The sequence below is a fragment of the Aedes aegypti genome, chromosome 3 (genome assembly GCF_002204515.2).
Source record: "Aedes aegypti strain LVP_AGWG chromosome 3, AaegL5.0 Primary Assembly, whole genome shotgun sequence".
Classification (NCBI taxonomy): domain Eukaryota; kingdom Metazoa; phylum Arthropoda; class Insecta; order Diptera; family Culicidae; genus Aedes; species Aedes aegypti.
This window is the reverse complement of record NC_035109.1, coordinates 24,186,520-24,258,608: the sequence shown is the minus strand read 5'-3', so window position 1 is coordinate 24,258,608 and position 72,089 is coordinate 24,186,520. Positions and strand designations below refer to the sequence as shown.

General features: G+C 39.0%; 1 protein-coding gene across 3 annotated transcripts; it reads right to left on the bottom strand.

Annotated features, from left to right (window-relative positions):
• Nucleotides 1-24,617: 24,617 nt before the first annotated feature.
• Nucleotides 24,618-71,544, bottom strand: LOC23687500. 3 transcript variants are annotated; one of them, XM_021851137.1, is made up of 7 exons: nt 71,204-71,544; nt 70,279-70,343; nt 69,510-69,863; nt 53,526-54,629; nt 36,956-38,344; nt 36,543-36,710; nt 24,618-25,857 (listed from the first exon to the last, which is right to left on the bottom strand). In XM_021851137.1, the coding sequence occupies exons 1-7, from the start codon at nt 71,277-71,279 to the stop codon at nt 24,772-24,774; spliced, it is 4,242 nt and encodes a 1,413-aa protein (XP_021706829.1). In that variant the 5' UTR covers nt 71,280-71,544; the 3' UTR covers nt 24,618-24,771. The 3 variants fall into 3 exon arrangements, with proteins under 3 accessions (XP_021706829.1, XP_021706831.1, XP_021706830.1); XM_021851139.1 differs by lacking the exon at nt 36,543-36,710 and having other exon boundaries at nt 71,204-71,543; XM_021851138.1 differs by lacking the exon at nt 71,204-71,544 and having other exon boundaries at nt 70,279-70,778.
• Between the last annotated feature and the right edge of the window lie 545 nt (nt 71,545-72,089).

Below are 72,089 nucleotides of genomic sequence, written 5' to 3'. Positions count from 1 at the left end.
TTGGAAGTCTGGCCATCATTTGGATCCATAATGATGATGTGATAACGTCCAAATAATATTCTTGAAATTGAAAAAAATGGGTTCCGATTTTGGCACGATTTCGATTTTGTTGCCAAAAACGGAATCCCACTGTACTTGGAGGAATTCGAAGTAATATCTGAATCTTTGTTCAAATTCCTGAATTAATTTCTGATGAAATTCATGGAGAACATCTTGAAAAAAAAAACACATAACAGTTATACCAGTACTAATACTTATCTTAATGTCATAAGGGATTCCCAAAAAAGTCTTCGATCTTTAATAAATGTGTAGTCTGATTCTACCAAATTTTGATCTCCTGTCTTCTATTAGTTCCTATTAGTTTCGTTCTGCTGCCTTAATTCCTGTTTGGTCTATTTTCAGTCTCCATTTGGTTCCTGTTAGTTCTGTTTTTTTTTTCTAGGCAACAGGTCTCTAAGTTCCTATTTTTAAGGCACTTAATCGTTACTAGATCCCTGGGTAGAGTTTAAGCCGGTTCAATACTATGTTCGGTTTTATAGACTAAGAAACGTTCTACTAACAATCTCGAGAATTCATAATCAATATTTTTTTTTTCTCCAGGGACATTTTGTGATATTCCATCACCGGTTGATCAAACCAAAAGTCAGGAAAAATAACTTTTATTTCAGTAAGTTATCATAATCTTGCACAGGAAAATATATATAAACCAAGGAAAAGCATCATTCTTGACTTGTTTGACGTGTTGGTATCATCTTCTTAATTCGCGTATGATCCTTGTAAAAAAAATCTTTTGTGCAAATCTCTTGGAAACAACACATGAAGAAATCATCAACATCCTCGTAAGTCTCACTCACATTCCACATTATATGGTAAAATCGTTGGTACACCGATTAAGTATGGTTGATTACAGTATAAAACCTATGACATATTACACAACTCACAACTCTTCTTCTGGTTTTGCAGATTTTTTGCTCTACGATCCACTCCCGATTCGTTCTCATTTCATGTGTTATAATAATTTGTTTTAGCATTTTCCGTGTGTTCATCTTTGTTCACACGGTTTATTACTTTTTTTTGTCGATTGTTTTAAGCTTTTTTGCTGAATGTTTATGAAGTGTTTCTCTTTCTGCTAGTAAACGCCCTCGCGCGTTTGAGGAAGCCAACGTAAATAATTGGGATAAAACGGAAAACAATGGTACACGGTTAATGCAAACGACGAAAATGTCTCACGCTCTAGCGCTTCATTTGTAGGGTTTTAGTTTAGTCTTACGGGTTAAATCTAAACAGGTGCCAGCGGAAAATAATTGCGTTTTACGGGTATACATCGAATGAACGTAATATATAAAAAATAACAGAAAATATGCATATTATTTGAACTCTTAAATAAGTAAAATCATTCGTTTTATGCTTTGGTTTTGTGCTTGCACTGAAATACAATCTCGATCATGGTATTTTTAAATATATATGTATTTAATTTGCTTGACGGCTCCGTCCTCAGCCTGTCCTTTTGTAAATTAAAGGAACAATATTTCTAGCTATATGTGTACGCAACAAGCTTATCTATAGGCGGAGATTCACAACGATCCTTAATATGTTATACGTAAATGTGTGAATAATATGTATAGCTCAACATTTGTAAAGTTCACGAAACAAAAAAAAAATAAAGGAGGAAATTAACTATTCAAACAAAAAAAAACACAGGTTTCAGTTTTTAGTCTCGAAAAAGGCACATTGTTTCCAGTTCGGGGGGTACTCTGCAAATGGCACATTAGTTTGCTTTGAACGTCTCATTGCGGCCTCTTGTTAGTTGCCGCTGGAAAAAAAAACTACCGTTCCTTACAATATCAAAACTGGTTTCTAGATAATCGTGCAACTTGTGTATACTTTTAATTCCTTTGCTACAGTTTGAGCTATTATATTGATTTCTCTTGTGAGTATATTCTGATTGAACATTGGAGTTTTTTGAATGTGGAAGACATCAGTTTTACGATAAAAGCCTCGCATTTACGTTTGTTGTAGAGTTTTCTTTGTTTCAAAAATTATTCTTCTTATAAGTTGTATGCACGGACGACAATTTAAGAGTGTAAATTGAATTAAAGACGCGTTTTCCGACTGAGCTGTATTATATATTAGGAAGCAACTCCAAATATTCGAGTGGACTTCACTTATCCAAGCTATTATCATAGCTGCCTACCCATTTCTACCTTTTTTACCGCTGATGCATCAGCCCATCACGATCCATTTTGCTTTGTCGTAATATAGCCAACTAGTTCACCCAACGTGATTAGCCACGCTCCAACGAAATTTTAAAGCAAAAAGCTATGTATAATCTTCCAAAGATTGATAATGTATATGTTCAACTGCATAATGACAACACGGACAAAGAAATTTATCTGTTATAAATAGTGAAAGCGCTGCATGAATAATAAGCTAAGAAGCAGATTCCGTCCCAGCGGAGAAGTAATTTCAGAAGTAGACTCTGCCCTGGGAGGGAGAAACCGATACAAATTTTATAATATAATATATATATATATATACAGCCATTCCATGAAAACCCGATCTAGTGGGTCTCTGCTATTTTGTTCCTTATCCGAAATAAGGATACACGTATTTTTGGATTTTTTGATTAGGGTGACCATTTCCGAAATAGGGTGACCAGAAAAATCGCGATTTTGCAAAATTTTTATTTTTATAAAAATTATAACTTTTGAACCGTTCGACCGATTTTCAATATTTTTGGAAGGAATGAAAGCTAAAGAGGAAAAATATGAAATTTCACAAAAAATGTGTGTTCCGGTGCGACTTCCCAATGCTACACATCACACCTGACAGCGCAAATACCCCTTGCGCTCAAACGTCACCACCGGACGGTTATTTTTTGTTTATTCTCTCTCTCTACAAATCACAACCTAACAACAAGTGAAGAAAAAAAGTTATTAATAAAAGTTTGATTTTTTCGGAATAAACACGCGGTTTTTTCCTCTTCTCCGGGTTCCGTCGGGAGTTATCGTCTATCCGTACAGTTTTTGGTCCTTCTTCGTCGGATTACGTCGCGAACCGGTATGGAAAAGTTGATCGGTCGAAGAAACGCACAGCTAGTGCAAGTGAAATGGCAGTTTGCTGCAGCCGAAAAACTCCACGAGCGAAACGCTTCGCAGGGGGAAGTTTTGGATCGGCTCGAGCAGCTTAGAGAGCTCGCCAGGAAGTTCCGTGACACGCAAAGCGAGATTGAGGAAAATCAACCCGACCCGGAGGCAATCGCCTCAGTGCATGACTTCCGGGAGGAATTCAATTCGCACTTCTATCGTGCAAAGGATTTACTCGAGCAGTACATTTCCAATGACGGCGACGATGGAGATGGCAGCAGCGGCTCTGTCAGAGGTTCCACCGGGAGCTACAGATCGGTGGCCGGTTCCAGCCGTGATCTTCGGGATGCCGTGCAGATGCCACTGGAGACCCAACGAGCGATGTTGCTGAATCAGTCGTCGGGCGGAAGAAACGTAAACAATGTTGATCCTGCAGGAGGAGAACAGGTGTCGAACCATGCACCTTTTGCGAATGTGCGTCTGCCTGCAATCAACGTGCCAACATTCGATGGCGATCGAAAGCATTGGAGATCCTTCAAGGATATTTTCATCCAAACGATCCACGCAAGAGGCGATTTGCGGGATTCGTTAAAAATGCAATACCTGATTTCGTATCTGAGCGGCGATGCGAAGCGTCTGGTGAATTCATTCCCAATATCGGATGCCAACTACAAGGAGGCGTGGGCAGCCTTAACAAACTTCTATGATAAGAAGAAATACACGGTCTTCGCTCTCGTTCGGGAATTTGTCGAGCAACCGGCGATTGCTAATGCTACTGCGGACAATCTGCGCAAGTTGGTCACTACCTCGGACGAAGTAGTTCGCCAACTGAACGCACTGGGAGAGGAGTATAATACGCGAGATCCGTGGTTGATCCACCTGTTACTGGAGAAGCTTGATAAGGACACACGGTCCTTGTGGGCACAAAAGATCATCGATGTCGAGAATCCTTCCTTCGAGGAGTTTTTAAAGTTTCTGGATAATCGCACCGACGCTCTTGAAACCTGCACGGCGTCTGGAAATCCGTGCGTCTGAGGTGTCGACAGATGGGCAGCGCAAGGATACTGGGAAGAAGATGCATGCTGAGAAGAAGATGCAATCGTTGCACACGGCTGCGGTGATACAAAAGTGCGCGAAATGCTCTAGTGAGCATCCGATTCATTTGTGTGAAGACTTTAAGAAGATGGACTTACAGTGCAAACGCGAACTTGTACAAAAGGCGAAATTGTGCTACAACTGTCTGCGGTCGTCGCATTCAGTGAAAAACTGTGCTTCGAAGTCGGTGTGTCGCACTGTGGGTTGCAAACAGCGCCATCATACGCTGTTGTGCGCAAAGGCGGAAAATTCGAGTGACCAGCGAGACGAACAAGGAGAGCCGAAAGAGCAAGTGCAACCTTTGCAAGGTTCTGGAGAAGTAGTCAACTCTCTGGTAGTTCAAGTTCCAAACCCACTGAAGGAAACGTTCGTACTACCGACTGCGCTCATCAACGTGAAAGCGGTGAACGGAGGATTCCTGAAGTTTCGTGCATTGATTGATTCCGGCTCCGGTGCTTCACTGATCACCGAAGCCTGTGTGAACAAACTCGGTATTCCACGTACAAGCGGCAAGGTAGCGGTTTTCCGGACTGGCGCAGCAGTCTGCCGTGACAACTCGAGGACTCGTGAAGCTTGTGATTGCAAATCGGTGCAGCGATAACGTGATTCTGCGGACCAACGCGTTCGTTATGGGCAAGCTTACTTCAACACTTCCTGCGCAGTGCATTGTGCCCAATTCCAAGCTGCTTGAGAAGTAGATTCAAGAGTCGTTAGCGGATCCGGCATACAACCAGCCAGGTCCAATCGACATAATTTTGGGTTCGGATGTCTTTCTTGCCATACTGCAACCAGGGCAAGTCAAGGACGAATTCGGTATCCCAATCGCCCAGAACACGATCTTCGGCTGGATCGTATCTGGCAATCAATCGATCTACACAGCAGGGGTTCCCAACAATTTCTCCATCATCAACCTACACGCAGAGGTGGATGTCAATCGTACATTGCGCCAATTCTGGGAACAAGAGGAAGTGCCGAAATCTCAGCAGCTTACACCAGCGGACCAGGCTGCGGTTGAGTGTTTTCGGTCCACGACCACACGTGACGATTCGGGACGCTTCATGTTCGATTGCCTTTCGACGATTCGAAGTCAGCGCTAGGCGAATCAATCGCACCAACTATCAAACGGTTGAGGTCCATGGAGAAACGCTTCGAACGTGATTCAAGCTTTCGTCGACAATACTCGGACTTCATCGCAGAATACCTGACACTGGGTCACATGGAGGAGGTACCTGCGGATGAGATAAGCGTGGAAGTTGACAAATGCTTCTACCTAGCCCACCATGCAGTGATTAAAGCAGACAGTTCAACAACTAAACTGAGGGTAGTTTTTGATGCCTCGAGTGCATCGGGATCAGGTGTCTCTCTCAACGACCGGCTCTTATCCGGACCAAACGTGAATCAAGATTTATTCGATGTTCATTTGCGTTTCCGGTCGAACGAGGTTGTATTCGCTGCAGATGCAGAAAAGATGTTCCGCCAAGTGTTGGTTCATCCACTAGACCGAGACTACCAACGAATTGTATGGCGTAACGACCCCAGCGAACCCATCAAGCATTTTCGTCTCTGTACCGTCACATACAGTACGAAGCCAGCGCCGTTTCTGGCAATTGAAGCCATGCGCGAGGCAGCCAGAAGCTATGAAACAGTGTATCCAGTAGCTGCCGCGAGGATAGTGCTCGACATGTACGTCGATGACTTCATGTCTGGCGCGAAGAACATCGATGAGGCAAAGAAGTTGAAAGACCAGGTGTGCGAGATCCTAAAGTCCGCGGGATTCAACTTACGCAAGTGGACGACTAATCGACCATAGCTGCTGGGTGACAGTGAGTACTCGGAGCAAATACCAATGGAGATGAAGCTAGAGGAGCAGCCGGATGCTGTCAAGGCTTTTGGCATACATTGACTACCCAAGGACGACGTTTTTTCCTTCAAGGTCAGCCTATCGGCGGACAGTGTTAACACTAAACGACAACTGCTCTCGGATTCATCACGGCTCTTCGATCCGTACGGGTGGCTGTCTCCGGTTATCGTGAAGATAAAAATTCTCTTTCAACAACTGTGAAATTTGCTGGGATAATCCGTTGCCTGCAACAGTGGAGGTACCATGGAAGGACATCAAGGAAAGTCTCCGATTTTTGGAACAGATTCGTATACCACGCTACATCGTAAACTTCAACGGGAAGGTGCAGTTGCACGGATTTTCAGACGCATCCGAAATGGCCTACGGTGCGGTGGTATACAGTCGAGCAATGGACGACGCGGGAAACATTTTCGTAAATCTCGTTGCTGCTAAGACTAGAGTCGCTCCAATCAAGCAGGTTTCGCTTCCACGCTTGGAGCTGAATGCTGCAGTTCTACTGGCAGAACTCATGCAACGAGTTACTCAAGCACTCTCTCACATCACTGTGGAACACTGGGCATGGACGGACAACACTATCGTACTGCAGTGGCTGTCTTCGCATCCGCGCAAGTGGAAGACGTACGTAGCTAACCGTACTTCTGCCATTCTTGATTTTCTACCTCGTGACCGCTGGGACCACGTGAGCAGCCAAGACAACCCGGCTGATTGTGCGTCTCGAGGTCTTTCGCCAGGTGAGTTTGTATCGTTCGATCTCTGGTTCAACGGACCGGAGTGGCTTCATTTGGATGAAGAATTTTGGAAGACTGAGCCCCAAGAGTCAATCGTCGATGAAGATCGTCTCGAAGCACGCAAACTAAAGGCTTTACACACCAGTCCGGTTAACATCAGAAGCAGTTACGTCGTCGAGATGGAATTGCTTAATCGACGTTCAAGTTACGGTTTGGTAGTGCGCGCACTAGCGCACGTGAATCGTTTTCTACAAGCTGTAAGAAGCTATCGCCTGGAAGCAACGCTAACGCCAAGTGAAATTGACTCAGCGAAAATGCAGTTGGCAAGAGCTGCACAATTCGACGTGTACAAGCAAGAGATCGAGATACTCGCCAAGGGAAAGGAGTTGCCGACCAAGAATAAATTGTCATCACTACACCCCTTCTTGGACGACAACGGGACAATGCGCGTGGGTGGTCGTCTACAGAGCTCACCCTACTCGTTCAACGTGAAGCATCCCATAATACTTCCACGTGACCATCGGTTGTCGGAACTACTTCTACGAGAACTTCACCTTCAGAACCTACATGCAGGTCCAACGCTATTGACAGCAACAGTGAACCAGCAATATTGGATTGTTGGACTGCAGACCGCAGTTCGACGAATAGTTCGTGGATGCGTTCGACGCGTGAGGCTGAAGGGGCAAACCGCCAATCAGCTCATGGGCAACCTACCAGTACCTCGTGTTATGGCAACGCGCGCATTCACTCACGTCGGCGTGGATTACGCTGGCCCATTCAAGATACACGCAATGTGCGTCAGGGGAATCAAGGCTACCAAGGGATATTTGGCCGTGTTTGTGTGCATGGCCACCAAGGCGGTGCATTTAGAGGCCGCCAGTGACCTCTCAAGTAACGTGTTCATCGCCGCACTCAAGCGATTCATCGGAAGGCGCGGCTACCCCAACGAAATCTGGTCCGACAACGGTACCAATTTTGTTGGTACGGATCGTTGGCTTCAAGAGATCCAGCAATCACTGAAGAACAACGGCAAGGCGGTCGACCACTTTCTCAACAATCAAGGCATCAAGTGGGTTTTTAACCCTCCATCGGCGCCGCACCGTGGCGGGATTTGGGAAGCGGCCGTAAAGAGCGCCAAGAAGCACATCGTCGCTGTTCTTGGCTCCGAACCGCTTACATTTGAGGAATTTTCGACGATTTTGTCCCAAGTGGAGGCCTGCCTGAACTCCAGGCCCCTCTGCGCGCTCTCTAGCAATCCGGACAGTTACGAGGCCTTAACGCCGGGACATTTTCTGGTGGGACATCCACTGAACCTTATCCCGGAACCAGGTGTTCGGCATATCCCATCCAACCGGCTAGATAGATGGCAAACGCTGCAAAAGTACAACGAAGAGATATGGAAGCGATGGCGTGAAGAGTATGTGGCTACACTACAGCCGCGTACGAAGTGGCGAACTACGGAAGATAATGTGAAGGTGAACCAACTAGTGTTGGTGAAAAACGAGAACGTTCCGCCGGCTCAATGGGAGTTGGCACGCATCGTCAAGCTACATCCGGATGCTTCGGGTATTGTCAGGACTGTGACCTTGCGACGGGGTCAGACGGAATATCAGCGTCCTGTGCAGAAGGTCTGCGTTTTGGTATCGGATTGAGGCACGTGGCCTCAAGGTGGGGAGGATGTTCCGGTGCGACTTCCCAATGCTACACATCACACACGACAGCGCAAATACCTTGCGCAAACGTCACCACCGGACGGTTATTTTTTGTTTATTCTCTCTCCCTACAAATCACAACCTAACAACAAGAGAAGAAAAAAAGTTATTAATAAAAGTTTGATTTTTTCGGAGTAAACACGCGGTTTTTTCCTCTTCTCCGGGTTCCGTCGGGATTTATCGTCTATCCGTACAATGTGTTTTTCACATGAAAAAACTCAATAGTTTACGTTTTTTCGTGTTTTGAAGGCCTCGGGACCAAAGGGGCTATCGCTGTTCTCATTTTTTCTTGAAAGTTCAGAAAATTTTACGTAAACTGTCAAATTTTCAGCGATGTATGTTTTTTAGTTTTTGAGATATATTTTTTTGAAAATAAAAAGTCAGTCATTTTTTATCGGCACACACTGTAGGTCTCAGCGCATTAGATTTGTAATGTTTAAAAAAAAATTATAACTTTTGAACAGCTTAACCGATTTCCAATCTTTTTATATGGAATGAAAGCTTAAAATTTCAACTATTCAGACAAAATTGAAAAATCTGATAAAAATATGTTTAAACGTGAAAAAATACATAAATTTCTATTTTTTTTAGAAATTTTCATATATATTAATGTGAATTTTTTTTTTTTTTCAAAGTTATCTATTTTTTTTAAAAAGTTGAGACCTTAAGCTTTCATTCCATAAAAAAGAGATTGGAAATCGGTTGAGCTGTTCAAAAGTTATGATTTTTTTTAAACATTACAAATTCAATGGGCTGAGATCTACAGTGTGTGCCGATGAAAAATGACTGATTTTTTTATTTTCAAAAAAATATATCTCAAAAACTAAAAAACATACATCGCTGAAAATTTGACAGTTGACGTAAAATTTTCTGAACTTTTAAGAAAAAATGAGAGCAGCAATAGCCCTTTTGGTCCCGAGGCCTTCAAAACACGAAAAAACGGAAACTATTGAGTTTTTTCATGTAAAAAACACAATTTTTGTGAAATTTTATATTTTTCCCGAAAAGTCAAAATCTTTAGCCTTCATTTCGTCCAAAAAGATTGAAAATCGGTCAAACGGTTCAAAAGTTATAATTTTCTTAAAAATAAAAATTTTGCAAAATCGCGATTTTTCTGGTCACCCTATTTCGGAAATGGTCACCCTAATCAAAAAATCCAAAAATATAACATATAATAGGAATCAAAGCCGTGAAAGAGGCATTCGTGCCTTTTAAAAGGAAGACTGTGAGAATTTGACTTACCATCAATACCAGGTGAACAAAGTACATGATCACCGATAGACAGCGTGATTCCAATCGTGATCTTGAAAATTCGAGGTTTGGCTTCAGTGCATCTTCATCTGAAAAGAAGATGAATCCAGATGCAAAAAATAGGGCTTTTCAAGGGCTCCTTAGCCGTTCGGGGTTTTGAGCGTAAAATGCTGCGAAAAATACGCGGCAGTAAACAAGAAAATGGCCTCATCTGGCGGCGCCGCACGAATGATGAATTGTACCAATTATATCAGAAGCGGATATTATCAAGCTCATAAAACACGGCAGGCTGCGTTGGGCTGATCACGTGGTACGAATACCAGAAGAACGATAATCAAAAATAATATTTAACAAAGAACTCGTACGAGGCCGTGGACCTCACCGTAGGCCGCGCACACGAAGGCTTTTTGCAGTTGAAGAGGACCTAAGGGCTTTTAACGTTCAGGGCGACAGGAAGAGATTGGATCAGGACCGAGTCCAGTCAGTGGAGAAAAAATATCCGTTCGGCGTAGATTCAACGTAGCGCATTATAGCCCACCAAGTATCAAGTAAGTATTCCAGTTAGTATGATTCCCGCCAGGGGCTACGAAAAGATGATAGACTTTCGTGCCTGGTGTTCAATATTACGTTAGAAAGTGATCTTCAGAGAGTTGGGTTCAACATGCTAGGAACAACTTTGCACAGATCCAGTCAATTTGTTTGCTTCGCGCATGATATGGACGTCGTCGGTCGAACATGTGAAACGATGGCTGCCCTGTACACTTACCAGAAATGTGAGGCGTGAGGTCGGTAGTGAATGCGTTGAAGACAAAGTACGTGCTGGTAGATGGAGCCTACTGGTGGATTAATTCGTCCTGCTTCGATCCTTGATGGTGGCTGATAAAAAAAGTTAGTCGTGAAATACGAAGGAGCATCATTGCGGGTTGAAATTGTTGGCTCAGAGTTATCTGCATAGATGTTGACTAAATGAATGAAATGAATCGTTCCTGAATACTCGATTAAGTACCTATACAAATATCATCAAATATAATGAGCACAGCCATGTAAAATGACGACAGAATAATTCAGAGGAGGCTATGAAAGCTAGAAATGCATTTTTGAGAAATAAATTTAACCGTTCTTATATTGAAATCACAGTGCATGGCGTATTCCCGGTTGGAAAATTCTACAACAAACGTACACTTTGGTAGATTACATTATGGGTAGTCAACAATTTTGATCAATTAGTCTAAATTCGATAAGATTAGCGCAGTTCCTGCTGCGTTGGTTTTTCAGTGCTATAATTTTCGATAAATTTCTGCTTTTCAGTGTGCAACCTAATCACCCAACATTCGTGTGTCGACGAGGATTCTAGGAAATTGATCTACAGTATAATTATTATATATCGCTGCCATTTGCCAAAAATATGCGTCCATCCTATGCAAGAAAGGTAAAAGGGGTTTTTAAGGCAAACATTCTTCTTCGTAGATAAATAGAACTTATCTGTAGGTATAGTTTTGGATTTAGATAAACGCCCGGATTATCCTACAACAAACGAGCGTTTTTTTTTTTCTTTTGCTCTAGTTAAGCCTACAATAAATAGTATGTATTACAGTATAATGTACTCATAATAAATAATGCTTAAGGTTTTAAATAAACAGAAAGCCGGTTAACAAAAAAGAAACGGAAAATAGCACTGGAGTTCTTAAACGCTAGTAAATAGAGTTGCAGCAAAAGGGCAAATAAATATGCAATTCAAAAAACGTTGTAACGAAAAACGACATCCAAAAACCGCACGATCTCAGAGTGTCTCTTTCTATCTCGTTGGACTGATGCAAATGTTAAAGTTTTGACTCCCCTATGCTTAATCGACGTCAATTTATGGTAAATATTATCTCCCCAAAGTTTGAAAGGATTTGGAAGAAATTTGATTGTATCCAGCTTTTTACGCTAGCATGCTATAAATTTCGAATCACCCCTTTCTGACATCTCTTGTCTACACTATAATTTTTTATAGTTGGATCAAAGTAAGCTTTGCAGAGAAATAAAAAACAGGTTTGTTGACATTAGGATGTAAAATTTTTCAGAGTTTAGAAAACGAAAATTGAACTTATTTCCTATTTTATTCTAATTATTATTTATTATTTCAGGTAGATTACATGCGAATGCGAACCTATGTGGTAGTATACTGGCGTTTATAAGAAATAATTAAGAAGCAAATGCGTGATTCAAGACTTACAATCGTGATGCAGAACCGATTGACAAACCGACAGAGTTGAATTTCCGCTGAAGCCTGATTTGCTGCTAAACAGGTATCGCTAAAGAAATTTCTCGACGATTCCTTGCAGAAATTTTCTACAGCGACTCCCATTTGAACTGACAGTTCTTTTCAACTGCGCACTGCGATCAGAAAAAAAGCGCGTTCTTGATCGATTCCTTGCAGAAATGCATCATGCATCAAGATAGGCCGAGAAATTACTTGTCAGCAGCGAATCGGGCTTGAATGAAAAAATGTATAATCTGATGTGGAGTGCTGTTTCCACTAAATGTGAAGTTGCCCGATACGCACTATAATTCTTGAAAAACTATGCTGTAATTTTATTTTTCCATTTAGATTTGACTGGAGAAAAAATAAGATCCATGTGCAAATTTCTTGTTCTCCATCGAAACGTACATATTTCTCAAATACCCCATATGAGCAAAAATAATCAAAAACTTGTGTACCCAAAATGGCATAGTGAAAAGCACGTTACACATATCCTAATTAACAACGAGTGATGACTCTCTATAATTCACGAAGAATTTGAGGTAGGCGAAACTTAAACACCCAAACCGTAGTTTAACAAATTTATTTTCGTGTTTTTTAAGTTCTGCCAGCTTTCTTTTTCAAAAGAAAATAATTTGATTGCGATGAGGATTTCATTAGTCATTTCGGCTATATATTTCTCAATCTGTTAAGGTTTTACTCCGTAATCTGACCGTGGTAGCAATAAAATCTGAGGTCGTTGGTAGATATATTATGCCATTACCTCAGCCATATTTACTCTTTCTTTGAACATCGGGAAATCTTCTATGAAGCCTAAAATTGTACAAATAAAGTTACTAATCAATATACGATACATTTGAAGAATTTGAATTCAAAGAAATAACACTAGGAAAACAAATTACGTGAAAATTTCTGACATTTGAATCAACAATCTCAAATTATGGCCTACCTTGACCAAACCATAAAATACGTACGCTAGAAACTTCAAGATTGAATAACCCCTCGTAGTTTTATAGCTAGCGTAAAAAGCTGGATACACATCGTTTGAAGTTTATACGGAGATTACTATGAGAAAGGGCAACCTTTTGTGTTCAATTTTATAACTCTTCGATTCCACATATAGGATAAGTCCATAAATTCTTCTCAAGTGAAATTTGCTCAGCTACACATATGAATCCCAAAACCCATAAAATAACTTTAAAAAAAATGGTTTCTAAGGCCACTATTTTCCTCTTTCTTTTTGCATTACTTTCTCTAAAATGACTCCAGAGAATCCTTCTGAAACTCTTATGCAGCCCACAGACGCTCAGACGATATGACCAGCATTGACTCCGCCCCAAGTTAGTCAAACCGATTTAGGTTGATGCAACCATTTGACCGACTGGCAAAGTTCGTTGCAGCATCACTATACTTCTTCGCATGTTTCGAATGATCTTGGCAAGTGTAGCAGATATGCGATTGTTGTTTTTCCAAATTCTGTGGCTGTGGGAGGAATATTTCTGCGATTTTTGAGCAATAATTGTAGTAAAGGAGGGCGGAACATTCAAAATTTAAGTATCGGAAGAAGTTGATGATAAAATTATGAGGGGTCTTTGTCGGGGATTCTTCTGAACAGTCATAGATATGGAAATAACTATGGAAATTTCTCCAAACATTCTATCCAGAATCTTTAAGTGGTTTCCTCTAGTTATTCTACTTTGACGGTTTTCCAGGAATCCGTGGGTTATAATAGGGATTTCATCTGAAATTCTGGCTGGAATTCTACCAGGAATTTTATCACTAATTTCTATAAAAAAAAATATCTACAGATTCAGCCAGAAATTCGATGAAAATCCTTCAGGAATTCATCCTGGCATACTTCCAAAGATTCCTTCAAAGGTTTTCCACAAATTATTCATCGATCTCTCCGAAACAATCTTCGAGTTATTTCTTTGGTAATTCTTCAGGCCTTGCTCCAAGGCTGCCTCCAAAAATTCCTTTAGAGATTGCTATAATAATTTCTAAAAAAAATCCTTCGGAAGATAGTTACAGGGATTCCATCACGCATTACCCAGGAATCACATCACTATTTGAAAAACTTGTCCAAGGATTCATCAAGATATTCATCACCTGGACTCACTAAGGGATTTCTTCAGTGATTCTTCCAATGGTTGCTTCAAAAATGCCACCAAAAAATCCTCCAAATATTTATTTGAGAATTCCTCCAGCGAATTTTTTTTTTTTTCAGATTCCTTCAGGATTCTTTTCCTGCGATTTCACCAGGAATTCCTCTATAAATTCTTAATGAGATTGCTAAAAGAATCCCTCCCAATAAATCACTACAGAGATTCCGTCAAAATTTCTACCAAGAATTTCTCCTATCAAAAATCTTTCAGTGATTCGACCAGTATTTACCCTAGGAATTCATCCACGGTTTCCTCCAGGAAATCCTTCAGCGATTATTCCAAGCATTCTTCCAGGAATTGCTTCAGGTATTCCTACATGATGTTCTCTAGAAATACCTTTAAAGATCCTATAGAATTACATGCAGAGATTTACTCCAGGAATTCTTACAGTGATTCTACCCAGAATCTCTCCAAGGATTCATCAAGGAATTCGTCTAGGGATTCCACCAGAAAGACTTCGGGGATTTCACAAGAAATACTGCAAAAGAATTCACCAAAACTTCCTTCACGGGATTCTATCAGGAATTTCTTTAGAGATTCCGCTTGTAATTTGTTGAATGGTTCGCTTTGGCGATTCTTCCAGGGAGTCTTCGATAAATTCTCATAATAAATTTCTCCAGGGACCCTACGATTCGTCCTACCCAGGTAACCATAAGCCGTATATCGGGCCCTTTCAGCCATATACGGCTAATATAGTGCTATTTAACGGCTCATTGGCATTATATCAGTGATTCCTTCAAGGATTATTCAAGAATTTGCTCCATGGATTTTTTCCCAAAATTTTCCAAAAAATACTCCCATTCAGAGAAATGCTTTGTTCAATCCTCTGAGTAAATATCAGTGAAAAATCTTATGGAATTTTGTAGAAGCTTTCTGAAGGAATATCTAGAGAATAGAAAGGAAGGATTTCTATTTCTTCGCGGAATTCCTGGTAGATTCTTTGGCGGAAATACTGGTGGTTTTTCAGAAAAAATATCTTGAGGAGTTTTTGATTTTTTTTTTGGTTTATTCCCTGGAGGAATTTCTGATATAATATAAATAAGCTATAAGAAGAGAAATCCTAGTAAAACGTTTGAAGTTCTACCAGAAAGAACTTCTGTCGAAAATTTTTCTGGTGGAAATTCTAGGAATCCTTTAAGGAATTGCAAGACTAATTACTTGAGGAATTCCAGTAGGATTCCCTTGAAAAATTCCTGGAGGAATCTCTTGGAGAGTTCCCTAGAGAAGAACTTCTGATGGAATCCAAAAACTTCTGATGGAATCCACCTAGAGAAGAACTTCTGATGGAATCTGATGGAACCCCTAATGAAGAACTTCTGATGTAATCCCTGGAGGAATTCCTGATGGAAACTCTTGATATAATTCCTGTAATAGTTCCAGGTAGAATCTCAGGAGGAACTTCTTATGGGATTCCTGGAGGAACTCCTGATACCATCTCTAGAAGAAATCCTTTTAAAATCCCTAGCAGAACTCCTGCTGTAATCCCTAGAAGAACTTCCGATGTAATCCCTGGATGAACTTCCAATGGAATCTCTGGAGGATCTCTTGTCGGGATCCTTATGGGAACTCCTAATGAAATCCCTAGATTCCTGGAAGGTACTTCCGTGGAGGAACTCCAAATGGAAGAACTCCTGATGGAATCCTTGAAGGAATTCCTAATTGAACCCCTATAGGAACTCCTGATGAAATCCCTGGAGAAACTTTTGATAAAAACTCTGAAGGAATTCCAGGTGAAATATCTAAAAGAGATGCTAATGAAATCTCTAGAGGAACTCGTGATGGAATCCCTATAGGAAATCCTGTTGAAATTTCTGGAGGGATTCCCGATAAGATTCCTGAAGGAATCTCAGGAGGAACTTCTCATGAAATCCCTAGAAGAAATCCTGAAGCATATCCTTGAAGATCTCCTGATATAATCTCTGGAGGAATTCCAGGTGGAATCTCTGAATGAACTCCGGATGTTCTGATGGAATCCCTGAAGGGATTCCTGATAAGATTCCTAATGGAACTCCTGATAGAATCCTTAGAGGAACTCCTCATGATATGCCTATAAGAAATCCTAATGGAATTCCTTGAGGAACTCCTGATGAAATCTTGAGAAACTTCTGATATAATCTCTGGAGGAATCCCAGATGGATTCTCTGAATGAACTCTTGATGGAATCGTTGAGAAACTTCTGATGGAATTGCTAGAAGAACTCTTGATGAAATTCCTAAAGAAAATCTAGGTGAAATCCCTGAAGGAACTTCTGATGAAATCCCTAGAGGAATTCCAGGTGTAATCCGTGATAAACTTCCGATGTAATCCCTAGAGGAACATCCGTTTTAAATGGAGCAGATTATAATGGAGTTTGTGGTGGAATCTCTGAAGGAATTCCTGGTGATATCCTTACAATAACTTCTGATGAAAACTTTGTAAGTTCTCCTCATGGAACCCCCGATAAAATACCGTGAGGAATTCCAGGAGAACTTTCGAAAGGAATTCTTGTAGAAATTCCTAGTTAAGTCACTGGACAAAATCTTGATTACATTTCTAAAGAACACCCGGTGAAAGAATTACCAATCAAATTCATGTAGAAATTTCTGCAGCATTACCTGGAGGAATTCCTGATGGACTTCCTGGTAGGGTAAACAGGTATAATACGCCCCCCCCCCCCCCTAAGGAAAAACTGCTCTATCGCAGTAGCAAATGCATTACTTCTATAGTTTTTTGGTGTCAAAGTGGTTTATTTAGTTGGTCATGCTCTGCATGCAACTTCCAGGTAGCTTCTAAAAAGAGTACAAGACGGTTTCTGTAAACGGTCCAAATCTTGACGTTTCAAAACAAACCGGTCAATATGCCCCTCCCGTAGAAAAAGTTCCGCAGCGTTGTAGAAATGTTTACAAGGAGAATTCCACCACTTGCTAAGCTTGAAAGGGTCCATTAGCAGTCGTCTTCCGGTGAAAGTTTTTGTAATAAGTACAATAGTAAAAGATGGGCTTCATTTACAACGAGGCTTGCCTATCGGACCCAAAATTTTACGCTAAAAAGCTGATTTTCGATATTTTTTGTTTTTCCATTGGTTTTTTATACTTCCCAATTTTTTCACGGATATATGAGATATGTAATCATATTTACGTGTTAAAGAAGCCTCAATCCCTTGAAAATGAAATGGGGCGTATTGCCCGGTTGGGGCGCATTATACCAATTTACCCTATAATCCCTAGAGAAATTCATTGTTGAACTTTTGATGGAATCACAGGTAGAACTGCTGGTGGATTTGCTGAAGAAATAGAATAAAGATTGTTGGAAAACTCTAGTGAAATAGGGGGAGATCCCCCAGTGCCGGACAAAGTCGAAACATTGAGAAATCATGGTCCAATCTAGATGATATATTAGTAGAAAAGAAAGCTATTATGTAGACTAATGTTTGCTTAGAATAACACATCCTTGAAATATGCATGCCTTTTTAAAAAAGTAGAAAAGTTTGAAAATATTTAAAAAATTGACGTATCTTCTTAGTTTTGAGCCTATCCCCCTATTCTTGTTTACGTTCGAATGCTCTTTCGATCGAAAACCGTTTTGCATTCTCGTTTACGCCAGCAAAATCAAGTGGGCCGTGGATTCGAACGAATAGGATACGAAAACACCAAAAATTCTTCTAGTGATTTTTTCAGAGATCTCTTTTGGAATATTTTCAGGAGCTCCTCCAGCAATTCATCTAGAGATTTCCCACAAACTCTTCTGAGAATTCGTTCAGAAATTCCTCCAGATGTTTATTATGGAATAATTAAATGAATATATTCAGAATTTCTTCCAGAGAATCCAACGCTAGTACCTCCAGTAATGTCCACATAAATTACTTTGAAAATTTTCCCAGATACTATTCCTGGATATCCTTCAGAGATTTTTCCAGTAAACCTTTCACTGATTTCTTCAGTAGATCTTCAAAAGATTTCTACAGTTCTTACCTACAAGAAAATAGTCAAAGGATTATTCTAGAGTTTTTGCAGAAATTCGAAAATGTATAATCGTACATAAAAAACACCAATCGGTGAAATGTTTTACCGAAATATTCCACTACGCTACAACACAAAATTTAGAACATTACAACAACACATTTCAGAGTGCAATCGGAAAGGCATGTATTAACATGACAGAACACTACAAAAGCTATTTAAATGTGTAAGAACGACGTGTAATAATAGACAAGCGGTATGGTCTAACCAGGTGCATCACGCTTGGGTTCAGATTGGGTACCACTTCTAGTACTGCATTTGGTCCCTTGGTACTGCAAAAAGTACCCAAGTTTGACAGATCGTAGTACACTGTTGTACTTTTAAACTAGATGTTTATTGTTCGAATGGTAAGTATAGAATGAAGGAGTAGCAAAGTTGTTCGCCTTTTATATTGTCAGGTTACTAGTGGTTGCTAAGGTATGTTCGAGCGGTTACCCAAACAACACTGGCTTGGTAGTCGACTACTACGATTCTCCGACTTGGTCGTCGACTACTATGTTAGTCTCCAACATTCCTCCCTTCTTATTTCCAAAATACCAGGAAAGGCTCTAGTCTGGATGGCATCTGAATTACACGTTTGGGGCGGCTTGTGGAGGGTTCCTCATCAAATTGAACTTCTGGCTGGAACCGCTGCGTTGATTCCAGAGGGTTAACATCAGGAGCTTCAATCTCGGGTTGAACTTCATTTTCCTCATCATCATCCTTTGGAATTTCTGGATTGTGTTCAGAATCTGGAGAAGCGTATATATCCACCATATTTTGTTGAGCGTTTTCGGTATTCTCTTGTAATCCAAATTCATCCACAAATATGCTTAATGGAGATGGTACTGTTGAATTCCTAGGTACTGTTTGTTCATCAAAACGGTGCTTGATTTGATTGGCATGTGAACGAATCAATTTCCGTCTGCCATGCCAGTCGTCCAGTAGAACATTGTAATTCACCTGTCCAATAGCTTCTATGATGATTCCGGAAGCCCATTTCCATTTTGAATTGGTTTGGTAGACCTTTGCATAAACGGTATCACCTGCCTTTAGTTTCCGAGGTACTACGCCATGCTTCCGATTGAATTGGACATTTTGTTCGTGATGGATGATTGGTGTCACTGGTTGTCGTGGTTGAAGTAAGCTTAATACTGTTCGCATGTTTCTTCCAATCATTATCTGGGATGGTGTTTTACCATTTAGGACACGACTTGGGGTTGTTCTGTAGGCTTGAAGAAAGATTTGCAATGATACAGAGATATTCTCCCCCTTGTTGATTTTGAGCAACGCTGACTTCAAAGTTTCTACAAAACGTTCAGCCTGGCCATTAGACTGCGGATGGTACGGAGATATTCGCAAATGTTGAACTCCATTCTTCTTGCAGAATGTTGCGAACTGCGCCGATGAAAATTGTGTACCGTTGTCCGAAACGATGGTAGTTGGAATTCCAAAACGAGCGAATGATTCATCCAGGAAATTGATTACTGCTGCAGTAGTTGGCGATCGTACAATGTTGATTTCCTGCCATTTGGAAAAAGCGTCGACTACTACCAAAAAGTGCAATCCGTTAACTGGACCAGCAAAATCTATATGAATGCGTTCCCAGGGAGACTGTGCGAGCGGCCGCGATTGCAGAGGAACCTTCGGAAGTGTCTTCGAATGCATGGCACAGCTGTCGCATCGCTTGACGTAATCAGAAATGCTTTCATCGATTTTTGGCCAGTAGACGTGACTTCGTGCAAGAGCTTTAATTCTTTCCATTCCTGGATGTCCTTTGTGGAGCTGTTTTAGTAGCTGTTTGCGTAGTGTGTCAGGAATCACCAACCGGCTTGAGAGCATTACACATCCCTACACCAATTCTAGCGCGTCTTGATGAGTGTAAAATGCTCGAACATCGGGGTCTGTGATGTCTTTGGTGCTGGCTGGCCATCCATTCTCGATATAGCTGACTACTTGCTGGAGTACAGGACACTTGACTGTTGAGTCGCGAACTATGTCAAACGTAACAGGAAGGAACCCGACTGCTACTTACTGCTAGAGGTACTTCGATGTCGTCTTCCAGCTGGATTGAAGCAATGACGAAATCTTCCTCTGGTCTTGAATGCTTACTGATTAGACGAGAAAGAACATCGGCATTTCCGAACTGGGTGGTGGATACATATTTGATCTCGAAGTCATAACAAAGAAGCGTCAGTGCCTAACGTTGTAAGCGATTGGCGGTGTGGATTGGTATTCCCTTTTTTGATCCAAAAATTCGTAATAGTGGCTGATGATCCGTCTGAAGAGTGAATTTACGTCCAAGTAGCATTCGGTGGAACTTCGTGACTGCATACACCAAAGCTAGGCCTTCCTTTTCTACCTGTCCGTAACGTTTTTCAGCATCAGTAAGAGAACGGGATGCATGGGCAACTACTGAAATTTATGCATTATGCAAGCTCCAATTCCTGATTGAGATGCATCTGCTGCAACGATTATTTCCAATGTTGGGTCGTAATGGGTGAGTAGAAGGTCTGACTGGAGTACTTCTTTGAATTTCTCGAAAGATTTCTGGCATTCGTTGCTCCAGACAAACGGAGCATCTTTCTTGAGAAGTGCATCAAGTGGTTTCCGTAGTTGGTGCATTTCCGATACAAACTTGCCATAAAAAAATACTGCACCGAGGAATGATCGAAGACTGGTGATGTCACTTGGAGGGGGCATCTTGACAATAGCTTCTATTTTCGCAGGATCCGGACGTAAACCAGATTCGTCAACAATATGTGCAAGATACTTGATTTGATGTTGAAGGAGATTGCACTTTTCTTCACGAAGAATGAAACCATATTCTTGCAGCCGTTGAAAGAGTGCAGTGAGAATTTCATGATGCTCCTTTTCGGTCTTGCTGAATACCATCAAGTCATCCAGGAACGATTCTACACCCTTGAGATCTGCTATCATAATGTTCATAAGCTGTTGAAATGCTCCAGGAGCGGACTTCACTCCAGGTGCTAGCCGGTTGAATCGAAAAAGTCCTCGGTGGGGGTTGATTGTCAGTAAATTTTTAAAGTTGTCGTCTACTTTAACTTGCAGGTAAGCGTCGCTTAAATCGATTATGCTGAAATATTTGCAGCCATTCAGCTTGCTGAAAATGTCGTCTGGAACTGGCAATGGGTAGTTGTTTGATTCCAAGGCGGCGTTCAGTCCGGTCGAATAATCGGCACAGATCCGTATCTTTCCTCTTGGTTTCTTAACCACAACGATTGGTGCAGCCCACTGTGAAAAATCAACCGGAGTGATAATATCCAGTTTTTGTAGACGGTCCAGTTCAGCATCGACTTTTTCCACTGACGTGAATGGAACGGGACGTTTCGGTTTGTAGACTGGCATAGCTTCGGGCTTCAGGAACAGACGTACCTTGGTTTTTGTGCAGTGTCCAAGACCTTGCCGGAAAACTTTGGGAAATCTTGCCTTGTAATGCTGTATTGCGTTCGACCTATCAGCGTGAACTTGATTGCAAATCGTTGACAATGGCATGTTCCAAAGTCCGAACAAGTCGATCCATTCCAGACCAAAAAGGTTGAGGTCGTTGTTGGCCACGTAAAGCTTTCCAATTTTGGTGACACCTCCAAAAGTGACTGAGCTTTGAAGTTCACCAAGAAGCTGGAGAGGCTTGCCAGACGCTGTTGTTGCTGCCCTTGTGGTAGGTAGTAGTTTGGGTAATCCGAGTTTTCTCCAGAGTTTCCGAGAGATAATCGTGATGTCCGAAGCCGTGTCGAATTGCAGCGTTACTTCAGAGCCATCGATCGTCACAGTCAGGAACTTCCGTCTGGACTCGCTACTAACCTGGTTGATTGCGAAAACACTGTTGACCTTGGAATTTTTCTTCTTTTTTTAAATGGATGTCTTCGCCGAATAGCAGCCACAGTAGCCCTCTTTGTGCCCGGTTTGCTTGCAGTCCTTACAAACGTGTTTGGTAAACGAGCAATCACGAACGAAGTGCATACCGCCACACTGCCAACATGGTGTCTTCGGATTGGTTGATTTGCCGCTTGGTTTGTTTTTCGGTGCAGACGAATCCGGCTGACGCTTCTTCTGTTTGATTGCGCAGACGGAGCTCACCGATGTTTGCTTCTGTTCCACCATCGCGATATCAAGTTTGAGGTTTTGAAGACGCTGACATTCTGCAATAAGCGATTCGAGCTTGCATTCGTCGTCTGCATTCGTTTCGAGCTTAGAGAGTAGCCGTGTTCGAATATCCGTGTCTTTCGAGGAACGAAGTCCGCAAATGAAGATCAAACTCATGAACTGGTCTGCGGTTAACTTATTCAGTTCGAAATCTTCACAGAACTTGTTGACTGTCCCCGCGTAAGTGACAAAATCGTCCGCATCGTTTTTCGTCAGCTGGAAGCACTGGTACCTTTTGCTGAAGAGCGAAATCCGGATGCTGAATAATTCCTTGAGTCGATTCACGGTTTCTTTGAATGTGAACTCTCGGGGATATTTCGGAAGGACGAAATTGACCTTGCGATCGCAAACGTTGACGCTGAGGCTTCTTAGGAGCAAACGTATTTTCGCAGCATCGTCCAATTTCGCACCGTCCTTCAGGAAGAGATCCTCGTATTTGCGGTAATACCGGTCGAAAACCTGGCCATTGTCCGAACTCGCTGATCTGCCCATAACTGCATATTGTCACATTCGACATTTTTGTCAATTTTGAGTTAATACCGTGAAGAGTTATCAAATCATGAATACTTTTGATCAACTTACTGAAATCTGTGAGATTGTTCTAGAAAACTCGAGAAAAATACCAAGTTGTTTTGTCACATTGATAACTGTAACCGCATAACAGTCACATTGAGTTTATACATGAGCCTCGTGAAGTAGTAGCAAAGAAATTTCTATCAGAATTATTTTCTGACTATTCATCCAGTATGCGATATGAGCTGTACCAAATTTCAGCCTCAAATAAGCACTTTTGAGTTCTTGGTAATTTTTAGAAATTTTTGTTTCCTCCCATACTGCCATAAAGTGCACACTTGGTACTCCAGTTACTCAATGCCTACTTTTGTCGAATGTTACAAATATGCAGTTATGGGCAGTGATGTTCGATGCCAAAGATTCAATAATGAATTCCGGGTTGCTTGAAGATCGGCCGGATGCGGAGCCCTCTTGAATACCGAAGCGCTCCAGCAAGACCATCAATCGCGCATTTTGCTCTGCCATCTGCTGGTTCTGCCGAACAATCTGCTGCATCAGAGTTTCGCTGTCGCCGCCAGGTGGCATCATTCTTCCTCTTGAGCTTGAGTTCTTGATAACCTCGTCGCCAAATGTTGTACTTTTTAAACTAGATGTTTATTGTTCGAATGGTAAGTACAGAATGAAGGAGTAGCAAAATTGTTCGCCTTTTATATTGTCAGGTTACTAGTGGTTGCTAAGATATGTTCGAGTGGTTACCCAAACAACACTGGTAGTCAACTACTACGATTCTCCGACTCCGACTCCGACTACTATGTTAGTCTCTAACATACACCTTTAACGGCATTCTTGATTTTGCTCTATTACCTTATGTGGCATAAAATTTTGGGCAACTGCAAGGGACATGGAGTTCTTTATTTCGTCTTTGGTCTAACACTTGAATTTATTCAAGTTTCAGTATTCTAAAATTTATGTTGTAGTGCACAGTGATACTTTTTGATGGAACATTTCATAGCGACAGACAGACAACTCTGGGTTTTTACATATATGATTATCCATTTTCATTTAAAAATTTGAATCAATATACATTTGACTTCTGTATAGGCCACTTTATATTTAGCCCATGACGTAGTATGTTGTAGTGCTCTATTTTGTATTTTTGTCTTTCGAAATTACAGTTTGTAATGTTCTAACATATTAATAATCTTTTGTAGTGCAATTCGCATCTAGTGCCTATTCGGTGAAAAAGTATTACTGACAGACAGACAATTCTGGGATTTTATTATTAAAAATGTATCTTGAGATGAATTTTTTGAACTTTTCAACAGAATACAGTACTAACCCGATTTTGTTAGCCCCCGATTTTGTCTGCCCCCGATTTTGTCTACCCCCGATTTTGTCAGCTTTTTGACCCGATTTTGTCAGCCTATTTTAAATTTGTCAAAAAAAGTGTTATCGGCATGTTTTACCACGTTTACATTAAAATTGATGATGATGTTAGATGTCATGCACGCATGGGCGTAGCCAGAGGGGGCAATGGCAATGCCTTTTATTAAGTGTTAAAAATCGATATTACCAATATAAGGGAGGGGGAGCCCCTGATCAAAAAACTGACTACTCCCATGTCCATCGCCATCTTAAAAGTCCATGTAACCATGTAAAACGTCAAAATTTGAAAAATAGGAACAAAATACAATGACCCGATTTTGTCAGGTTCCCTATTTTGTCATCGAGGGGCTGACAAAGTCGGGTCCTTACTGTATTATGTTGAAAAGTTAGAGGACTCAACACAAAAGGTTTCGCTTTTCCATAGTAATCTCCATATAAACTTCAAATGGCATGTGCACAGCCAATTTTTTTTTTCTAAATCATTCCAAACTTTGGGAGGACGATGTTTACCATAATTGACGTCGATTAAAAATTAGAGCAGCCAGAACTTCTAACCATGCATCAGTCTCTGCCTGCATCTCTTCCCTATATTAACATAATGTTCTCCTCGACATTCAGCAGCTTGTCGCCAATCTCGTTGGACGAATCGTTCGCCATCAGATTGTTTTGCCACTTGAGCTGTTCCTCGTCGAAGGACAGCTCGGCGTCCAATTTCTCCTGGATCTGATCGAACGACGTCTTGAACCGCTCGTCGATCAAGTTGTACGGCTGGATCGAGCTATTGTCATCGAACTCGTAGTTCTCGATCGAGATGTTGTCGAACAGATTGTCCAGCATGATCTGACTGTCGATCGTGGTTGGGGCACCGCTGCTGGTACTTGTCCCTGGGGGCGGGGGTGGCATTGACTGACTACTACTGGTACTACTACTGCCCTCACCCACACCGAGTGATCTCTTACGCAGGTACTTCAGTGCCCCGTTGCCACTGACGGTAGCCGCGGCAATATACCGCAACTCCGACCCCACACTAGCGCCCTCTACGAGTTTGATTTTCTTATTCTCCTCCCCTAAACTACGACCACCCCCATGACCTGCCTGGTTTACCTGCTGTTCCTCGGACCTTCTCTTGAGGGTGCTTTCATCCTCACCGTTAAGCCGTTGCTCATCCTGACGAGCAATCTGCTCGACACCGTGGTACCCATTCTGCTCCTCGCCACCTACCGTAGTCTGACTCTGCTGAGTGCCTTGGTAGGCAGTCAGCATCTCCTCTGGGTGCGCCACCTCATGAACCACGTGACTTACCGAACCATTTGACTGTTGCTGATGCTCCAATACGCCAACACTGTTCTCCATCAACCGCTGCTGTTGCTTCTGCTGCTGCAGCTGTAGCGCTTGCTGTTGTTTCAACAGCTGCTTGGCCTGCTGTTTGGCGCACTTGTTCCTGATTTTGCGCTCGTTTTTAACGAACAGCTCTTGTAGAATCTTCTCATCTTTGACCACTAGGGTGCTGATGAACTTGTTCATTTCCTCCTTCGGAGGTGCCCGCTCCGGGTGGACCGTATTCAGATGTTTCCGGACCGAAGTTTTCGCCTTCAGCGGTGACCGGTCGCAGTAGGGACACATGTAGTACGTACTGTCGTGGATCTCCATGTGGCGCTTCAGCTGATAGTTCTGCGATAAAATGAAAATATGAAGATGAGGTCAAATATTTGAACAATAAACGTTAATTTTAATACAAATTTTAGTGTAGGGCCCGTCGGCCTGACAAACAAATAATATTAAGTATAGAAGTTTCTCGATTTTTTTACAACCCCATTTTGTATTACTTAATTTTATCACGAGCGATTTCAGCACGATTCTAACGGCGTAAATATATCAGAGGTTTATCGCAAAAATTGTACATCGTCAATAACTTCAGCTGCCGAAGTGGCGCAAGCATCATTGCAATTCGCTATTAGAAAGAATACAGGTCTTAACGGAACACAACATCAATCCAATTCAACGGACCACCGTGGTAGCCATTAAAACCAACAGTAGTGAATGCCCCAAAATCGATATTGAAATATTAATACTTAGCTTTGAATGGTAGCAGTCAATAAAGTCCTTCGTATTGGAATAACTGGGTAGGAAAATTCTTTGATTGATTTTATATGACCTTAAGTGGCCTTAAGAATCGACAATATAAACTCTTAGTTACAATACATACCTACGATACATAGGTACAAATATTTTATAATCATAAAAGGAAACAAAAGTTTTGATAGAATCCTTTATAAAATGCACAGTCCTTGTAACAATTCAGTTGAACAGTTTTTTACATAACTCTTTAATCATCGCAGTATCTTGTAGAATCGTTCGTTTGTGACAACTTAAAAATCAAGTTACTGATAGTTCCATTTAAGAGAAAGTTGAAAGTTTAAGTTTCATACTGCAAACTGAAAATTGTGAATAACATGTTTCGCTGCAATGTTAAACTGTTTCGAGCTTTGCAATTTTCTATTTTTTTTATCAATGTAAAAACGTTCAAAAACATTACTATGGACAATAGAATTAGTTAGAAATTTTTGAGAAAACATAACTTTATTATCAAATCCTGAAAATTTCGGAAAATGTCCAAAGTAGCCCGTTTTTTGTCTTGATGGACAGTCTTTTTTCGCTGTTAAAGTAGTTTTGTTCTTTCTTGATGGATTTGCCTTATATTTTGCACATTTGTTACGCGCATATACAACTTAAGTATATGCAAGAATTATCAATACCCATCCATAATTATACGATTACAAATCCTCAAAGTTGAGGAATGTGGAAATAATGTCAAAAGAAGCCCCGTTAGACGGTACATTAGTTTATAATCTATCTCATTTTCTTGGCATTAACGTCCTCACTGAGACAGAGACTGCTTCTCAGCGTAGTGTTCCTTTCAGGGTAGACAATCGTCACCGTCAAATGGGAAAAGTCGTCGACGAAACTAAAAAAAGAATCGTAATCGTCACTCAACCAGTGTTGGATGACGATTCGCTGCAGTGCACAGTGGTTCGACCTAGAACAAATGTCGGCCAAAACCTCAACAAATGTCGGCCAAAACCTCAACAAATGTCGGCCAATCTCTCTTTAAAATAGCTGAAATAATATATTTGACATATTTTATGCACTATTGAACTATTATGGACTTTTATTTTCATTTTTTTCTTGTTTTGGACAGATAATTAGAAAATTCTGGTTTGGACAATACATTTTCAACTTTTTCAATCTTTCATACAAAATGGTCAACTTGGGCAGGCTAGTTCTCAGTTATTTATTGACGGATTGAGATGAAATTTTCACAGCATGCTAGGCGTTACTTGAATTACAACATATATTTTTGAGTAATTTTTCCATGCACAACTCCAATAGAAAAAACAACTAGACTAAAGTGGAGTTTTTGACAAAATATATAAACTATTCATCCAAAGATACGGAAGCTCTACATAAACTCGTGATTGGAAAAATTACTCAAAAATATCTGTTGAAATTCATATGATGTTTGAAAAAAATGTGAAAAATTCATGCGCATTTGTCCATAAAAATCTCAGATTTCAGACCCTGCCTTGATGTAAGTATCATCCAATTAATCAGTTTCAGCATGATTGTCATGCCTATAGCTTCAGTCTGTTATCATACTTGTTTTAACAGCAAAATCAAGTCCACGTAGAAAATGATTTTTCCAATTTGTTTCAATTTATCTGCAGGCTGCATGTCGAAGAAAATAGTTTCGTTCAACCAGGCCCGGATTTGGGGGGGTGCCGAGGGGGCAAATGCCCCGGGCCCCCCGATGAAGGGGGCCCCCCGAGAAGTGAATACTGTTCAATGAATTATTTTTACATTAATGATTAAAGATTTTAAATTGAAAATACAAATCCGATACCATTTCTAACAGAGATATTATGACATGAGATTATGTTTTTTTTAAGTGAGTAGCTAATTCAATACGATGTTTGTCTCATTTTTCCAGTTCCAATGAAAATCCTCTCTGATGCAAATCATCAAGGTTATATCAAAAACTTTAAAACTTTTCGCGGGTTAATTATAGCCAGCTGTCGCAACTTTTTGTCAAAATTACAGTGCTCTTTGTCCTGGAATGATCTTGAAAAGACGAAGATACTCGATAATTAGTGGATTTTCCTGATTTCGCTATCACAATACTGAAGCAGCTATTCTATCTGAAATCCTACCGGAATTTAGATATTTCCATATTCTACTGTAGACTTTTCCATTTGTATTTGTATATATTTGTATTAATATTTTCTTTGTTTTCTTGTAATATATCAAATTTTACTAAAAGCTTAGAATTAACTACAGTTTTGTCCCAAATCCACATATTTCGTTTGAATATAGCAATATTCACTAAGAGTTTAGAATATATCATAATTTTGGCCATAATCTACAGAATTTTTATACAATTATATTTTCCCCGATTCTTAAATTATTAGCTTATAGATTATCAAGGTAATTTTGCTATGGTCTTTGCAGGATTTCCGCTTGATAGGCTATTTACAGATACTAGAGCCATAGTTCTTCCAAACTGTTGTTAATATCGGGAACATTAAATTTATAAAGCAAGTAACTAAGACTTTAGCCTTCGGCACTAGGCCATCCCTTATTTTTCGAAAATGCGAAATGTTTTTAGTTCGTTATTGTAAAGTGCTCGTTTTGGTAAGAAAAAAATCAGGTAAAATTTTGAAGTTCCTACGTGGACGCTAAGTAGTCCCCCAAAGGCCTTAAAGGTATCAGGTGTACATGAACCCCGTGCGAAAATCTAGCTCGCTGCTCTAGTGCACGCTTCGTGACTACGTTTGTTTTCTTTGTAGTTGTTGATTTTATGTCAACGTGCACTGTAATAAAGATGTACAAAGTATAAAATATTATTTTAGTAAGTAAGTTCCTGTTAATTTGTCAAATCAGGTAAAAATAACCTTATTTTTCTTTATTGTCAACATTTACCCTACTACGTGGTACTGGCCAAACTAATAACTTGTTTTAAACAATAAAAATCTATTGAACAAAGCTAGTTGATATAACATTCACAATTACAAAGGATATAAACTTTTATGATGACTATCAACGCGCACAAGAGAATGTGTAACTAGTGGCTGTTTATACCCATGTAGCGTGCACTAGAGCAGCAAGCTCGATTTGCGCACGGGGTTCATGTACATGCTTTCCAAATATCTTATTTTCATAATACTAAGCTTTCCCGATCATTTAGTACCAAGGGGCCCCGTAAAGAGATCTGACCCGGCCCCCCCGAAGCCCAAATCCGGCACTGCGTTCAACCATCTTAACATCTCTACCGGCAGCTTCATTTTTTACTACCAAAAAATATTCAAATCGCGATTTTTTTTGTATCTCGATATTTTTGCACCATTTTTCACTAGACCACAAAAAACTCTTCTAGTTCAAGAATCCATGTCAATATCAATCATTGGTAATCTAGTTTTGAAGATATTCCGATATTCCTTGGCTGACCGACGTTTTCCATATAAAATGTCTTTGGCGGTAATTTTGTTTTTGGTCAATTAATAAAAAAATAAAAAAAATAAAATGTGTACTATGCAATAACAGGTAATAAGGAGCTACTCTGGAAAAAACATGAAAGGCAGTTTAGTATTCTTTGGATATCTAAAAAATACGAAATGAGGTTTTTTAGAGTTTTCAAGACTTTTATTTGTCCAGGGTTGTACCAGAAACATAAATGCTCATTACTCAAATACGGCAGCAGCATTGCTTCATTTTTTCACAACATACTCGCATTAATATATCATTCTGAGGAGTAAGTATCCGAATAAGATAAAAATTCTGTAGCCTGAGATATTTACGTCGGTTTTGGCTACGCGTTGGTCCCCAAGGAATTTTGGAATATCTCAGGATCCAGATGACCAATTACACAGCGTAACAAAAATTAAATTTTTGTGTGTATCAAGGATTAAATTATGTGTCCCTAGTAGATTTGGGGCTGCTGAATCTAATGCCGTTCTCAGAAATGTTCCAGCACATCACAATTTTTAGCTACAGGTCGCTAAAGTTTTATAAAACACTGGTTTCATTGATGTTCACTTAAAATTTAAACAATGATTTATCAAAAAAATTGGGGATCTAATCCTAAGAGCATGCAAAATAGGACTTAAACTATTATTAGATAGAATTTGGTTGAAATTGCACGGTTAAATTTATATTAAATCGATTTTTTTACAATGTTTGCAGTCTCCATACAAAATTCTTCGTTTCTCTTATATGGCAAAATACAATACTTTTTTAACCAACAAAAAATAACTTTAGGGCATCTGAAGTATTATGAACTTTGTTGATAAGTATTGCCATACATATGAAGTTTGAGTTCTGAGGCAAATTAAGCAAATAAATAGCATACAAGTAAATAGCGATATTTTGGTGCATGAGACAAAATCGTGTTCCGCAGTGTTATCAATATCGGCACATATTCGAAAATTAAAAGAGTTTTTTAAGAACTTGTGAAAGAATGGTGCAACAATATCGAGAAAAAAATAATAATCGCGATTTGAATATTTTTTTAGCGGTAAAAAATGAAGCTGTCGGTAGATAATAAAATCAAATAAAGGTGTGGACAAAATTTAATTAAGGTATAGCACCAAAATAGGGACCCAGAGAGTCCTAGCGGTAAACGCACAGCTGTTCTGCTAGACTAACCTGAGAATCGTGAGTTGCAATCCCACCAGTCGAGGATCTTTCGGTATAGTCAATTTTTCCGACTTGCCAGAGCATAAAGTATTATCGTACCTGCCACACGATATACACATGCAAAAATGGATAATCGGCAAAGAAAGTCCTCAGTTAATAACTGCGGAAGTGCTCATAAGAATACCTGCCCGCTTAGAAGCAGGCTTTGTCCCAGTTGAGACGTAACGCGAGAGAGAAGAACAAGAAGATTTAAGCGAGTTTCTCGTTCCTTCTCGGGATGCAATTCATGGCTACTGCGATTGCAATGCACGTACTAGCGTTTCACTGGATTATTATTTTTCAATTAGAATTGCACTCCGTACACCTTCAAACGCGTTGAACGTGGTCTATCGCAAGTTTTCGCAAAATAATTTATACCTTACTTGAAAGCTCTTGTTTTTAGCTTTCGAATGAACTTATTCTCATCGCGGGCATTCGCGGGCTACTAATGTCTTAGGGTACTTTTATGAAAAATAAGATGTTTTTGAACAATTTTAACTTTAATTCACTCTGTATAAATATAAAGAAAATTTTTATTTAACTCAGGTGTATTTTATGTATATACAAACAACTTCTCTAAAGATACCATTGTGGCTTGAGCTCTCTTTAAATTCATAAGTAGCTTGTGAAAAATGGATCGCAAATATTATTTTCTTGAAAAATCATGTCCACGTTCCACTCAAGGAACTGTATAAAATTCAAAGTCCAATGAATCTGCTTCAAACTTTGGATTGGAACCACAGAAGTGTTGAGGAAGTTGGTAAAAATATTACCGTTCAGATAGAACAACTTTGATTTTTAAGGTTTTGGCCGCCCTCGGACCATTGTGCAGTGGTCCGCCACAAAGGCTCGGCGTCATGACGAATTCACTGAGCCAGAAATTGCGTACGAATTTCATAAGAGAACGCTTGTGAACTGATTTCTTGACTGGTTTTCTCTCTTTCATAAGATTCTTATGAAACACAAAACGTCCGATATTCACAAGAAATTCTTGTCGTTATCATTAGAGATCTTATGAATGTTTTTATTTTCCTAAATTCAAAGAGCGATTCTCTTAATACATAATAGTCGGGAAGAATTTCATAATTGATATTTATGATCCTTCATAAGAGTATCTTATGATATTATACCCATTTATATTATGAACACAATGATCGATGGAAGTTCACAAGTTTTTTTTTATGAGTCTCATTAGATGCTTCTTATGTCTTTTTCCACAAGAAATTCGTATGAAATTGTTACGTGTTTTTCGATAGAAAGTCGACTGTTTTTCACAAGTGTTACTAATCATTGTCATACGCGCGCTTATGATTCTCTATCGTAAAAATTATGTTATTACCATCGCTCCACGTAATTCATAAGATTTTCGAATGAAATTGTTAAGAAAATCGTACTCCATTAGATTGTCTTATGAAAGCCAATGATCAATGCGTATGATAACCGAAAAGAGTTTCTTATGAAATTATATCTGTCTATGTAATGATTATTGTTTCATAAGTCTGTTATGGAATTTTATAAGATTTTCGAATGAAGAACAAAATACTTCTTATGTCGTTATTCCATAAGAAAATCTTGTGTACCTCATACGTTCCGTGCCCTCAGTGAACAAATAAGCCTCCTTCGTTATGGTCGAATCTTCGGGAGCTCTGAGCCGACTAAAAATATGAACCGTGGCGTCGATAGATTATGAGCCTTTTTATAAAAAATAAAACAAAAACAAAACGTGTCCGTAATTGAACAAACGATCTCTGAATCGTCATCGTCACGCGCTTACCAACAGAGCTATTTGTGCTAACTCTGCGCGGCGTGTGAGTCGTGACGAGTCTCTCTCACCACGAGTGACGTGAAACGACTAATGTTAATCAAATGGGAGCGAGTCGACAATTGTCACCTCGTTCGACTCGTGTCACCTCACACGCCGCGCAGAATAAGCACAATTGTTGAAGCTTGAGGAGTACGGGTTAAATTGCCAATACAAGCTACAATTCTAGGATGGCATTCGCCGTTTTGTGCATAGCAAGCGAATATACAATAAACGCCTCCTTCGTTTGAGACAGGGGAGCGAACGGAATGAAGACAAAGTTGTTCGTTGACGATTTTGGATTGACGTTCGTCGTGCATTCTTTCGTCGATGACGAGACGACGACCTGCCAGAGTTATTATACTGGATGACGATGTCTTTTTTTATTTCGTCATCACACTGTGACGAATCTGACGATTGCCTGCCCCGGTTCTTATGAGCACTTCCACAGTTATCAACTGAGAGCTTTCTTTGCCAAAGTTACCATTTTTGCATTCGTATATTGTGTGGCAGGTACGATTTTACTCTATGTCCAGGAAAATCAAGGAAATTTCCATTATGAAAAGATCCTGGACCTACCGGGATTCGAACCCAGACACCTTCAGCATGGCTTTGCTTTGTAGCCGCGGACTCTAACCACTCGGCTAAGGAACCATTTAATCTACCTATTATAATCATAATCCACCCAAACATATACAGAAATAGCTATGAACGGATAAAAGAACGGCTGTGAACAGACTCTGCTCACCCAGCAATCACGCTCTTTTGAAATTTGATTTTTTTTAGAGACAATTTACATTTTTTCGTTTGACGAAAAGTTTTCTCCGACTGGGGCGGGAATCGAACCCACACTCCGTAGCACAATCCTGCTTAATATTGGTTCTTTTTGCGTAAACGGCATGATTCTTTCTACCACTGCCGAGAAGACGTGTAACTTTTTAGAAAATGTCACTTCAATTTGTCCATTTAGTATACAGTCAGGTCTCCTATTAGACACATGGTTGGGGGGCGTAATAGGAATCTGCGTTATAGGAGACCCAGGGCTTTTGGGATTTCATCACTTTGGGGGTGTTGTTGAATATCTCGTATGCCGAAAGAGATAGCACAGTACTGTCTTCGGCGTAGTTTCAGTGCTAAGTATGATCTACCTTTAGGAGTTGAGGATCATCCTTTTAGTTGAGAACTTGGCCGGTAGGGGCGCTTTTTCTGATTTGCACTATACTGCCCATAAACGCATGTCAGTCCCATGTTTGCTGAATTTCCTATTCACATGGGACAATTATGCGTTTATGGGCAGTATATGAACCATGAGGGATAAGAATGCACAATGTAACATATCGTCCCCTTGATGCTACAACTAGATACGAAATTTGAAATTTTTGACTTCAATATGTCAAAACATTTTTCTTAATTAGATCTGCAAAATATCCACAGGTCTTAAGCGTGTGATTCAAAATACACAAGTTGAAGATTATTTTAAAATCATAATCACTGCGATTAACCATCACCTTGTTAAACGGTCATACTTTCAAAGTTGCACATCTCAAAATTTTGATTTTCGAGTTATCTAGTTGTAGCATTAAGGGGACGATATGATATCAAAATGTCGAAACTTTCGGCTCAAATAATGTTAACCCTTGTGATACTGAGCAACTTTGCCGAAGACGCCATCTTTCTAAGTGGTCAGGCAACTGAGCTTAGCACAAAACAAAAATTCCATGCCCACTAGCGCCGCCAGGTGGCGTAATTCCGTATCAGAATGACCACCGCATGTCAGCCCTTGAGCTACTGAACAACTCTTCCGTAGACACCAACCTTCCAAAACATCAGGATCTAGAGATATCATATGCTACAAAATTGTGCATTCTTATCCCTCATGGTTCATATAAGGTACCGTGGGGCAAGTGGGTAATGGAATTCGCATAGTTGAGATTCTTCCAATTCTAGAGACTTTAAACTGAAACAAATAAGGACGTATATATTTTTTAGCTTGACTCCCGTCATATATAAGTAGCATGCTAAAATTGATTTTTATGAAAAATTGAAGAAAAAAATACAGAAAATTTTTTTGAAAAATGTCTTCTTACTTTTCACTTGCCCCAAAAGTGGGGCAAGTGAAAAGTTTACCGTTTTGAACAATCAATTCAAAAACTAACAGTTATATTCACGATCTCTATTAGCTTTAACACTTGTTAAGGCTTCCCAATGAACAATAACATAAGTAACATGTAAACAAAGAAAATATTATTCTTTTCACTTCAATTTTCTTCTGTTCAGTTATGTTAGTTGAAATGATTCGACAACATTATAACTGCAACATTTCCAATGTTAGTTCTTACATTATAGGACAGCAATTGCATTTCTGCTCTGTAGAATTTCCACCGCTCGTTATTTATTTTTGAGAAAGTCGGATATGACGTCGGATAACTTTTCGGGAGAAATCGAACGGAATCCTTCAATAACGTATTTAGGGTCTTTTTTATGTGGATAGACCTATACCCCATTTTTATGTTTTGAACTAGCTTTACATAGACATTCCACGAGACTTACGTGTGTTCTCTAATATTGCAACTTTTCAGTCAACGTCTTCCTTTTAATTGGCTGCCCGAAGTAGACATATTGATATTGTAATGTTTGGCAACATCTTTTAGAGAATTTCCATGATTTCTAATAGCTTTTAACGCTTGAGTATAGCGTTTCTTGAATTATCAGCACGTTATATTTTTCTATGATAATTGCGAACCATGTTTACTTATGGCTACTTAAAGAGAAAACACAAATTCAATCTCCAATGATAAACTTTTCACTTGCCCCACCTGATAAGAGAATTGACGGTGTTTAAATTTAGTTATTTTTAGGTCTACGTCGAATTAATTCTAAAACTTTTTTTATTGCAGTTTGAAACTGTCACAGAGGACAACTAAGAAGTGGTACAGGAAATTATTTTCCGCAACTTTTTTCCACTGAAAATATTAAAATAAGATTGTACGCCGCCAACTTGTTACGGAGTAACAGTGGACAGGTTAACAATTTTTCACTCTATTATGCAATAATGGCTGAAAAATCTCAGAAATCTCTTACCTATCGTAATGTTCTCAATGACCTCAAAGGTTTACGCATGAGTTTAAAACGTTAATTCACATATTCAATAAAATATATCAATTGTTTTCACTTACCCCATTTACCCACTTGCCCCGCGGTACTAAGGCAAATCAGAAAAGGCGCCCCTATCGGCCAAGTTTTCAACTAAAAGGATGATCCTCAATTCCTAAAGGTAGATCGTACTTAGCACTGAAACTTCGCCGAAGACATTACTGTGCTATCTCTTTTGGCATACGAGATATTCAACAACACTCCCAAAGTGATGAAATCCCATAAGCCCTGGGTCTCCTATAACGTTCTGGTGTGTCTAATAGGAGTGAGCGTAATAGGAGTGCACGTTATAGGAATGCGTTTAATAGGAGACCTGACTATATGTAATATTTAAAATTTCCACTTGAATGATTGACCGCAAACAAGATAAATCATTATCAAATTTCGGCATATTTAAAATATAAACCTAGTAATTACACTCAGTAAATGTAAATCGGTTGATAAAATCAAAGGATTTCTGTTGCTGGTATGTATATGTAGATAGATTTTAGGTCATGTTTGATAAAAATTAAGCGCATTTTACCCCACTTATGCAACAACGTATCACAACAAGACTATCAGTATTCACATATGCACATGTAAGCGATTCTATATTACAATCAGAACTTAAAACTAGCCATAAAAAGCATGGAATTTTCAAATAGTTCAAACAAATGTACAAAAACACAATTACCTTCGGGAAAACCCTATCGCACTCCTCACACGGGTAGCTGGAGCTGCTGTTGCCGCCTCCTCCGCTGCCAATCGGGGTTAGTTGCTGCGAGCTGTTATCGCTATCGCCATCAAAGCACTGCGGGCCACCACTGCTATTGGTGGCGCTGTTGGCATCGTTAGCGTCCACCTATACGGAGTTAAAGCATTTGGTTTCAAAGCAGCAAAACAGCAAAAAGTGAAGCGCGTGGCCAGCCAACAATGACACGTGTAGATCAGCCGAGAGGAAGGAAGCAATAAACGCAAAGGATTGTACAATGGAAGGAACCGGATTAGGAATAGGAAAATAGATAGCGAAATCAAATAACGGGTTAGTGGTCAAACTGGGCTTTTCTGCATTTTGGCAAGTCAAACACGGTGCGGTTCGGTACTTACGGATAGTTCCTCCGCGCTTAGGAAACCGTTGTTGACGGAGTCCGGTGTCCGATCGGGGATGAGCTGTTGCGACTCCACGCTGCCGTTGCCGATTTTGATCGGGGACAGCGTAAGGAGTTGTGCTTCGCCTGTAGGTTCGGCCGCCATCATGTGGTTGGGCTCTTCGATGATGGTGTTGAGCCCATCCAGATTGGCGGTGGTCGGATGATGAAGCGAAGGAATCGTATTGCCGGATGTGGGAAGAATCGTCGATGCGGGCTGTTGTTGCTGCTGGTGGTGATTCGAGATGGGCACGAGCTTTGGTAACTTGTCGGTTGAGTTTAATACTTTAAGATCTATCTTATTGCCTAGAGCGTTGGTGTTTTGGTTAAGAAATAGTTGACTAGTATCGATCAGGTTATTGTTGGTCAACTCGAGGTTGGATATGATGATGATGCTATGAGACTTGTTGGGGGTAGTTCCGGTGGTTGACCCCGGACTGTTGTTGGTGATGATGGCCGGTGCTCCGGAAGGAACGGCCACTTGCATACCACTGGACGCATTTGGAGACATGGTCATCTTATTCAGATGTTTCTTCTTGTTGTATTGTCGTGGCACATGAACGGGTTGTTCCGGCGTGACTATAACACTGGGAGTGGCCGTTGTTGGCTCCCCTCCATTAGCTGCCGCGGCCTCCATTTTCTTGCTCTTCTGGGTCAACTTAGTGGCCAGTGCCTTGGCGATTGCCGGTTTAATGGGGGAAGTCTTCTTCTGATTGATTTGCGTCATAACTTTCTTCTCGGTTTTGTAGTCATTCGAAACGGTATAAACGGTGTGAACCTTCCTCAAATGCTTCTCCAAGGCATTTGGGTTCTTGAACAGCTTGGCGCACACAATGCACTTGTACAGCTGTTTGCCATTGGGGGCCTGAACATCCGTGATCATGTCCTGACTGGAACTGGTATTCGTAATCGGCATCGTTGTCAAGCTGGGCACCGCCACAACGGTTGGCTGCGGAATTGATTCAAACTCCGGTTCCAGTTCCATATCCTGGTCCCGGATTGCATCCGGTTCCGGCATCATATCCGACACTTCATCCACCATCATCATTCCATCTCCGCTGCCACCCTCCAACGGATCCATGCTCGCTTTTAACCCATCCAAAGCAGTAGGCTCAATCTCGTCTCCAAAAACCGTCTCCTCCTTGGGTTCCATCAGAAGCTTGTCGGAGGATTCCTCCATGCTGCTCATCAGGACACTCTCGTTTGGGTCCTTGTGAATTTTCATGTGGCGCTGGAGCGACCACGAGTTCGAGAGAACCTTCAAACACTTTGGACAATGGAGATACGCCGTTTTCGATTTGCGCTCGGTACACTCGTGATCCTTCAGTTCCTCCGCCAACTGGAAGAGCTAGAATAAAAAAAAACACATCATTAATATCACATGTCCTAAACAGAGTGGCAGTGATTAAATGAGTGATTATTGATTGAATTCAATTTAATAACTGACTGTCCCTGTTAAACAGGAAAGAAGACTAAACGTGAATAGAGCTAGCTAAAATGATCCATGATTTTCTCCAGAAATTCCATCGCAACAATAATTTATTTGCCCAAAATTTCCTACAGATATTACTCCGAAGATATCTCAGGAGTTCATTTAGGGATTTATTTCAGATTTCATAAGAAATAGGACCAATAACTTTCGTTGAGGATACCTTCAAGAATTGAATTGGGGCCTTCCTTAGCCTAGTGGTTAGAGTCCGCGGCTACAAAGCAAAGCCATGCTGATGGTTTCTGGGTTCAATTTCCGGTCGGTCCTGGATCTTTTTGTAATGGAAATTTCCTTAACTTCCCTGGGCATAGAGTATCATCGTACCTGCCACACGATATACGAATGCGAAAATAACAACTTTGGCAAAGAAAGCTCTCAGTTTACAACCGTGGAAGTGCTCATTGAATACTAAGCTGAGCAGCAGGCCCAGTGTGGACGTTATGTCAAGAAGAAGAAGAAGAAGAAGTATAAGAAGAATAAAAAGAAGAAATAATGTAAAAATTAAAGAAAAATTTCTGTTATACCCTATGGCGCCCGAGTCTGTCAAATAAACATTTAATCACAACTGGGTGAAACATTATGAATTTTGAGCAGTAGCCCTTTACGGTCCCTACCGGAACCAATATCCGGTAACCATGTTCCCTTATTGACCACAATAGTTTCCAAACTGAAACATGTTATGAATTCTATTAAATAGAATAATGTCGCATTGATTTTAAAATGTTTCGATGAAGTTTCTTGCATTTCCTCCATAATTTAAAGTGACCAGACGTCCCACTTTTCGCGGGACAGTCCCGCATTTTGAACATTTGTCCTGCGCCGAAAAGTGTCCCGCAAAACGTCCCGCGTTTTAGTCAAATCATGCAAACGTCATTCATTCCTACACTCAAAAAAAATCCAAACGTCATTGCTACGTGAAAAATCACGTAGATCATTCCAAATTCATTTTGCCTCCACTTTACCTGACTAAGATAAAGATCACTAAGACATTCATAACCATCAAATAGTGAATCGGTAATTGTTACTGAGGATACCTATCGCACTTACGTGAAAATCACGTAGGTGCCTAAGTTCATTTTGACATCTGCATGTCGTACGTACATTCGGTGTTGAGCGCAAATCCTAAGATGGCGCCCGCTTGATTTTTGAGGAACTTCAGAAGCTGCTGAACTTTAAACCCTGTGTTAGTTTGATTTCAAGGTAAATATGCTTTGGATACCGAATAATCCCTGCATTACTTCATATTTAATACCTGATTTATAACCTCACAGGAACAAGAAACAGGATTCACAATGCTCAGATTGAATATAAACATATCACAATCTTTTAGGTCTGTTTACATTTTCCAATTGTGAATTAGTTTTCTTCCAAAGCATATTAGAGATAAGGTTGGTCTTTATTCCAGTTAAATTTAATGCAAAACCATCTAGGTCCTATTAAAACGCTTCGTAAAGGCTACCGAAAATCCACGTAGCTCTTACGTGTAGCGCCGGTGGAATGGACGAAGTTGAAAAGTTCATGCGTTCATTCTGGGCTACCTATGATTAACGTAAGAGCTACGTGGAAAGTGCGATGAAAAAAAAAAACGTATGTTTTCACGTAACAATGACGTTTGGATTATTTTGAGTGTAAAGATAGTGAGCAATTCCACCGAACATGACGAATATTTTTTTTAAATTTAATTTTTGTATTTTTTAAATCGCCTGAAAATTTGCATACAGAATCTTTATGACCAAAAATGCCATTTTGCACCTTCAGACCGCCATTTTGAACCTCGCCTTATTTTTGAGAAGGGCGTATCGGAAAATGCATAGCAAATCTTTAAAAAACTGTTACTCGAAAACGATTTGTCCGATCGATTTGAGATCTTTTTCAAAAATGTAGGTATTGCTTAGGACTATATGGAGAAAAATATGCACGGTAAAAAAAAGTTACAGATTATTTTTTATTTCAAAAACAAAATTTTAAAATCGATTTTCTCCAGAAACGCAGTTTCGATTTTTTTTATTTTTGGAGGGGACAACTTATGTAATTTATAGCACAATGTTTCAAAATGGAAGAATTATGGACACAGATTTGGAAAAAAAAAATCGAAATAGAGAAAAACAATAATTTTTTATGTGATTATTTGAAAGTACAGAAAAATTGCAATCGAAAAGTACTTAAGTACATTTTTTCTAGGTTGCATCAATTTCGAGATATACTCATATTTATATAAAATTTTCAAATAATAAAAGTAAAAACATATTTCTTGTTTCTCCATTCCAGAAATATTTAATTTTGATTGAGCGAATCGTAGCTGAATTGTTTATTGTTTAATCAAAACCTATATACTAAAGTATTTAAAAAAGTATGCACGGTAAAAAAATATAAATGAAATTTTCAAATGAAAATTTGAAGTTCATTGTTCTTAAAAACCGCAAAATTGATGTTTTTAATTTTTGGATATGTTTTGCAGCATATTGTTTGTAATTTCTTGCACAATGTCTCAAAACGGAAAATTTTTGGATAAAAAATAAATAAAACGAATTTATGTAAAGCGATATTTTTGGTGCGTTTTTTTGAGTACAGAAAAATAACTATATATTTTTAAATATGAAAAATTTCTATCGAAAAATACTCAAGTAAAATTTAGCTGAGATGCATCACTTCCGAGATATACACGGTAAATCTAAACGTGGCAATAAAAATGTGATTCTATCACAACGGTGTACTTTTGGTCCCCAGGGCTAAGCCCGGCTAATGGGTAAAGCCCTCTCATCGCGGCAAGATCGTACAACCATGGAGAAGAAGTTTGTGTTTTTTTGTCTTTTTTTTTAGTTTTTTTTTTGTTTTTTTTTTTGTTTTTTTTGTTTATTTTTTATATATATATACTGCAATTTTATTTCTTAATTATATCAACTACTTTCTTGTTATCGTCACTGCTCGAAAATTGTCTAACTTCAATTTGTGTTTCAGAGATAGGGATAAACGAGTGATATTTCTGAGTGGCTTGAACTGTTTATGCACTTGAAAATAGTTGGTTAAGTTCTTATGCAATGATATCATATTCCTCAGTAGTTGAATAACAAAAGAAGATTTGTGTAAGCTGCTCTTCTTTCCGATTGAGCCCAATCATATAGTTCCTTAGCATTTTTTTATCGGATGTTCACGTTCTTTGGCAAGACTGGCTCTGGTAGCCATACGTTTTAGTGTTCCTCCTATGGCATCGCATGGCCCTTTTCCATGTGATGTTGCAAAAAAATGCCATTCAACTTCTATATCATATTTGATTTTAAATTGCCAAAGAGTTGAAAAGTTCTTCCTATTTTTATACTGTGATGCAGCTCCGTCAGACATACAATATATCTTGTTGACAGTTGATTTGTGATCCAATCGCAAAAAATCTATCACTTTAAATATGAATAAGCTAATTTTATATATAATTATATAAATTTTAGATATGAATAAGTTAATAATAAATCACATAAGTTGTCCCCTAAAACATGTCCAAAAATAATAAAAATCACAGATGCATTCTCATAGAAAATCGATTTTAATTTTTTTTATTAAAAAAAATCTGTCATTATTTTTTACCGTGCATATTTTTTTCCAAAAAGTCCTAAACAATACCTACAACAACCGCAAAATGTATCCAAAAATTAAAAACATCAATGTTGCGGTTTCTAAGAACTATTAGCTTCAAATTTTCATTTGAAAATATCGTTTATATTTTTTACCGTGCACTCTTTTTTCAATACTTAAGCATAAATGTTTTGATCAAACGATAAACGATTTAGCTACGATTCGCTCAATCAAAATAATTTTTTTCTGGAATGGAGAAACACGAAATATGCTTGAAAAGGGCCTATTTTTCTTTTTTTTATTTGAAAATTTTATATAAATATGAGTATATCTCGAAATTGATGCAACCTAGAAAAAATTTACTTAAGTACTTTTCGACTGCAATTTTTCTGTACTTTCAAATAATCACATAAAAATTATTGTTTTCCTCTATTTCGATTTTTTTTTTCAAAATCTGTAATTTTTTAACGGCTTGGAACCGCTCAGTTTTAGTAATGGAAATTTTGCAGTTGTCGTTTCAAAGATGAATGATTTAAATTATTTTTAAATATCACATTATAATCAAGCATTGGAAATTAATTACGTTTGTGTTTGTGTTGATAACATTGCTTGGGAGTCCGTAAGATTAGGACCCGGATTCCATTATAATCTCTCCCTTCATCCTTTGATTAGTCCTTCTTTGAGCTTTGTTATAATTATCTTCCCGCAAATGCTAAAGATTGATGATTTTCGTGTATCCTTTATAAACATGAACATTCAAAAAAGGGGAGGTACGTTTTAAAAATCATCTAACAAATATTTAACTTTTAATCAAAAAAGCAATAGTGAACCAATAGGGTCAAATTAGTAAAAGTGAAAACATGTGAAAATTTTCCGAAAGTGTAAACATTTTTGTTTTCAGATTAACTTGATTAATTTTGTGATAATGAATCCCTGAGTCAAAAAAAAAGCAACAGTGAACCAGTAGGGTCAAATAATAGAAGTAATAAACCATAGAAGAAGAATGTCGCTGGCATCGCTGTCGGAACATCTTTTGTTGGCGGAGATATGCGGGGCTATAAATGTCAACGCGAATATGTATGCAGTTTGATACTTACGTACCCAACATGTTTCTGAGCGAGAACAAAGGGAACATCAGCGACATTATTCTTCTATGGTTTATTATTTCTATTGGTCAAATTAGTAAAAGTGAAAACATGTGAAAATTTTCCGAAAGTGTAAACATTTTTTTTTCAGATTAACTTGATTAATTTTGTGATAATAAATCCCTGAGTTTTTTGTGATGCTTGCAAGTACGTTATAAAACATTAGAACTTCGAACAATGTGCCATTGAGATTTGCACTTTACGACATATTTTCACACATAAAACAGGGATACGTGCGTACAATAGAATTATAAGTACACAGTTCGAACGAAACGTGTAAATTTCTGAGATATATAATGCACATAATTGGAGCGTGGAACATCATGGATATTTACATGATATGTCATGTAAACTTCAATTATATGTCATGTAATTCAGCAAGATTCTGTGTGGTTACATGACACATAACACATTTTTACATGATTTCAGGCTTAAATTTACATGACGTCATGTTTACATCGCATAAATGAAGTTTACATGACGTGTAATCTTCATTATTTTTAACTGTGTAGTAGAACGCTAGTGGCGCTGTTATCGCAAAAAAGAATTATTTTATTAATACTTACTATTGATGTTTTTGATTGTTTGTTTAGTGCTATGTTGTAGAGAATGTTTTATTATGGTTGAAAAATTTGATTTGACACTTATAGACCCGGAGACTGTCAGAGCGTGGCAAACTAGATGTTGGTCACAAAAACAGTCGCGACATCGGCCTTCTACGGCTAATGCTTCTACTGTGCGTACACAATCGGGGAAAATTTTGTCCCGCGTTGGAGCCAAACACATCTGGTCACTTTACCATAATTTTAATTTTGAAATAACCTGAGTACCTCTACAAATTCGGATATGGGTCCGGAGCCATCACTGAATTCAAAATTGCATGAATCAAAAATATAACTCATTTGTGATATTCCTGAAAATCTTATCAAAATCGATCAAACGATGGCAAGGATAGCAAAAATTGAGAAAAAAAAATCTAAATTACGTTCCTCAGTCGTTTTTTTTAGATTTTTTTTTTCAAATTTTCAGGGTCGATCATAAAATGCATCTACTTTTTGGAACCACGGTTATCGATTCGAAAATTACGGAAGTTTCGGATTCATCGCGGAAAGTATTGGGGTGACCTGAGAACGTCATCATTCTAAGTGGTCAGGATCCTGAAATACCCGCAAAACAAAAGTTTCATGCTCTGTAATCCCGATTTCTTGTGGCGATTTTTCATAAGGGGTTTATATGTATTTCGATAGACCATTTGCCTCAGTGTATGATTCAATTAAGGGACGATTTCGGTTGCTGATCGTCCAGCTAGGTGAAAAGCCTTGAAAGAACAGCTGATAAATAAAAGAAAGAAAGATCACTCATGAAAATTATAATCCATTTTCCCGAAAAATTCATTGTAGCTAGTGTCACTCGGGCTAGTGACGTACAGTATCGCAGTTATCTTCTAGATGTCCTCAGTGATTTTTTTTCCTTATCATTTAATGAACAAATGTACTGAAGACACAAAATTGATTCGACGCATAGTTTTTTTTTTCTTGGTAGAACACTAGGGTAAACGTTCCCTTAGTGGAGGTAGCTCCAATAGTAGAGGGAGTGTGTTTTGATATGTTTTGCACTAATAAATTACTATGTAATAATGATGCACGTTGCAAACATGATATACACGAAGAAACTGAAGTAAGGTACCGTGGGGCAAGTGGCTAATAGATTTCGCATAGTTGTGATTCTTCAAATTGAAACAAATAAGGTCCTGTATATTGTTTAGCTTGACTTCCACCAAATATACACACTTAAATTATTTTACGGATTCCTGTGAAATCTCAACAGCTGAACAGTTCGGTGAAATAAATTAACGGAGTACGGTAAATTTTTACAGTGTTCGGTAAAAAATCACCGGAATCTGTTAAATTCCGACGAAGTTACGGTGTTTTATTTCACCGAACTGTTCAGCTGTTGAGATTACGGTGAAATTCATTGTAAGAGCTTAGTGTGCTGCTGCTGCTTATGCAATTGATTTTTATGTAAAATTGAAGAAAAGAGTACAGAAAAGGTTTTTCAAAAAACGTCTCCTTACTTTTCACTTGCCCCACAATTATTAGCATGAATTATCAGCACGTTCTGTTGTTCTATGATAATTGCGAACCTTGTCTACTTATAGCTACCTAAAAAGAAAACACAAATTCAATCTCTAATTAGAAACTTTTCACTTACCCCACGTGATTAGAAAATTGTGTTTCGATTTAGTTATTTTTAGGTCTATGTCGAATTAATTCTAAAACTTTCTTTATTGCAGTTTAAAACTGTCAGAGGGGACAACTTAGAAGTGGTACAGAAAATTATTCTCCGCAACATTTTTCCGCTGAAAATATTAAAATAACATTGCACCCCGCCAACTTGGTACCGAGTGATAGTTGACAAGTTAACAATATTTTGCTCTATTATGCAATAGCACTAAGGGGTCTTCCATAAATGACGTAGCTTTTCAGGGGGGAGGGGGGTCTTCACGAACTTGTGACGATGTGTGACGAGGGGGAGGGAGGGGTCCTAGCTAGTGGACGTAGCATTTTAAATCAAGTCGCTGAAAACAATGACAAACAATTATATTTTTGTGACACTTTTTTTGTTTGACTTATAAACTTGGGTTATAAATTGATGATTCAGCTTCAAGACATTCATATGAAAAGATTGAAAGGATTCTAAGATATTCTAAATTTTCTTGATAAATGCAATCAAACAGATATTTTAAAGCTTCTAATAATTATGTGAATAGTATATAATTAAAAATCAATGCTTGAACGACATGGAAAACATTGTTTTCCTATTTGTTGATATAACATGAAATAAACCGTTTTAGTTTTATTCATATTTTCTGATGGAGCTTTATTTCTCCAAAAGAAAACAAAATGCTTTTTTGGCAAATATTCGATTAAAACAAGATATTTATTCCGTAAATATTGCAGGAGATCTCCACCCAATCAACTAATCGTTTTGGTTTGATATATCAATGCTCTTGATAAAGTAGCCTGAATATTAATGAGGACAACAGATTTGAGTGTTGTCAAAATTGCCTTATCAATCAATTTTCATAATAACTCGGTAATTTCAAGAAAGGTTATTTGTATTATTTAATTGTTTCAATGAATGAATGAATTGTCTTTATTATCGAGACTTTCAGCCCTTGGCTGGTTCGTCTCTTTTAATTGTTTCAATAAAGGTTGTGTAAGATTATTTCAGTATGGGAAACGGTTATGAAGTTTAGCTGAAATATTAACAAAGATGAATAATTTGTATAATAATCGCTAAGATGTTCTCAACATTCCAAATATAACAAGCGTATTTTTTTTCTATATCTAGCCACTGATTGCTTAATGGATTTGAATATAGATAGTTATGACAAAAAATCATTTTAAATTAAGATATTTTGTTGACCATCGCCATTGAAATCTATTTCTTAAAAACGAATAATTGAAAAAAAAAACACAGTCCTCTGAAATAACGAAATTTCTGTTCAATATAAAAAAATATATATATATTGTACCCTTGCTCGTTGTTATTAGCTTCATCAATCCTATCAAATAATTTTACCCTTTTTCCACAAAACTAGTACAATTTAGTCTATTTAAAACTGAAAACCAAAATTATGTAACTTAATCAGGAATTAATTCTATGTAAAACTGTTTTCGAAAATACTTTTGAGGGCTACTGTTTGTCAAACTTCTTAAATCCATTTTTTTTGTTTTAGCAAATCGGAAAACAAGGGAAATTTATTTATAAATGATAGGAGGGGGGGGGTTCTTTACATGCTACGTATTTTCAAAGGGGGAGTATCAGCATTTGTGACGAAATGCTACGAGGGGGGAGGGGGGTGTAAAAAATCAGTGAAAAAATGCTACGTCATTTATGGACGGCCCCTAAGGCTAAAACTAATAAAACATCAAGGTTTGTAAATCTAATTTTTTTAGCAGTGTGGAAAACTTGGTGTGGAGCGAAAACAGTTCATGTCTCAGTTACTACAACAATGCAGTATCACAAAAAGGGCATTTTACCCTTGTTTCCAGCTCTAACACTGCTATTTTTTGCAGTAATATGTGACACATTGTTAACTTTGCCAAATCATGCAATACAGATGCATTGAGTTGAAAATCTCTTGATTTTGCGCACTGATTTTGATCCGTAATATGTCACAATTTGATCCATAATATGAAAATTGATCCATAATATGGTGTTCAGAAACCGATACAATTTTTAATTTTTATGCAATCCTATGTAAATGTTACACTCAAAACAGTTTACGAACCGAAGTTCCAATTTGAAACGATTCAATTCATGCTTTCATATTACAATTTTACGTTTTACATGTCGTTTTATTGAATTTTATAGGTTGGACTCCACACTATTTGATCCATAACTGTGGGGTCATGGTATTAAGTAAAATATATCAATTATTTTCACTTACCCCATTTACTCACTTGCCCCACGGTACCTTACTCAAATGTGAGTTCATTCCACTCAATTCGGGGGGTTCGTGTGTTAACCTAATTTTGAGTTGATGGGGCAGAAGTTGTTTTCATTTGAAAAATACCTACTGGCTAAGTTATTTTCACTCAAGTAACACAACTTCCACTACTATGCCATTTACTCAAATTTGAGATGACGAGTTCGGTTTTTGGGTTGTTTTGCTCCTCGCTCTCTGACAACAATAGAAGGAGCGAATGAAATAGGGAGAGAAAAATAACTCAAAAATAAGTTAAAAATACTCATCTTCTTCTTTCTGGCATTACGTCCCCACTGGGACAGAGCCTGCTTCTCAGCTTAGTGTTCTTATGAGCACTTCCACAGTTATTAACTGAGAGCTTACTGTGCCAATGACCATTTTTGCATGCGTATATCGTGTGGCAGGTACGAAGATACTTTATGCCCTGGGAAGTCGAGAAAATTTCCAACCCGAAAAGATCCTCGATCGATGGGATTTGAACCCACGACCCTCAGCTTGGTCTTGCTGAATAGCTGCGCGTTTACCGCTACGGCTATCTGGGACCCTAATTTAAATTTCAAGACCTATTAATTTATTTTGTCGGAAGGTAGTTTTGCCGTATTTGTAGACAACACTCTTTCCTGATATTTTTTTGTCATTACCTAAGATGATATTTTTCACGCTTATTTTTCGCCAATTTGTAATCAATTTTCTTAAAATAGTGTCGTGAAATAACACAAACGTGAGCTGAAAATGAATGTGATTTAATGAAAATATGTTCCATATTTTGGTCATGAGAATATAACGTGATTACAACATTTTCTAGAATTCGGTTTAAAAATAAGCAATTACATTCTACAACTTGTGGAGCCTTATATTAAGTTGAATCCATTTTCAATCCGTTTCACTTTCAAAAAATATTTCTCAAACGATTGCTTAACATGCTATCTTGATGAACATTGCTTATCATGCTATTAAGAATAATTCATATGAAATTTATAAGATCTTTTAAATGTAATCGATAAAAAAAATTAAATGAAATTGATAAAATCTTTAACTAGTGATCCTGGAAAAGTTCGTCTTATTATTATGTAGACTGTTGGAAACTATAAAAAAAACCGTTGCTCTTGTTTTTCGATTTTTGCGGTGAATATTCCGAGTTTTTTTATACACACAAACACGTCGGAGCACGCCAGGAATACAACTAAAATAGAATTTTCAAAATTTATTAGCCCGTTCTCAAACCAGCTCATGACATGCAAACACCATTCCTTTTTTATTTATATAGATTGATAAACCTTAATGTCTTATATAGATTTACGTTAGGAATCATCGTAATGAAATCATTTTTGTCTATCTTTTTCTTCGGGTAAAGTTTGCTCTTCATGCTCACTAGAAGAAAAATGTTTTATATCTAATATTTCAATCTATTCAGAAATCTAACAATTTTTTGAACAAGTTTTGCTCTTAGGTATCTACTCTGTTGCAAAGCAATAACCGAAAATATTTATAGCTCTCATCTTCAGGAAGATTATAGTAGAAATTGTAATGCATAATCGTCATCTTAGCAGGAACTTTATATTGGAAATAAATAAAAAAAATCAATAATTGTGCAAAACAAAATTTTAATTATTTATTTTTGATTTCAAAGCTACAAATTTAACGCTGATTTTCCAAACAATTTCTAGATTGCTGAGTTTTACACACATATTTTCTATTTTTACCTAGTTCATGGCATGTACTAATTTACTCAATTAAGAGCAAATTTCACAAATTCCGGTAGTCTTTTATTTGTTTTGCTTTTGTCCCGTTTTTGTCTTGTAAGCTTCTGGTCAGTCTAGTCATGATTTCATCGGCATATTTTAGCAGTTCTCAGGTGTACCATTAATGGTACATTTATGCTAAGTGTTGTTGGGGTCTACCCCGTTTGGCATACAGTCGTTGGCATAATAATCGTATGGCATAACAGTCGGCATAATAGTCGTTTGGCATAATTTGAAAAAGGAAGATACTGCAGTGGTACAGTAATATGCCGTACCATAAGGTGCGTCATAAAATTTCATGTTCCTTTTTTTTCAAATGACATGGAATAACTTAGGCGTTGGATATATTTTTGTTGAAAATGCGCCATAATATCCCGGACATAATGACCCCGGAAGTCATGTATGGTGCAATTCCAAAAGAGCTTTATTGGATATTGGTTTCCTTGAAAAAATGATGATAAGAAGTATGTCCTATCACTAACTGACAACGAAATATACGATCGTGAGCAGTTTATACACACCTCTTTGCTTAATGGAAGGAATTTGATCAAATTCAATGTTTTTCACAATTATGCCAAACGACCGTTATGCCAAATGGCGATTATGCCAAACGACCGTTATGCCAAATGGCATTATGCCAAACAGCTATTATGCCAAACGACTGTATGCCAAACGGGGTAGACCCGTGTTGTTGTATTTTTTTATCAAAATTCAACCTATCTGTAACCTTTGAATCGATAGTTTGCATGCAACTTTTTTAATAGTAATCGAAAATTGAGATGAGTACCTAATATGTAGCTCGCAACAGAAAAAAATGAAAAGAATCGGTTGAGAAACGGCGGAGATATAGCTAGGGAAAGTGTACCAGTTATGGCCATAGTGGTTCCCTATTTGGCCATATGTGAAATTTCGATGACTTTCACATTTTTAAACTTTTTGAATGTTTCAACATCAAGATATATCCTATATCTTACTGCTAAAACACACAAAACTTTTCAAAATATAGAGACATTCAAATTATCACGTATGGCGAAATAGGGAACCACTATGGCCATAACTGGTACACCTACCCTATCTGAAGTTGACTATTTTGTATGGGAAAACGGGTTTTTTTGGTGCATCTATATGTCCAATACTGTAGACTCGAGAAGCAGACTCGCAGACAGGACGGGCTGCTCTAGATGTATGCTTACTAGGAATTTAGTCCTACAAGAAGTATCGAATAGAACTCTTAGAAACTATAAAGTTTCGATCAAGTAAAGAGGAGCATCTAAAGCAGCTTTCATGTTTCAAATGGTCCACAGGGAACTTGTCAGGAACTTCGCGAAGAAGTTCATAAAAAGTAGGTAACCACAGACCTCACTCTTACAGTAGTAGTCTTTACCGATAATTGATTAGATGTTTCACAGTGTGTTTCGTAGAGCAATTTCAAAACAAAAAATTCGGCATGTCTGAAATTTTGACACAAGAAAGCCATGATTGTCCTCTTTCATTTGCAACCAAAACGAAAATAATCGGTCGGGGGGTCTAGAGCAATATATTTTTTTTTTTCAATTTTTTTACGGAGTTTGGGATATAACTTAACCTTAGCAAGGACCTTGGATAGTTTTCGACCCATTTAAAAATTCAAATCATTATAATTTTTGATTAAACTAACCTAGCAATTTGTCATTTATTGAAAATTATGTATTTTATTGTGAGAACATTTATTTTTGCGGAAACAAAATTTTTAAATGGCCCCTTGGGGACCTTCCAAAAAAAAAAAAATTTACAAATTTTGACTTAGGGTCGTTTTCGACCCGAAAATTCAAACAGCTCGAAAAAATCAGTGTGTTGACCGAATTCAGTTCTGTTGGGCTTAAATGTAAGGTACATATGTCTAGTTTCAGAAACCCTCCCGGAGATCCGGGTTTGGTCACTGTGGCCACCGGGAACCTGCTACATCTGAAAAAAGTCTCTTTAGAGACCCTTACTTTGACAACCTGTAGTTTCGTAACTAAACAAGTAATCTGAACCGTCCTTATATTATTGAACAGACATTCACGTGGATTATAAATAGAGATTCTCAAATCATTTATTTATTCACACCCGGTTCCGGAAACCCGGAACATCCGAAAAGCAAGTTTCCATCGCAGTTTTGTATATGTAATTCACATCCATACTATTCGGTTGATGGATATTTTGGCATAAAATTTTTCTGTGATAAGGAACCAATTACCAGTGCACATCCCTTGAAAAATTCGGTTCAGTATGGTCCATGCGGAACCGGTTCCTGGTGTCCCGGAAGGTGTGCAATTTGGACAATTCTATGAAATTACTCGGGTTTATGCCCCGAAACCAAATGAATTGTGTCCAATTCCTTACAATTTTTAATGTTTGGATGCATTTTGCCAAGAGGGTGAATGAATGGTTATTATGATCCTTTTGGAGTACCGGAATGGCCACCTGGAGACCCGTAATATGGGACCACTAAGTTTTAGCACCAAAACTAGGCATGCGACGGCTCAAACTTCATGATTTTGAATCCCTGTGACTTTTCTAATTTAATTATAGCGTCAATTCGAACGTCTTTTGATAGAAGATTAGCATCAAAAGTTGTTCGAGTTGGCGCTTTTATAAGTTTTGAACACAACATAGCTATACGAAACATAGTACTTGAGATCTGCTGGATATAATTTGCAAACAAGTCTGTATGCACTAAAGTTTACCGTTTTTGACTCCTTCTTGGCGTAATCGGAGACTTTGATGATTCACCTGATATTTTTGATTAAGCTTCGTATGATTTCGTTGTTAAGCTAGCAAAATCATAAAGTTACTGAGTAACATTTTCAAAGCTGATTGAATTTATTTGTTTTATTAATAACTATAGAATTCCGTACAACTCTAATAAAACTATGCTAAAACTGAACATGACAGCACTTATTCAGATCTTTAAGCAAAATGTTAGGATCACACGATCAATCTTTCGCAGGTAGATTTGTTATGAATGAAACCTATCGATGGTTGTATGAATTAATTTGCACGTTTTCTAGCATCAATTTAACAAGGAAATGTATATTCGATAGTATAATTAATAATATTCTGATCTTTATTTAAGAGATTTTTAACCCTAGACTGGCTGCCAATCTGAGAATATTTGTCAGCAATTCTGTTTGTTTTACCATCGCAAACAAAAGCAATGTTCTGTCAATTCTCACTACAAACACATGGACAATAGTGTCAACATTGCACTGCTATTGCAATTGGATTGGTATATTGGATTTATGAAATGTTATATTGCGTCTGTCATTGGCACAAATGTGAACTTGTCAATATTCTAGAATCTATGACATAAGGTAGAAAGGGCAAAAGATCAAAGAGGAATAAAGAGGGGACAAAAGGTCAAAAATCTTTTTTCAAAGATGATTTAATTTCCCATAATGCAAATCACTTTCAACCTTTTGTCCTTTTGATCTTTTGCATTTTCGACCATTTGTCTTATCTTCCCTTTGTTTTTCGACTTATTGTCCTTTCGATCTTTTGTCTCTCGATCGTTTGTTTCTAAACCAAGTCAGGAAGATGTATATTGCACTTGAGATACAAACTAAAATTGAAAAGAGGTTGTTTGACATACTTAGTTGTAAAAGTAATGGAAATTTCAACAATGGATAAAAACAAAGGAGAGGCAACTCAAAAATTTAATTTTCGGCCTCGACCTGTAATTTTCTAAGTCTATAACTGTCTAGAATATAATCTACAAGATATTGACACAAGATTTTTGCAACATTTTCATCTAAATCCATATCAAAAGTTCACCTCACCAAAATTTATCAATTCACGGTGCATTTAAAATGATACCTTTCACAAACAACAAAATAAAAAAAATTGCACTAGATGGATTATTTTCATTCAGCAGCAAATGAAAGAGGAAGGACTTGTCTTTCCTTGGTCCAAATTTGAGACATGCCGATTTTTTTGTTATAAAGTTACATGATAAAGACACCGTTGACTTGTGATCAAGATAATAATTGCTGAATAAAGTTAGCGATCTTTATGATAATGATTAATGGTTACTGATTGATTTTCTGGAACAAATTCATAAAATTTAAACTCACCTTCATACAGAACACGCACAGAAACAGATTGTGCTTCCGCATGTGCTTGTCCAGGTTGGACTTGGTCATGTACTTGCGCAAGCAGATCTCGCACGGATACTTCTTGTCGGCGTCAGGATCCGCCGCCGTGGTCAATCCGGGGTTAGGTGTGGCCGTCGGCTGAGGGGGAACCATACCCAGCGAGTCATTCAGCGTGGCCAACGAGTCCGTGGAAGACGAGTACCGACTATGAAGCTTCCCATCCATGCCTTGCCCCGCGCCACAGAAACCCACACTGCCGATTCCGGAATCGCCCAGATTGCTGCCGCTGCTGCTGCCCCCGTCGTAACCGAGCAGGTTACTCGTCTCGAACGAGTCGAAGGTGATGTTCATGTCGCTGGCCCCTAGCGAAATGTTTATCAGATCCGCCGGGGTGAGCGTATCATCCGGAAGCGCCTGATAGCTTCCATATGGGTTGTGCTGAACCATCTGTTGCTGCTGCGGTGGGGGCTGATGGTGTGCCATCGGTTGGTGCTGTTGGGCCAGTTCCGGTGCAACGTGGTGCTGACTAGAGTGGTGCATTTGCTGAGTGATGGTCGCCGCCGGAGGTGCGTTGAAGTGACCGAAATCGTCACAGGCCTGCTGGTGGTGCTGCTGCATGGTTCCATGTCCCGATGAAAGCAGGTCGAATTCGAACATGTGATAATGACCGGACTGATACTTTGGTGATCCGGTTTTCATCAAACTGTCGATCGGCGGCAAGGATATCTTATCGTAACTCAAATCACCAGAAGTTACCATCTCATTCCCGCCACTGGTAAGGTGATTTGTATTGTTATTCACGTCGCTTCCTCCACCAATCATCATGCTCGATTGAGTGGAACTGGAGCACGTGGCGGAAGCCGATGTCGATGGGAACCCTACGTCGACGTAGTTTTGATTCTGATCCAAATTGAGCCCGTAGTCGAGGCTGACCGACCGCAGGATGTTGTTGCAGATGTCGTACGGACTGGGTTCCAGCAGGGTGGCGCCGATTTTCGCTGCATAGCTGCGGGAGTACCAAACCCGCAGAATGTCGCCCAGTTCGATGTCCTTGATGGCTGTGTAGTAGATTTCATCGTTTTCCTGAAAAACAAAAAAAAATCGAGGATTTTGTTGGATAACTAATTTAAAACTGATTACATCATAAGGTCTACAAGAACTCAAAAATGTGTAGCTTAGAAACCAATTTCAAAAAGAAATTAAGACCTTATATCATTATGTGAGAATGATAGTATTTTGATCGAGCTTCTTGTTCTTCTTCTTGGCATTGACGTCCCCACTGGGACAGAGCCGGCTACTCAGCGTAGTGTTCTAAGAGCACTTCCACAGTTATGAACTGAGAACTTTCTTTGCCAAAGTTGCCATTATCGCATTCGTATATCGTGTGGCAGGTACGATTATGCTCTTATTATATCCATTACGAAAAGATCCTGGACCGACCAGGATTCGAACCCAGACACCTTCAGCATGGCTTTGCTTTGCAGCCGCAAACTCTAACCACTCGGCTAAGGAAGGCCCCTCTTGATCGAGCTTATCATACACTTTTCTTACGTATTGCATGGATTGTATCAAGAAAATGGCATAACATTGGAGAAGCGAATAATAGATCTGGCATTATCATTGCTCCTTAGCTCAGCGGACGATATCGATTTTACTGGAATCGATTGCCAGGAGGCTTCCGTGCTCTTGATGAAAAAGAAGGTGAGGCTGGTGAGGTGACAATCAATTCTACAAAAAACGGAGTATATGATTGCAGGTGGAAACAGGTGTTGGGAAGTACAGCGTTTTAGGTAGATGCAGTACTTAAAATGTGTCAAAAGTTATTTATTACACTGCAACTTACGTGCCCCCGTCCCGTAAAACCGTGAAAGGTCTTAAAGTACGTTCCTTATCCGTCGCCTGGTTGTTCCAACTGGACGGGAGTAGGCTCAGATGCCATTACCTGACTTGCGCCGATCCGGCTCTGAACATAGTACCCCATAATGTCAATCCTAGCATGGCCTCCCTGCTTGCATAGATACTCGGGTAAAGGTGAATAACAAAATAATGGTACAATAAGAACAAATTTTGCTATCATATCTAGTTTAACCATTATTATGTTATTAATATATGACATAAATATCTCATCAATAGCAAAACATACAATCATAGCAAAATTTGTGCTTGGTATGTTATAATGTAAAGTGCCGTAATTCAGCGCAGTTAAGGAAGAAAACGATTCAAATTGTTAACTAAAAAAAAGTATTGAATCAATAAAAAAGCTTTATGAGTGGATCGCTAGCAAATCCATTTTAGATTATGGGAAAATATAAACTAGACTGTATTCATAATTTAAAATTGAGATTTTTTTGAAATAATTCACTTGTAGAAATTACCTAATTCCGCGCACTTTTGAAACGCTTTTCCATATTCCGCGCAGAACAACGCCTAATTCCGCGCACTCGCGAAGCAATCGAATTAATATTAATTTCAATGTAAGGCAGAATTCATTCATTACGTAACGCTAAAATAAAAAAATTACAACTCCCTCCACCCTCCATAATACTTTTTGTATGAATAAAAGTAAATTTTTGTATGAGCCGTTTAGTTTTATTTCTTATATTTTTATGACCATCACATGAAACAAAGATAAACATTTGTTATGGTCTTTTCATTAACGTGGCATTGATACTTGTGAATTTCGTATAGGGGAATGTGGGGCAGTTTGGAGACCTTAAGGAAATTCGATAGAAGCATTTCGTCGGAATTTAACGGATTACGGTGATTTTTTAACGAATACTGTAAAAATTTACCGTACTCCGTTAATTTATTTCACCGAACTGTTCAGCTGTTGAGATTTTACAGGAATCCGTAAAATAATTTAAGTGTGAGTGCAGAAAATATTATAGAATTATCAGTTCTTTGTACTATTTCCAACAATTTTTAGATCCGCACGATTTCCGTTGTCCTATAAAGTTCACGAATGAATGAATGATTTTTCAAAATTTGTAATTTTTCGTGTCGATTTTTTATCGATGGGATGATATGAGCACCCTATTTTAGATTGTGAAATTATCTCATAGAATCATGTAATTTAATTATTTTGTTCACTCAACTGGAAAGTAGTTAGTGTTTAAAAACACTCTTTGCAAAAAGATTAAATTTTAAAGAACATTGTAACAATCAATCATCAACATTCTACCATCAGTGCACCAGTTTCCGCTCATGTTCCAGTAGCCCGCTCACACTGAAAAATTATAAGTTTACACAACGTAAATTTGAAAACTTTAGCCGCTATACAATTGAAATCGACAAATAGAATCATACTGTGGACATTTTTTTGTGTATTTACTCAAATTACCTTACTTTTTGAACTCGTGAACGGATACTGGTAAATACGTTAATGGTATTTCGAGTATAATTTATTCATTTCTCTATTGCTTTAGAAAACTGACTTATAACATATATATTGCTTAATTTCCTTGGCAGCTTTGAAGTTGCATTTTACTTCAGTTGAAATTTCAAAAATTTATGCAGTTTTCAAGAAGTGCTCATTCTAATCCATTGGCGAAACCACCCCGACTATCCCTATAGGTATTTGTATTCTGCATTGTTCATACAACACAAGAACCAGTTCGCATTATTGCTAGGAATCGATATGTCTTAAAAAATTCAATCAATTGTATCCGCTAATACCACGGGTACCGGAAACTTAAATCTGTTAAGCAAAATAGAAACCTCAGAAGATCTATAAAGTTTACCCATGAATTACGTCTCACAAAATATGGCCATTTGCAATCTCTCTTCCCCGTATATCATACTTTTTGTTATTTGTGATTCACAATGTTAAGTAAATTTTGTGTGCACAGATGTATAGATTCTCTCATTTGGTCTTTGGATAAACTTTTCCTCTCACCATGAATGACCACGTGGTTTCTGGACGGTCGCTTTTAGTTTCCCGAGATTCTGCTTGCCCGTGAAACGTATCTATGCATGAAGACACTTTTCATTGAAATAGTTAGATGTGAAGACGAATATACCATGTTTAACTTGTTTATTATTCAGCGAAAAACAGTGCGCGGAATTAGGGCATTATAAAAAAAAACGTGACCTAATTCCGCGCATTACTTTTTGGGATGAGACTCAATAATTATGCTAATATTTGATAAGATTTCATAGAAGCATCATGAAACATATCTGTAGCAAGTAGTTCCATAGAAAATTGCATAAAAAATAAAACATTTTCAATAAAAAAATCGCTTTTGTTTTTGTCCTACAGTCTTAGCACGGACGCTAAGGAAATTAGAAAAATGGCGTCAACTTCGACGGGCATCCACTGATTATTTTTTACGCCGCGAAAAAATGCCTTATTTGCTTTTATTGATGATTCGAACATATTCTAAATAGTAGTAGCATCAAATGGCATTGAAAGTTGTTGCAATATCGATGTGTATTTCCATATATATATATCGTTTTGTATGAAATGCGCGGAATTAGGCAATGCGCTGAATTAGGGCACTTTACGATACTTGAAAGTCATGTAATAACTAATCAATAACAAAATATACTATCATGGTAAAATTTGTTATTTGTGCAAAAATACTAAAAAAAAAACATTAAAGAATAACAAACATCGCCATCACAGTAAAATATGTCATTATTTTAATATTTGAAAACTTTATTGAAATAATTTATGAGAACAAACCAACATCAAATTTTGCCATAATAGCTCATTTTACAATTCATATGATATTCATTGAAGATTTGAAAAGCAAATTTTTTTGCAGGAAAGCGAAAAGTTTATTTTTTAATCATGCTCAATTTAGATATTAAAGTCAAAGAACTAAAATTACCATTATTTTGATCTACTCGTGAATAGCTTATTTAGTTATTATTTTGTTATCAGTAATTAAATAATTAAGTATTTTGTTATTTACTGTTGCCTATATTTTTACTATTATTTTGTTATTACAATGGCAAAATATGATATTATTTAGTTTTTATGCCATATAAACTTAGTTATTATTTTTGTTATTTTATCTCTTATTTCAAACAAACAAAGAACAAATTTTGCTATTCAAACATTCTATTTTAATGGTAAGTTTTGTTATTCTTTTGCAATTCTCCTCTACCCGGGTAAACATAGGCTTATAAAGGCGACTATTCCAGCAACTAGCGCAATGTGAAGGAGAGGTTTCTGGACCTATCAGTAACCGGCTAAGGTTCCCGCCAAGAGTGCCAATTCGAGTCTATGGGGTGACGCCTATAGAGGGGTGATGCCTAAGACCAAAGGTGTATTAGCGCACACTGGGGCAGATCGCTGTTCTCGACGGCCAAAACCTCTAGTACTCTGGATATGCACCCTAGAGGTTTGGTGTCTTCGACAAAGTATTTCGGAATAACTTGTTGGCGTAGTAGGCAATCGGACGTCGCCTCCCTAAATTGAGTTGTTAGGATCCCCTAGCAACAACCAGTTACTTGTTGGTGAAAATTAACAAACTGGTTTATTCCATAATCAAACTCCGTTCAGTTAACACCTAATAACCCTGAGCTTTTCGTTTCTGTTAAACTGTGCCTATTATTTGGAGTTTCCCTGCCATTCCCTTCAAGAGGTTATGGGCACCACCGCTAAGGACGTTACGTGCAACATCCCGTTGCTGCGTGGGAGTGGAGCAGACTTTCAAAACTGGAGCTACCGTGTACGCCTGTTTCTCGAAGCAAAAGGCGTTGCGGATGTGTTGACCAGAACGGCACCGACAGGAGAAGCAGAAAAGGCGAAGTTTGAAGAAATGGACCGGATCTCCAAGGCATTGCTGGTGAGTTGTCTATCGGACGAATGCCTTGAAATCGTTCGAGAGAAGACGACCACGAAGGAGATGTGGACTAGTCTGGAATCGGTTTATGCGAAGAAGTCCGTGGCGAGTCAAACGATCGTCAGGAAGCAGTTGGCTCGTTTGCGGATGAAGGAAGGAGCCGATATGCGAACGCATTTATTGGAATTCGGCGGACTCGTGAGGAAGTTGAAGACGGCTGGAGCAACCTTGGCTGAAAGTGATCTGGTGTCGCAGCTCTTTTTAACGCTTCCAGATTCTTTCGATCCGCTTGTTACTGCCCTGGAGAATGTTGCTGAGGAAGATTTGAATCTGGATCTTGTCAAGCAGCGACTGTTGGCTGAAGAAAGGAAGCGATCGGATCGGCAAGGTGATTCAGTTGAAGACAAGTCGGCAGCGTTCACGAGCGATACAAAGAAGAAGTTCCAGAAATTCCAGGGTAAATGCCACAAATGTGGACGCCGTGGCCACATGAAGAAGGATTGTCGCCAGCGGGAAGCAAATTCAGCGAAGAAGGATGCTGTAAGTTTCATGGCCGATGCAAACGTTGCGGAGAAAAGGCCTGGACGAGTAATGTTCAAGCTTGATTCCGGGTGCAGTGACCACCTGGTTGGCGAGAAGAACGTTTTTGCCGTGCTGGAGAAGATGACCAATAGTGTGGAGATAAAGGTCGCTAAGGAAGGAGAAGCTATGCTTGCTGAACAGATAGGCGAAATCAACGCGACAAGCAACAAAGGAGTGCACTTCAACTTGAAGAAAGTGCTGTATGTCCCGGAGCTACGTGAAAATCTGATGTCCGTCAGAAAAATGGCCAGTGCTGGGATCGACGTTTTGTTCTCTGGAAGCGTAGCTGTCTTGAAGAAGAACGGCAAGTTGTTGGCAACTGGACATCTTCGAGGCAACCTGTACGAGCTCGAGCTGTTGCTAGAAGAAGTAAAAGTCAATCATTGCGAGGTAGCTATCGGAAACCTTTGGCATCGTCGACTCAGGCATATCGGCCAACGCGGATTGGAGACCATGGCCCGGAAAGGAATGCTGAAAGGTATGGATGAAAAGGCAAGTCAAATTGATTTTTGTGATGCATGTGTACAAGCAAAGCAATGTCGAGAACCGTTTAAAGGAACGCGTGCTAGGACCAGCCGGCCTTTGGAGCGGATACATTCTGATGTTTGTGGGCCGATCGATCCGCCGGCATGGGATGGTTCACGATACATAGTGAGCTTCATCGATGACCATACTCATTTCTCAATGAATCAGTTGCAGTACTACAGAACGAAAGGAATCCAACTAGAGACAACGGTTGCGTACACTCCTCAGCAGAATGGTGTAGCGGAGAGGTTCAACCGGACCTTGGTAGAGAAAATTCGTTCCGTGCTCATTCAATCTAAAGTTCCGAAGCGTTTATGGTCCGAAGCTGCCCTTGCGTGCGTTTACTTGATGAATCGAAGTCCAACAAGCGCACTTCCCTCTGGTGTTACCCCTGCAGAACTGTGGTTTGGTGTCAGACCAGATTTGAAAAAACTTCGAGTTTTCGGATGCAAGAGTTTCGTTTGGATTCCGAAGCAGCAAAGACGTAAGTTAGATGCCAAAAGTAAAGAAATGGTCATGGTTGGGTACGCACCCAACGGTTACCGCATGTGGGACCCGGTGGCACGACATGTAACAATTGCTCGAGACGTCAAGTTTGATGAGTCGTGTTTTCCGTACGCTGTAATGAGTCAAGAAGATGATGTTCCGTTGGTCGTCCACTTCCCGCTCGAGCAAGAGGGGGAAAATAACCAGTTGGCCACCATAGATGAAATCGACCAAGCAAATGAAGAAAAGGACGTGAATGATGAAGACTCGATTGAAGCACTGGAAAACGCGCTCCCTTCGCCCACAGAAAGACGCGAAATTCCGAGAGAATTGTCGTCGAGGTCTAGCGGACGGGAGCGCAGGCTCCCCGGTAAGTTATTCGACTATTTTACCGGTTATAGAGCTCTTTCTGGCGAATCGATTTCCGCAGATATTCCAGAGTCGTTTGATGAGCTGACAGAGCATGCTGATCGAGCCATGTGGATGGCTGCTGTGAGAGACGAACTACGTTCCATGGAAGAGAACAAGGTTTGGCGTTTGTCAAGCTGTCCACAAGGAGTTAGGCCACTGAAATCGAAGTGGGTGTTTCGGTTGAAAGATGATGCGGCTGGCAACGTGTTCAAACATAAGGCGAGACTGGTGGTGAAAGGATTCCTGCAGAAGGCTGGGGTCGATTACGAGGAGACATTCGCTCCTGTAGCAAGACTTGCCACTATCATAACGGTTCTCGCTGCGGGTGTCCAACAAGGATTCCACTTCCATCAAATGGACGTCAAGACGGCGTTCTTGCACGGCGACCTGAAGGAAGCATTATATATGGCGATTCCTGATGGCGTAACAGCACCTCCCAATACAGTGTGCCGTTTGCTCAAGTCACTGTATGGACTCAAGCAATCCAATCAAGGTGCTGGAACGAAAAATTCAACGATCGGTTGCTGAGCTTGGGCTTCCGACGATCGCTACATGACTACTGCCTCTATGTCCGGATAGTACCAGGAGACGAAATTTACATAATTCTGTATGTGGACGATTTACTCATCGCTGGAAGGAAGATTGAAACAATCGAAAACTTGAAGAAAGCTTTAAGTTCAAGTTTCAAGATGACGGACTGCGGAAAAATCAGTCGTTTCCTAGGTATGAAGCTAGAGTACGATCGTAAAAATTGTTCTATGAAGCTTTCTCAAGAAATGAATATCGACAAATTATTGACACGCTTCAAGATGACGGATTGTAACCCTAACACAGGGTGGCCACCAAATTTAGATTTTAAAATTCCCGCTTTTTTCCCGGTTTTCCCGGTATATTTTACACAATTTTCCCGGTTTTGAATCCATTCTTCCCAACGACTTAAATTGACTTTTTCCATATAAAAAATCATTTCTATGAAAAGCACCAAAATTTTGTTTTAATCGGTTTATTTTTTTAGTTGTTATTCCATATTAATTTGATTGTTTATCAATAGTTTCACTATTGGATCAATAAGTTGACTGTTAGATTGTTCTAATCTATATAAAATGTTATTCTGAAAACTATGGCATAGTGTAGTATTCATCTGAATCGATTTGTCTCGCGTTCGTCGAAAATCAATGGAGCTCTGGAGCTGTCTATCATGGGAAAGCGATGGTTAATTGTGGTAACAGGTCCTACTCTTGACACGACAGGGATTTAATTTGTATGCTATTTGACCCATATTTACCAACAATATGCCCTTTTAGCCAAACTTCGAATTTTTAAGATCTAGAGAACCTAATTGGTTGCATTCTGGTGATGAAAAAACGAAAAAAATTTCAGCTCAGAGTTCTGTTTGGTTCTCTTAAAATTTCGAGGTTTGGCTTTGGTTTATAATCATCTTAAGTGCATCTTAATGCTGAATTTCAGATAATTTGGCCGACAAAAGCCCCAGGTGCCTGAGTAAATCATCAAGATGCCCAAGTAGGTCTTTAACGTAATCGAATTTTGTTCAACTCTTAATCCTTTGAATTTTCTTCATAAAAATAAAGAATTCTTTAAAGCAAACAAGTTCAAGGTATGAATGAAACAAGGCCACACATGTAGAAGCACTTACTTAGGGATCACTCACAATTTCAATAACACCAAAAATTATTATTTTTGACATCCACCCACCCACTCGTGCGTTTTGTATGGATATTCTACTAATTTTATAAGCTGTAACAGCTTGATCGTTATTAAAATCGTAAAAGAGCCTTTATTCAAAACTTTGTCGATTAGATTACTAGTGGCATAATTAAAGCTTTTATAAATAAAGGCTTGTTTTCATGATTAGTTGTGGTATTCAGCAATTACAGCAGAGTTCTAATCCAATCTGCAATAAGTAATTAAACTTTGATTCAAAACGTCGAGTAAAAATGATAGAGAAAAGTTCAAAAAATATTAGCCCTGATAGTGCGAGAGCAAAAATTAAAAAAAATAATTCAAAACATTTTTAAGAAATATGGTGTATTATAGTAGAAATTAAATCATTAATGTTTGAAAGATATTTGTTCAAAACTGCGTATGCCTCATGGCAATATCATTTAACATAACAACTTTCTATAACTTATTTTGGAGGTTGGTTTGTAGATTTCAGCTTGAAGATGTTCGTTCAAAACGATTTTCCCGGTGATCTTCTCAAATTCCCGGTTTTTCCCGACTTTTTCCCGTTGGATTCAAATTCCCGTCTTTTTCCCGCTTTTCCCGTTTTTCCCGGTTCGGTGGCCACCCTGCTAACAAGACACCTATGGAGAAAAATCTGACTGTTTCCCGCGAAGGTGAGGCGACTCAGGAACCGTATCGTGAGCTTCTGGGGAAAATTATGTATTTGATGCTGTGTACTAGGCCTGACCTGTGCTTTCCCGTCGGATTCCTCGGCCGTTATCAACAGAAGCCAACAACCAACCATTGGCAGTGCCTCAAACGTGTGGTACGATATTTGAAAGGAACAAAAGCAAAGCACTTGAAGTTCGTACGCAACGAATCAGCGGACCCGTTGGTCGGATATGCTGATGCAGATTGGGCGTCGGATGCAGAAGATAGGAAATCAGTCAGTGGCTACGTGTTCACTGTATTCGGAAATGCTGTATCGTGGTCGAGTAAAAAACAGGTAACTGTTGCTACATCTTCAAGCGAAGCGGAGTACGTGTCCTTGAGTTCTGCTGTTTCGGAAGCCATCTGGTTGTCAGGAGTAATGGCAGATCTTCAGCTGAAGCGTCCATCGGATCCGGTCGTAATCTTTGAAGATAACCAAGGCGCTATAGGTATGGCGAAAAATTGTGAAAGCAAGAGATCAAAGCATGTAGATATCAAGCACCACTTCATCAGAGACCACATTGCAAACGGACGAGTAGCAGTGAAGTATATAAATACCAAAAACCAATTGGCGGATTTGTTCACTAAACCGGTGGACGCGGTACACTTGGAGAAGCTGTGCCAGGGCCTAGGATTGGCCGATTGAGAGGGGGTGTTGGCGTAGTAGGCAATCGGACGTCGCCTCCCTAAATTGAGTTGTTAGGATCCCCTAGCAACAACCAGTTACTTGTTGGTGAAAATTAACAAACTGGTTTATTCCATAATCAAACTCCGTTCAGTTAACACCTAATAAACCTAAGCGTTTCGTTTTCGTTAAACTGTGCCTATTATTTGGAATTTCCCTGCCATTCCCTTCAAGATAACTTGTACTACATTTTTACACATTCAGATTTGATCTAGATAAGTGAAAACTGATCTAGATCAGTTTTATTTTTTGATAGGAGCGTCCTAGCAAAAAACTTTCCTCTGCAAAGTTGTTCATTGAGGCATTTTGACATTTCTTCGGAAGACACTTACACTCTATCACTGACGTGGATTACGATATAAGGTACCGTGGGGCAAGTGGGTAATGAAATTCGCATAGTTGAGATTCTTCAAATTCTAGAGACTTTAAATTGAAACAAATTAGGTCGTGTATATTTTTTAGCTTGACTCCCACCAAATATAAGCAGCATGGTGAAATTGATTTTTATGAAAAATTGAAGAAAAAAATACAGAAAAAGTTTTTGAAAAATGTCTCTTTACTTTTCACTAGCCCCAAAAGTGGGGCAAGTGAAAAGTTTACCGTTTTGAACAATAAATTCAAAAACAAACAGTTATATTCACGATTTCTATTAGCTTTAACATTTGTTTAGGCTTCCCAATGAACAATAACATAAGTAACATGTAAACAAAGAAAATGTTATTCTTTTCACTTGCATTTTTTTCTGTTCAGCTATGTTAGTTGAAATGAATCGACAACATTATAACTGCAACATTTCCAATGTTAGTTCTTACATTATAGGACAGCAATTGCATTTCTGCTCTGTAGAATTTCCACCGCTCGTTATTTGTTTTCGAGAAAGTCGGATATGTCGTCGGATAACTCTTCGGGAGAAATCAAACGGAATTCTTCAAAAACGTATTTAGAATATTTTTATGTGGATAGACCTATACCCCATTTTTATGTTTTCAACTAGCTTTACATAGACATTCCACGAGATTTCCGTGTGTTCTCTAATAATGCAACTTTCAGTCAACGTCTTCCTTTTAATTGGCTGCCCGAAGTAGACATATTAATATTGCAATGTTTGGCAACGTCTTTTAGAGAAGTTCCATGATTTCTAATAGCTTTTATCGCTTGAGTATAGTGTTTCTTGAATTATCAGCTCGTTATGTTTTTCTATGATAATTGCGAACCATGTTTAGTTATGGCTACTTAAAGAGAAACACAAATTCAATCTCTAATGATAAACTTTTCACTTGCCCCACCTAATAAGAAAATTGACGGTGTTTAAATTTAGTTATTTTTAGGTCTACGTTGAATTAAATCTAAAACTTTTTTTATTGCAGTTTGAAACTGTCACAGAGGACAACTAAGAAGTGGTACAGGAAATTATTTTCCGCAACTTTTTTCCACTGAAAATATTAAAATAAGATTGTACGCCCAGTGAACCAAAATGTACCGTCAAAAACTGTAGTGAGCGTGACAATCACACATAGACTACCATGACTTTCATGCAACAAAAACTTTCATGTGATACTGAAAATAAAAGTCATGCGCGACTGTGACTATTTTTTGGTCAGCAATAAATGTATCATGGTTGTAATGATTTACTGTAGTAGACGTTAATCTGTATTATCATAATGTGCCACTCAAAATGTGCACCGATTGAAATATGTTTTTCTTTTCATTCTTGTATCAACCAGCCGCACCAGCTTGAGGGCTGTCCATAACTCACGGGTTATTTTTCTATTTTTAGACTCCTCTTCCTTCGTCGGTCGGTTTTTCGTCTATACAAAAAAAAATGTGCCGATCGTGATCTTTGGTCAAACAAACTACCCCCGCCCTTCTCCCCCCATGGATAACCACGTTGTTTATGGACAGCACCTTGTGCGAGAACGGCTCGAAGCAGAAACCTACGAATAAAGAGGGTAGAAGCAAACCTAAAAAACCCCGGTGCTCCGTTTGTGCCACTTTTTGTTGCTTCCAATGAACGTCCAATGAGCGTTACCATGGTAGCTAATGAATACGGCACCGCTCAAATGTCAAATTAGTGAACTCGTGCAAAGGTCCATGGACCAATGCACGAATTCACTAATTTGACGTTTGAGCGGTGCCGAATTCACTCGTTGCCATGGTCACGTAAAAAACACGGGACCGCTCAAACGTCAAATAGTGTACTCGTGCATCGGTCCATTGTGCAGCAGTGAAAACGCAGCTGTGTTGAAGTGGCGATTTGGATCAAAAGCAAACGAATGAAGAGTTGTCGCTACGATCGCAGCTGCGTCGTGATTGTTTTTTACATTCATCTCGCATTCCCGTCATCCACAACAGCATAACGTTCATGGGAGGCTGAAAAGAATTGCACGCTACTCTTATCCATGTCAGGTAATTCATGGCTGCAGTAAGAATGTATCAGTAGCAACCTGAATGTCACAAATGAATGTTTTGAAACCTCTTGCATGTGAATGTAACAGCAATGCGACAATAGCATCAAAAATGTATTATACGCTTCACTGTGTAAGCCGCCAACTTGTTACGGAGTAACAGTTGACAGGTTAACAATTTTTCGCTCTATTATGCAATAATGGCTGAAAAATCTCAGAAATCTCTTACCTATCGTAATGTTCACAATGGCCTCAAAGTTTTACGCATGAGTTTAAAACGTTAATTCACATATTCAGTAAAATATATCAATTGTTTTCACTTACCCCATTTACCCACTTGCCCCGCGGTACCTTAACACAAACTACACTGAGAAAAATCTACACGTCAAGGTCGTGTGTTTTACTTATAGATTTGCGCAATGAGGAACTTGATTTGAGTGTGGTAGCCATATGGATTTAGGGGCCTTCCTTAGCCGAGTGGTTAGAGTCCGCGGCTACAAAGCAAAGCCATGCTGAAGGTGTCTGGGTTCGATTCCCGGTCGGTCCAAGATCTTTTCGTAATGGAAAATTTCCTTGACTTCCCTGGGCATAAATTATAATCGTACCTGCCACACGATATACGAATGCGAAAATGGCAACTTTGGCAAAGAAAGCTCTCAGTTAATAACTGTGGAAGTGCTCATAAGAACACTAAGCTGAGCAGCCGGCTTTGTCCCAGTGGGGACGTTAATGCCAAGAAGAAGAAGCCATATGGATTTCATCATTGATTTCACGGTATAATAACATGTGTATTAACATAAGGTTGTCATGTGAAACAAACATGAATTTCCAAACATTAAATCATGAAAACCAACTGATTTGCTTATTGAATTCGAAATGTAGTAGCTTTAGATAGTCATGTGTGATAGAACATGAATGTCTAGGGACTGAAAGAAGAAATTTGGTAGAAAAACTTTTGCTCCCCACAATATGGATCCGAGGCTCCTCTGCTTGTCGCAAGCTCTCTTGATTTTTTTTTCAAACCCGTGAGCCAGCAACAAGCGGGGCGCCTTAAATCCATAATTTGGAAAGCCAGGCATAAGCATATTCCATTTTTTTCGAAACTGAAAGCCAGGAAAATCTGTTAGTGGAATCCGATTTTTCTACTGAACTATACATTATAATCAATGTTTTCTTATAGAAAGGTAGAGCTCTCGTATATCGGTCAACTTCACTAATAAAAGAAAAATCGAATTCACAAATTTTCATCTAACACTTTCAGCTTCAAAATTTGCTTCTTCTCTTTGGAAGCATGATGATGACTGTCGTTCGACACGAGGTCCAACCGCAATTCAGTTCACTATGCATCCCATGGGTTGATCACAAACAATTTAGAAGCTTTGAACATGGAAATCGATAGCATAGCTCATGGATTTCATCATAACAATCTCATTGCGCAAATCTATGAATCGACCAACTTGAACATGATGATTATGACACAAGATAACCATAAGCAAAACACACTGAATCCGTGTTGGAGTGATGATCTATGCGTCCATAGGTTGACACATACGAATCTGAAGAGAAAACTTCGGGAACTTATGTGGAAAAAATATGGAATCCCTGTTGTCGGTTGATGAATCAATCCATGAAGCAAAACACAGGAATTTAATGTGTAACACACACGAAGTTTGCAAGAAAATCATAGCAAATCGATATGGACGTTCATGAATCGATCCATAATTTTAAACACACAGATCGAGCGTGTGGATTTTTATCAGTGTAATCAAAGGACACCTAGCAATCGTGATTCATATCACCGCCAACCTAGCAAAGAAAAGCTATCTTTGACTTCGCCTTACTTGTGAAAAATATTACCGCGTTTAGCTTAATTTGCTGCTAAAAAGTTTGTTAGTTGTAATAATCATTGAAACTTTTTATTCGCTTTCCAACGTTAAACCCTATCAGACGTGTTTTACTTACGATAAGTAGATATATTCACATGATAGAGCCAGATTCATTCACTCGTTCAAATTGATTCAAAAAAAATCCTTATTATTTTAACTCCCATACACTTAATCTGTCCAGGGTACTTCTAATTTAGTCAGTGTCATAAGAAATCATTGGTGATGGTCAATTTAGAATTTGTAGCTGAATCTCTGGCCTAAACTGGTTCTGGTGGACTATATTGACCAACAAGATTTTTAAAGCGAAAAAAATGGTGTCAGCTCAGTTCCGATTGTTTTTATACATGATATGGATTGAGAGATTACGTTTAACATATTTGCAGTGTAAAAAGGGGTTTAATTTAATTTTTAAGAACATTTTCTCTTAGACTGGCCGAAACCGGCGCTTCTACCCTATACAATTGATCTTCAAATTGAAAGTTCAACGCCTAAAGCTAGGCAATTGCTAAAAACTATCAATTCAAATACATTGAATTGTTCCAAAAAGTTGCAAATTACTCAAAGCTGTACGGTTTAGGGATTGGAATAATCTACATTCCAATTTACATCTTCATAGATAACTATATGCCAATTTTCACGCTAACTTGGTACATCAGCAATGTGACACAGATTGTTTTTGAACATTCCCTACCCTCAATCTGCACCTGTTTGACAGTAGCACGGTTCATTTCAACCACAATGGAGCATGCGTCTCCATCAGGACTCCATCAAAAATTCATCAAAAAAAAACCACTCACCTGGTAGCAAATCAGGTTCTGCTCGTTGGAAAACCTCGCCAAGCTGACATGGATCATCCAGTTGCACTTGGTGCTGTTCCGCGTGTCCAGATACACATTCCGTCCGTTGAACAGGGTTTGCAGATCGTAGTCCAGATCGCCCCCATAGTAGTACGGCGTGGAGAACAGCACCAACGGAAAGGGGAGGTTCTTGATCGGTGCGTAGGACTTCTGCGCCAACAGCGGTCCAAATCGTGTTCCTTTGGCGAACTTCTGTGACGTCACGACGCAGCTGCTTCCGTCGGCCGCGTCCATTATCAGCAGCCCATTGGGAACCGATGACCTTGAGAGGTTAAGCGAGGGCTTATCTTCAATCTTCGGTGGGCCATGGGCGGATAAAATGAAGAGAAACAAGAAGAACGAGGATTAGTTGTTTTGACCAGACGAGGAAGACACGGAGGGAAAACAGAACGCTCGATCCGTCCATTTGCAAAGTGGCTGCAACATGGGGATAAAAATATTGACTTTTTTTCGCCGAGCTGCGCAAAGACTAGCTAAAACGGCGAACGAACTGCGCACATGTTGTCATGGACATTAAAATGCGTAAATTATATAATTTAATCAGGTCTAATTGCACATCCTGTGCGTTGGATTGGTAGGGCTCGGTGTTCCCCAGAGGTTGGCACTCCGATCGGTCCGAATTTCACTCAGCAAATGGTCCAAATCGACAATACTTCCATAAATGGTATTAATGTGCCTGGGGCGCACACTCGATCGGCTCCGTACTTACATGATCTCCCTTGGCATATTCTGGACAATTTTGGGTGTAATGCGATGCTCCACAGATGCTGCATACTAGGATCATGATGAGTCAACCCAGCAGCCAGGTCGATCGACGGCAGATTCCGTGGAATGGCGATACGTTATGTTTTTTGCAGGTCGGTGGTTCGTGTTCGAGATTTGGTTCCGTTCCGTTCCGGGGCCCAGTCAGTCACGATCAAAGGTGCAAAGGAAATCGACGAGATTCGCGCAGACGATGATGATGATGTCCACGAAGAGATAACCAGAAAGAAGAGAGAAGATCCAGGGATGTTGTATTCTTGGTGTGTGCTCTGGTTCCAGATTTTGGTCTTCGTCTTTGGCTGAGGACAGCGAGAGCCGAGAGTGTTTGCCAGCAGCAGCAGTACTGACGGCTCGGAACCCACACACAGTAGTGTCCACCACCCCAAAACTCACGCTCACGGAATATCTCTGGTTTGGTTGGTTGGTTGTTGGCTGGCGATCGAACCGACACTGACATGAGCATGTAGCATGTGAACGAATGTGTGTGAGAAAATCCAAGTTGTGCGGAAAAATAAGTCAGAAAATGGATACCACTTTTCCCTACCCACTTTCCCGAAGGGGTTCGAAACCGAACAGGATTTACAAGCCCTGCGATCTAGTCTTCTATGGGATCACTTTCTCTCCATCGGGAAAGTGCTACATCGCGATCGCAGTAGCCAGCGAATCATCTACAGTGTGACCCAGCATAGCCTACTGCGACGAAAGTTAATCCGGAAAAGTGGTCTCATTTTCCTACCCCTCCTGCACTAGTAGCCTACTATGTAGTACTGCTGCTGCTGCTACTACTGATATTGGGGACTTTTCCGAGGGCGCCCTGGACGACCTCGTAAAGCCCACCGTGCACTCTGGCTCTTGCTGGTCAGAGGGCTTACCTTTTTCCACCAACTGCACATTGCTATTTAGCACTGATAATGCATCAAAACAAATATTCGGTGATAAGTCACTCATAACTCGCGTAAGGCCTTCGAAGCCCCTGACTTTTTTTTCCTTTCTTCGCTACGCTTAATTACACTGCTCCGTCTTTTCTGCTGCCTCCTTCCTTTCGATCTACGGCAGAATTAAGGCACTATACATGAAACGACAAACCAACAATCGTGAAGTGTACGAAATAAATAAATAAAGTAGACTGAAAAGCAAAAAGGGAGCAGGGAAAAAGTTTAAACTATGGTGAATCTAGTCAAGAAAATACTCGCTTATACTAATCCAATTTTCCGTCACCAATATGCAGTGCCTACTAAAGTAAGTCAGAGTATCTATATCGTAAAATGAAAATAAAACCCACACAAAGTACCGTAAGCATGCCATGCACCAGGAGCTCAACACATGCGCGAGTGACTTATCCATCTATCGTCGCAACTCGCAGAGTGAGCGCACAGAGAGACTAGAGGGCGAATGGTTGTGTTTAGGTTGTTTAGTAGGGTATAAGCTGAGCTGAGAGCTACCTATATTGTCCATCGAAGCATAATTGTCCCATATAGAAAAAAGTAGGCATTGAAACAAGCGATCAAAGTTTGAACTTGCCCTAAACCCCGTTTGTAACCAAGTGTGCAACTTGTTAGTGAGCTTGTTTTAATCTATACTTTTATTTATATTAGGGTGCCTATGGAATGTATGGGAAAAATTTTGCCATCGAATTTCAAAAAATGGTAGGGCTCAAAAGTTTTGTCTCCTCGAAAAAAGTCCCCATGCAAAATTTGAGCTCAATCGGACTTCATTAAGTGGACCCCCAAAGCGGTCAAAGTTTGGCTTTTTTGACCC

Excerpts from the sequence above, each read along its gene's own strand:
- LOC23687500 (XM_021851137.1), bottom strand. The coding sequence starts at position 71,279 with ATGAGTGACTTATCACCGAATATTTGTTTTGATGCATTATCAGTGCTA. Across the intron at positions 69,864-70,278 it reads AATATGCCAAGGGAGATCAT|ATTGAAGATAAGCCCTCGCT; the intron begins GTAAGTACGGAG and ends GGCCCACCGAAG. Across the intron at positions 36,711-36,955 it reads TAAGCGCGGAGGAACTATCC|GTGGACGCTAACGATGCCAA; the intron begins GTAAGTACCGAA and ends AACTCCGTATAG.